Here is a 71,652-nt window from a genome sequence, read left to right on the forward strand (position 1 = left end):
TAAGAAGTCATTTGTAAATGTTTATAAATTATTTTTAGGGATTTTTTGTTAACTGAATGATAAGTGTTTATGAAGTGATTTATAAAGGTTTATAAATTGATTTATAATGGCTGATAAGCTGATTTTTCTAAAATCGCCCAAAAAGACTATGAACACAAATAGGTTTTGCAAAACATATACTTTTGTATCATCCAATGTGAGAAAATTATGTAAAAGTCTCAATGCATGTTCATAATCTATTACAAGAAACAAAATGTAGTAAAAAAAAGTAGTATTGGTTACTTAACTGCATTACAACAGGTCATTTCTCTAACTAGTCAATAATTTTATGTTCAAATAAGTGTTTTATAAATTATTATAAATTCGTTAGCTTAAGAAATTTATTATGTCGTGTTCTGCAGTCAAAGCAACAAATTTTGCACAACCATGAAGTTACCGGCGAGGTATCGTGATACTTTAACAGAGCCATCAGACAAGCCAAAACTGATCATCCAATGTTCAAAGCTGGATTATGTTGAAAATGTTGCTTGCATTTTAGGAATGAAGAATTTGGTGAAATAGAGAATTCTCACTTTGGAAGTGTAGTAAAACTGGCTAGAAAGAATAACATTCAATTTATAAACCATTTATAATTGTTTATAAAACCGTTATGAAAGTATATAATCAATTTATAAGGGGTATTATAAGACGTATATAGGTTTAAAATCAATTAAAAGAGTCTATAACCATTTAGAAAAGTTAGTAAAACAATTTATAATGGTTTGTATAATAATTTATTAGGGTATGTAAATAATTTATAACGATTTATAAAAAAACAAATTTATAAGGTTTAACGTTTATAAGGGTACATAAACAAGTATTAGGAGATATATACAATTTTTTAGTATCAGAGATGTCTGAAGAAGATAAGAGAGAAGATGGTGTTAAGAAGCCAACTCTGAAACTTTTATAAAGCTTTGTAAATCTGTAATTCTTTAATCTCAAAACAACGTTCTTGTTCACAGTCCCTCTTGCTTCTTCAAACAGCTCACATCCTTGTCAATCTTCAACATCTGAACACAAACCAATCACATATTATTCCTATGCATAAGCACTCACTTCCAAAACACGATTCACTGTAATTTAACTCAGAAAAATTGCATTTCAAAGTTCAATCATGTCAATTAGATTTGAAGCTTTACATTGATTCAATCGAACTAATTTACTCAATTGAACTTGTGATTCAAATCCAGTGACTCAAACTATCTCGGAGTTCGTCGGTCGTGATGACTGGAGCTTGCCGGTGTTCACCAGAGCATCGTTGGCCGTGTCGGATTTGGTCTGAGCAATTGAATATGGTCACCGGAGCGTCGTTGGTTTCGTCAGATTCGATCACCAAAGTGTTGTTGATTTAATCAAATTTGGTCCACAAATCTCTTCACTGGATCTCTTCGTTCATCACCGAAGCTTTTCATTCTTCGTCGGAGCTTTTCATCCTTCTCTAGATCTTCTCGGTGTCTGTGATTGGTTTCATGCCGAAGAGCAATTACGCGTTCATGTGAGTTTGTGTGAAAGATCGTATTGTCACATTCGTCGGAGAACTAGGCAGTTGTCAAATCCGCCGGAGAACTCGTTAGCACCGTCAAATCACACCGGAGTTGATATCGTTCATGTATAGATGGAATGATCGATTTCAAATTGGGGGAGAAAGGAAGTAGCATAGGTATAATTATTCAAGGATATAATAGTATTTTGCCTATTAAAATTTTGGTGGTATAGTTGGTTAATGTATAATTGAAAAGTGGTATCATGAAAGTGGTATTTTTGGCAATTTCTCAAATTTAATGACCAAATAATTAATTTAGTGGATAAATAACTAAAAATCTATATAGAGATATAAATTATGTATAATTTTATATACATGTATATACATGTATATTCTAAAAAATGAGTATTTGTGATTTGTTCCTTATTTGGCGGATATTAAATTTTAATATTTGCTCCGATTAGTAAAGTTACGGATTTTTTGGATTAAATCGGAATGAATAACATATCGAATCAAATTTTATGGATATTTTGCCACCCCTAATTGTTTCTAGTGGTGTAATATTGTATCAAAAATCTAATAATCTCTTAGCCATACTGTCTTTATCAGTGTATAACTGACTTAATTGCATCGATTTTGAGATGTTTTTTCTATACTTGTACAAACAAATAAAATAAATAACTATAATATATAATCTATAAAATATTAATATAGTATGTATATCATGAAAAATATATCTAGTGTCAAATGATTCTTGTTATCCATGCATGTTTTTACATTTATAATGAAGTCCACCAAAAGGATCGAATAGATAATTGTTTAAAACAATCTCAATTAAAAAGGAAAAGAAAAAGAAAAATGAGAGGAAAAAATAATGTGAAAATTGTGCAGCACTATAAATACATGTTGTGGTCTTCAGCAATGTTGTTCACTATATCTCAGCAAACTCTCTCTCTCAATATCTTCAATTTTGTAATAAAAGAAAATAAAGAGAGAAAAATGATGGTTGTTTTAGTAAAGTATGTCCTCGTGATAGTGATGACCTTGATATTAAGAGTCCTATACGACTCCATTTGGTGTTACTACCTCACACCAAGACGCATTAAGAAGTTAATGGAACGTCAAGGCATCACCGGCCCAAAACCACGCCTCCTTACCGGAAACATCATCGACATCTCCAAAATGGTTTCTTACTCTGTCTCCGATCATTGCTCCTCCATCCACCACAACATTGTTCCTCGCCTTCTCCCTCACTACGTCGCTTGGTCCAAACAATATGGTACGTACCGGTCCAAGGTTTCTGACCATCATGTGTATGACTAAATTTTTATTTACATATGTTTTTGTTATTATAAATTTAAATTCAATTAGTTTTTCTTGAATATTGGCGTCAAGAAAAATAAAGCCTTAAATTATAGTTTCATTTGCCAATATATGCTCCAGAATGGACATGGTATAATGCATTTTTCATGCGGAACAAAGTCCGATATGAAATTTAGAAAGTAAAGAATGTTTTATTTATAACTGTGGATATCCGGAAAAAAATTTAGACCCCAAAACTAATTCCAGGAGACTTTATATCCGGTACACTTATTCCATCGTTAAGGACGCGGCTAGGTGTTGAAGTAAAGAATGTTTTACGAAAATCTTTACAAAAATCGATAAGGGATTAGTAAACCTATGCATAAATACACTTTTATAATTTGAAGGGTGAATATTTCAGCTGTGCACACAACTTCTGATTGGGAGACATACATTTAGGCCATGTCATTATAAATTGACAAAAATTCTCTTTTGCAGGGAATAGATTTATAGTATGGAACGGGACGGAGCCGAGGCTGTGCTTGACCGAGACTGAGATGATTAGGGAACTGCTGACGAAGCACAATCCCGTCACAGGAAAATCGTGGCTCCAGCAGCAAGGGACTAAAGGGTTTATCGGACGTGGTCTTCTCATGGCCAATGGCGAGGCTTGGCACCACCAGCGACATTTGGCAGCTCCTGCGTTTACACGTGATAGGCTCAAAGGATACGCGAAGCATATGGTGGAATGCACGAGGATTGTGGCCGAGAATCTAAGGAAGGAAGTTAAGGAAAAAGGAGGAGATGATAAAGAGGTGGAGATTGGAGAGGAGATGCGGCGGCTCACGGCGGATATAATATCGAGGACAGAGTTTGGAAGCAGTTATGAAAAAGGAAAGGAACTTTTCAGTCTACTCACTGCCCTTCAGCGACTCTGCGCTCAGGCCACTCGCCACCTCTGTTTTCCCGGTGGCCGGTGAGTTCTTCCCCATCTTTTTTTTTTTCCTCGGTCTTAGGCTATGACTAATAGAATTCACATTAAATAACCATGCGATTTAGCAAAACTTTACTAAGAACACATTTATGCTGAATTATAATTTGTATTCTCTCTGTTTCAAATAATCTATGTTTTCGAACATATACATACATTTTTTACATTTTTAATATATTTTATTAGGTAATAATGATAAATTGCAAATTTATAAAAAAGTTATTTAATGAATTTTGATTGACTAAAATTGAAAACAGTTAATCACAATTTTTTTTTTTACAAATTAATATTTAAAAATGTGTGTGAAAATTTTAAAATATAAATTATTTTGAAATACTCCTTCATTTCGGTTTAAATATGGTTTCACACATAAAATTATACTAAAGTTTACTAATAGAATGATTCTGTCTTTTATTAATACTTTAAGATAGATTTAAAATAAATAAAGCTTTTTATAAATTTTTGCATTAAACATATAAAAGGTTATTTTTGCCGATATAAAATACACGGGTTTTTTCTGAAAAGGTTATACAGTTTTTTTTTAATAATTTAATCAGTCTATAGTGTTGATAAAATTGATGAGACTTTAATCAAGCAATATCAACATTACTAAATAATTAAAATACAGTTTAAAAGAACATTATTAAATTAAAAGTAAAAAAACACACTTTACACGACTATAATAGCATTATGTTCTTACATTGTGCCAAAAAAAAGTTCTTCTGAATTCACATGCGCCAAAACAAAATCGTTGCATGCAACTATTGACCTTTATCGTAAAAAAGAAGCGTTGACTCAACGTGGAATTAACATCTGTGTATAGGTTTCTACCAAGCAAATACAATCGAGAGATAAAGAGTTTGAAAACGGACGTAGAACGTCTTTTGATGGAGATTATAGAGAGCCGGAAAGACAACGTAGAGATCGGTCGGAGCAGCTCTTACGGGGACGACCTCTTAGGGCTTCTCCTGAACCAGATGGATCGCAACAAAAACAACCTTAATGTTCAAATAATAATGGATGAGTGCAAAACTTTCTTCTTCACTGGTCATGAGACAACCTCTCTTCTTCTCACGTGGACCCTCATGCTCCTTGCTCATAATCCCTCGTGGCAGGACAAAGTACGCCTTGAGGTCCGACAAGTTTGTGGCCAAGAAGGTATCCCTTCCGTTGAGCAACTCTCAAGTCTTACCTCGGTTAGTTATTCTTACTCACACTGCTACATTTGTCTTTTTCTTTTCATTTACAATGGGACAATGGTTTCTATCGCCATGAAAATCACATGGAGTTTACAAATTAACAAGATCACAACGATTTATAAGTTCTTTTCTTTATGAAAAAGATATATTTAAAATATATAATTGAAGGAGACAGTTCATTTGTGTTTCACGTTTTCCATTCAGAATTCCCAAAGAGTAATTTACAAAAATAAAACATTGGATACTAAAATATGTAAAAGCAATGCTATAACACGTAATTAACTTCAAGTCAAAAAGAAAAAATAATCGTTTTGAACAATTAAACATATATGTTAAACTGTTAATGTCTTATGCGTTATGCATCAGAATACACATGTCGACTGAGTTTTGACTTCGGGCGAGATTGGGATATATAATCACAATCATTTCTTTTATTTTCTTAAAATGTCTTGGTGTAATGCCAGTTTTTATGGGTGGGGGTGGGGGACTACCTTCTTTCAACACACTACAGGCAATGCCACTAAGTCGTAGTGCTTCTTCCGTAACTAAATCTCAATTAGTACATATCTGGTCAACTTTAATATGATATATATAGTTATAGATCTACCCACTAATTTGTATTAATGTATTTCCCGTAAATTATTATATAGTGTTTCTGCCAACTAAATAAAAAAAATGTAAAGATGGTTAATTGTTTGATTAGATATAGTTCAGAGTCCGATCGATAACGCATGTCATGCATGACAAAACAAGTTTTAGATCGATTAATATAATATTTTTTTTTTGAGAAAATATAATATTTACATAGTAAGTATGAATCTTTTTAAGTTGGATGACAAAAAAAAAATCTTTAGCATTGGTGCAACATCAGATTAGATAGAGACTCATGAAGTTGGTTTTCCACCCTTAAAATCAAACTAAGGTATATTTGAGTGATGGATAAATATAATATGCCACTTGTTTTAAAAGATTTGCACTACAACATGCGTTGCATAAAATATTGCAAAAAATATCATGAACTAATGATTTGACAGCTTGAAAGAAAGACAAATCTTAAAACTAAAGATCTTTGAGAAAGAGTCATATGGCACTTCACAAGTTTGCTAGATATGATTCTTAATAAGATTAGGTAATATAATATTCAACTAACATCTTTCTTTTAAAACTTTTTTGAACAGTTAAACAAAGTGATAAACGAGTCACTAAGACTTTACCCTCCTGCCACTCTTCTACCAAGAATGGCATTTGAAGACATAAAACTCGGCGACCTAATCATCCCTAAAGGTTTATCTATTTGGATCCCTGTCCTGGCGATTCATCATAGTAAGGAATTATGGGGTGAAGATGCGACTGAATTCAACCCTGAACGCTTTAGTACTAGAAATTTCGCGTCAAGTCGTCATTTCATGCCTTTTGCAGCAGGTCCTAGGAACTGCATTGGACAAAATTTTGCAATGATGGAGGCAAAGATAATATTAGCAATGCTTGTTTCCAAATTCAGTTTCACAATATCGGAGAATTATAGACATGCTCCTATAGTTGTGCTTACTATAAAACCTAAGTATGGAGTTCAACTAATTTTGAAGCCACTGGATTCGTAAACGGGAGACCTATCTTATGGAGCTTCTTGAGAGACCACTGAATTTTGAGTAACATGAGAGAGTTGTAATTGAACGATTTTGAAATGAGTATAAATGAAGAGTTGTTGGTTCAGTTTAAGGTTTATAAGTTGCAAGATTGTTCAGGAGACACATCATCAAAACTTTTTTTTTCCTAGTAATCGAGGTAGATACAGGACCTGAAAAACGGAATTAATATATCTCCGATCTATACTATTAAAAGGGAAGCATTATTAAAAAATCTACTTATACAAAGTTGTTGCACCTGTTCATTACCTATTTATTATTTTTGGTCATACCCTTATTTTTCTCTAACTATACAATATTTTTAATGAAAACATTTATTACTTCTTATTGTTTAGAAAACTGAATATGAAACCACATATATAAATATAAAAATAGACTCTGAATTCGGTAATGGGTCTTTTTAATTATTTTATCATATAAATATTTTTATCAACTAAAAAACTCGCATTTTTAAGTGCGAATCAAAATCTGTATTTTTTTAAAACTAGGTTTTGTTGTCTGGAGAGAATTCTAGTAGCATTAAGTGCGTTTTTTTCTGGAGGTAAAAAGATAATCGGATAAAAATGTAGCAAAAAAGGAAAAAAAAGATTATCTCTTTCTTATTAGAAGAGAAGCAGTTTTAAAAAATAACCTTGCTTTGGTAATTTAATTACATTTCTGTCATTTTAATGATGTATCGTTTTCTCATGTATTTTCAGCCTATAATTAAAATTACCCTTTGTATACTAGATTAACTACAACTAATGGCATTAGTACGAGCCGGTTCTCCGAGGATCCCCTCCGTCTGACCGGGTCTGATCTATGTGGGTAAATGTATAACCTCTATTTCTTGCCTCCTTAGCTAAAGCGTCTGCACGTCCATTCCGATCCCGTGGAATATGAGAAACTCTCACATCCTCAAAACCCTCCTGGAGACTCCGAAACAAGTCGGTCTCTCTCACAAAAGCCGGCTAATCCTCCGGATTTGTGACCATATCTACTAGGTCCGTACAATCTGTCTCAAACCTCATCGTGGTTATCCTCATGTGCCTAATACATGAAGCTGCCCATAGTAGACCTTCCATCTCAGCATGCAAAGCTGAGAGGGTCCTACTACATGCTCGCAATCCAAAGAATTCAGAGCCCATGTGATCCTTAAAACTCCACCCTAAGCCACTGACGCTGCCATTAGCGATCCATGAAGCATCGATTTGGCATGTCGAGATTCGGGGTGTCCAAGGGGGCGCTGTTTCCATCTCCATAGTGAGGGAGTCATCGAATTCCTCCTCTACTTCCTCCTTTTGTTAGCCTTCCTCCAACACTCAGCCTCCAGTGAGGCGTGTTGAAGAGTATCCATCGGGGATACGACTTTCCCATTAAAGAGCTTGTCGTTCCTCGCCTTCCAAATGTACCAACAGATCCATGGGAAGGTATCGAATTGTGGACTCATGGGAACCACTTCTTTTCTCCTCCAAAACAGAAAGTTCATGTTTTGGTAGATAGATGTACTCGGGAAGTAACCCGGAAGGGATGGATAGTCCGATAAAGCCCAAACCTGAAGGGCCGGAGGGCATTCAAAAAGAAGATGATTAATCGACTCCACTGGGGCAGCACATCTAGGACAACTCCTATTGGTACCCAGGTGTCTATAAGTAAGTCTCTCCGCCGTTGCCATGCAACCCGAGATAGCCTGCCATAGAAAATGCTTCATTTTGGTCGGAGCCTTAATCTTCCATGCCTGTCGTTGTAGGCATGTGAAGCTCGGTTCCTCAACTCATGTATGTGTGAGACTCCGTTTGGTCGATCGTAGTAGATCATAACTGATTTTGACTGAATATACTCCTGATTTTGTGTGGTTCCAAACATATCCATCCGGAGCCAAGGACCTAGAAGGTTTGAGCCCAAGTATCAAGGGGATATCATCTGGATGAAAGAAATCTCGTAAAAGTTGTATATCCCACTCCTTGGTATCATCCTTAATAAAAGACTGAACAAGAAGTTGGAGAAGCCGGTAAACAATATGGTCGGCTGGTCGAGGTGGTCGTGCCAATGAATCTGGAATCCAATGCTCAGTCCAAACTCTCGTCTCTCTACCTGAGCCAATAGTTTTCCGTAGGCCCGAGAGAAGTAGCGGTCTAACTGCCATGATACTACGCCACCCATAAGATGGTGAGTATATTTTCCGGTCTTTTAAGGGGGAGGTATTGTTATAATACCTTCACTACAAGAAAACACGCCGATATCGAGGGGCTTTTTCCTCGGTATTTCGTCGGAATAAGCGTATTCCGACGAAATACCGAGGAAAATGTCCCTCGAAAAAAACTCGTCGAAATTTCATTTTCCGTCGAAATTTCCTCGAAATTTTGTGACGGAATTTCGAGGAAACATAATTCCGAGGAAATTTAGAGGACTGTCCTTCGTCGAAGAGGTCCTCGGAATATATTGAGGAACAATTCCCTCGGTATATACCGAGGATTATACCGAGGGAGAAGACCTACGAAAATTTTCGAGGAACCTGTCTCTCGGAAAATTTCGACGAACGGTGTTCCTCGAAAATTTTCGAGGAAAGCCATTCGTCGAAATTTTCCGAGGGACAGGTTCCTCGAAAATTTTCGAGGAACCCTCCCTCGGAATATACCGAGGAACACTTCCCTCGGTATATACCGAGGACATCTGTTCCTCGGAATATTCCGAAAATTAAATTTTTTTAAAAAAATATTTTTTTAAAAAATAATATTTTTAAAATTTAAATTCGTAAATATAAAATTAAAATTTAAATTAAAAACATATTATTTAAAATTCAAAGTCATACAAACGAAAAGAAAACATTTAGAGTTTTTGAAATAAATTAAACTACGGGGTTTGGAAGTCCGGGTCTGGCATGTTCGGGAAGTCGACGTTGGCGTTCGGGTTCATGCTCCTCATCATCGCCATCATTTGCTCGTTCAGCTTCCTCTGTGCCTCCCAGCCCGCCTCTTGACTCGCCACCATGGACTCCAGCGCAGATATGCGAGCATCCTTGTCCCTCATCTGGCTCAGAAGGACTTCTTGATCAACATAGGACGGTGGTGGTGCAGAAGCAGACGGAACCGAGGGAGACCGACGAGCCAAACCGAACAAACGGCCCTTCTTCTTTGGAACCGACTGAAAAAGAAAGTGTAAATTTAAATAATATAAAAATTTAAATAATATAAAAATGGATTGAACTTTAAAAAATGAACTTACCGCTTCAACGATTTGGTTGATCCGAACCCGAGGCAAGCCGGTCGATCCCGTCGAATCGTCATCCTCGGTTTGAAGCTGAGACACTTCCTGTTCCATCTGACTGTCGATGAGGGTGACCACATCCCTCACAACACCATCATCAATCTCGCCGGTCTTCTTGTTGGTATACGCCGTCTTTATTAGGCGGAGATGATCAACCGGCTCCCCCTCATTTTCTTGCGCCTTGAAAAAAACATAAATTAAACAAACATTAGTAATTAAAAGAAATGCACAAAAAAATATTAGAATCTTAAATAATATAATAAAAACCGACAAGCTTACCAAGCGATCTCCCAGACTGGCTAAAGACTGAGCACCCAAGTTATGGACGTACATGCCCTTTCCCTTACGGTCGCTCTTGCGGTTGGTGGAGTTGGTGGAAGAAGTTGCTCTGACTTCGTTCTTACTCCAATGCTCACTCAACTCCCGCCAGACCGTCGGGTCCATCCCCTTTGGAACCTTTAAAAAAAAATTGTTAAATAAATAAAAAAATATTTTAAAAAATAAAAAAATTGTATCATAAATAAAAACGAACCTTGTTTATTTCCCACTTCTTCTTCCACGAGTGCATCTGCTTCCCATAGTTGTCCATAACTTTATGGACGAAGTGGTAATAGATAAACAACGTATCATCGGCATTCCAGTTGAATTGTTGCTGAAAATAAAACACAATTAGTAGAAAATTAATATTAAAGATGAAAAAAATAAGTAAAAAATAAGTAAAAAATAGAAAACTTACCGCAAACTGTTGAAACCACATATGCTGCTTCTCGAGAGGGAAGTCGGTGAAAGTCGGATGTCCATTGTCGAGAGACGAGTACATCATACTGTTGATCCATCCGCTGATCCCGTTCCCGGATCGGTCAAACCTAATAAAAAGAATTAATTATTTTAGAATTAAATATTTTAAATAAATCAAATTTTAATGAAAAAAAAATAGGTTTAATTACCATGTCTGACCCTGTCCACGTGGATACTGAGTGAGATATGGAAGATGGTCACGACCCGGCTGTCGAACAAACTCCGCAACTCTCAGAAGTGCCGGATGAGCAGGAGCATGAGCAGGAGCAGGAGTGGGTGCCACACCGGGAGCGGGAGGAGAATGAGAGGGAAATGGAGAAGGAGATGTCTGGTAGGAACTGTACGGCGATGCGGAACCCGAAATGGAGCCGCTCCCCGAACCACCTCGACCACGACGCTGTCGAGAGTGGGTATGTTCCTCTTGAGACCTTTATATAAATAAATTTTATTTAATATATACAATTATTTATTTAATTTGTTAATATATTAAAATTGTTTAATAATTACAAAAAATAGTTTTGATATATTAAAAATAGATTTAATATATAAAAATAGTTTTAAATATTAAAAATAGTTTAATAATTACAAAAAATAGTTTTAATATATTAAAAATAGTTTTAATATATTAAAAATAGTTTAATAAATAAAAAAATAGTTTTAAATATAAAAATAGTTTTAATATATAAAAATAGTTTTAAAAATCAAAAAAACGTTTTAAAAATCAAAAAAACGTTTTAAAAATCAAAATAACGTTTTAAAAATCAAAAAAACGTTTTAAAAATTCAAAAAATAGTTTTAAAATCAAAAAAAACGTTTTAAAAAATCAAAAAAACGTTTTAAAAAATCAAAAACACAAAATAAATCAAAAAAAAAATATACCAACAATCCAAACAACAATCCAAACATGCAAATCCTAAATATTCCATTCAATCCTAGAATTTTCTATCTAACAACCTAAATTTCGAGATCTATAAAGAGAGGAAGAGAAGAGATATGAACTTACATGGGAAGAGAGGAGAGGAAGAGAGGAGAGGAAGGAGGCCGAGAGGAAGAGAGGAGAGGAGAGGAGAGGAGATCCGTCGAGGAAGAGAGAAGAGAGGAGAGGAGAAGGAGAGGAGCCGCGAGGAAGACAGAGGAGAGGAGAAGGAGGCGGTGAGGAAGAGAGGAAAATCGAGAAGGAGAGAAATGGGGAAGAAAAGAATGAAAACCTAATTTATGAGGGGTCCGACGGACAGGGTCCGTCGAAATTTCCTCGATATTTTTTAAGGGGGTCGTCGAAATTTCCTCGAAATTCTCTTGTTCGCGGCTAGGGTTTCCTGGTTAATGAAAAACAGTCCGAGGAAAACATTCCTCGAAATTTCCTCACAATATTGTGAGGAAATTTCGAGGAAATAGGGTTTGGGGTTTTGAAAACATCGATTTTTTTCCCTATGTCATTTCTTATACAAATGTAATTCATAATAATGAGGTTTCTTTGTATAGATGATCATAAATAATGAAATAACACAATTACAAAAATTATTGTAAGTATTTCCTTTAACGTTTATTAAAACGTATAAGTGTTTATCTTATGTTGTGTGGTTTTCGTCTCAATCCGCAAAACATTGTTTTCGGGTTGAAACCCTAAAGTTGGACTTTATAATCTGGCTAAGACACTTAATGAAGGTTATATACGTGTTATTCAATCCGCAAAACGTTGTTTTCGGTTTAAAACCCCCTGTTCCTCGAAATTCCGTCGAAATATTGTGAGGGAATTTCGAGGAACTACCAAAAATTGGCTAGGTCCTCGAAATTCCCTCGAAATATTTCGACGGTATTTCGAGGAAAGCCAAAAAATTTGTATTCCATCGAAATTTCCTCGAAATATTTCGAGGGTATTTCGACGAAAAAAGGTGTTTTAAATCAAACCCCTAAAATTATCTTGGTCGTCGAAATTTCCTCGGAATATTTCGAGGAAATTTCGAGGATCTAGGTAATTTTTATCAAACCCCTAAACCGTTAAGGGTAATTCCGAGGAAATTTCGAGGAAACCCTAGCTTCCCTCGAAATTTCCTCGAAATTAGTAAAAAAAAAAAAAAAAAAAACTACTCTGATTCCGACTCATCATCAGCAGATGAATCTGAATCTGGATCTTGGTGAAACTCTCCAATAACTGGTTCATCCTGTGCGTGAACGACGGCTTCCTCTGTGAAGTCGGTGAAATCTACTACAAGGCCAACTCCTGCTACATCTTCTGCTGCACTTAAGTTACTGGATGTGATTGGTTGTAGTGGGTCTTCCAGCTCAGAACTCCCCTGAACTCGGCCTCTCGGGTTGAGTCTGGTAACAGTAACCCATGGATCATCTCTGTTTCTTATCCGGGGGTACTTGATATAACAAACCTGTAACATTTTAAAATTTTTTAGTACAAGTTTAAATTATTACACATGATGACCAATAACTTACCTGATCGGCCTGAGAAGCAAGAATGAAAGGATCATAATATTGCAGCTTTCGTCTCGAATTAACTGATGTAACACCAAATGCATCTGTTCTCACACCTCGATCTGGAGTGATGTCGTGCCAATCACAATAGAAAACAGTACAGCGCAATCCAAGCAGGCCTAAATACTTGATTTCCAAAATCTCATGTATGTGTCCGTAGTATACATCATCTCCCGATGCAGAACAAACGCCAGCATCATAGGTCGTACGCGAACGTTTCGTCTTTTCAGTTGTGAATGCATATCCTCGAGTACAAAATCTCGGATATGACTTCACAACATAGTTTGGTCCAACCACCATCTCGCGTATCCAATCGTCAAATGTTTCACCTCTGGCCAAACCAGCAGACACCTATTAATAGCACATATATATGAGTATAAATATGTGATAAATATTTTTTTAATTTCTATAAATATGTGATAAATGATTTTTTAATTTGTTTAAGGCACTCACATAAGTAAACATCCATCCAGCAAATTCTCTTTGCTTCATTTCTTCTAGTTCTGCCTCTGTAGCGTATCTATATTCGAACCGCTTTTCTGCCATGAAAATCCTGTGAAGACAAAAAATGTAAATAATTAAGATATAAATGTTAATTTGTTAAAATAAAATTTTGTAAGATAATAAACTTACCTCTCATATTGAAGAACATCTTCGCAGTTGGTGAGCAAATATGTTTGCAAATGACTGCGCTCCTGCTCAGTAAGTCGACGGTCCTTTGATTTTCCGCTAAGTCGTCCAACATCTGTGAAAATGTCAGGAACCGTAACATGGTATGTTGCCCGTTCGCCTCTATCATCGTGCCGTGCAGGTCTTCTGTTTTTGGTCTGAACTTCTGCTGGAAAGTAGTACTCAGCAAAGTTTGAAATTTCTTCATTGATCATCTGTGCGACTATAGAACCTTCCACCCTACTTAGATTTTTCACCATCTTCTTCAAATGGAACATATACCGCTCATACAGATACATCCATCTATACTGCACAGGACCACCAAGTTCCAATTCTCTTGCCAGGTGAATAACAAGATGCTCCATAACATCAAAAAATGAGGGAGGAAATATCTTCTCAAGGTTGCACTGAATCATGGCTATGTTAGTCTTCAGATTTTCAATACCTTCAAGAGTCACTGATCTGGCGCATAAATCGCGGAAGAAAGCACTTATCCCTGCTATTGCTTCATGAACATTTCGTGGTAATAGTTCCTTGAAAGCAAACGGAAGTAAGCGCTGCATCAACACATGACAATCGTGACTTTTTAAACCAATAAACTTTCCTTCCTTTCTGTCGATACAGTTACGCAAATTAGATGCATAACCGTCTGGAAACTCCACATCGTTTGAAATCCAATCGAAGAACGCATTTTTTCCCTCTGCATCAAGTCGGTATATGGGAAAAGGAGCCCTACCATTCCCATCAACATGAAGTTCTGAACGATCACATATATCAACTAAATCCAGTCTTGACTTCAAATTATCCTTTGTTTTACCTTGAACGTTAAGGATCGTGTTCATGAGGTTGTCAAAAAAGTTCTTCTCAATGTGCATGACATCTAAATTATGCCTTAGCAAATGATCCTCCCAGTATGGCAGATCCCAGAATATACTTTTTTTGTGCCAGTTATGTAGGTTTCCAACAGCATCTACCGGAAAACGCGCATGTCCACCGACGTCTGGCGTCCTTTCTGCACCAAAATCTCTTAGTTGTGTCTTCAAACCTTTCCCACTAATTTCTGCAGGTGGACTGTCAAACACCCTCTTGTTCTTCGTAAACAAATTCCTACTCCTACGATAAGGATGATCAGGTGGTAGGAATCTCCTGTGACAGTCAAACCAACACGTTTTCCTTCCGTGTTTTAGTTGGAAAGCATCAGTATTATCTTGACAATATGGACATGATAGCCTTCCATGCGTTGTCCATCCAGATAACATACCATATGCTGGAAAATCACTTATTGTCCACATTAGTACTGCCCGCATTTGAAAGTTTTCTTTACACGAAATATCGTATGTTTCAGCACCTTGAGCCCATAGTTGTTGCAACTCATATATTAGTGGCTGAAGAAACACATCAAGTGATCTCTTAGGATGCTCTGGTCCGGGAACGAGAATGGAGAGAAACAAAAACTCTCGTCGCAAGCACAAGTTTGGGGGTAAGTTGTATGGTGTAACAATGACTGGCCATAGAGAATATTGTCTTCCACTCTTCCCATACGGGCTGAAACCATCAGTACATAATCCAAGGTAGACATTTCTTCTCTCATACGCAAAGTCGGGATACTTTGATTGGAAATGTTTCCACGCTTTTGCATCTGAGGGATGTCTAATCTCACCATCTGTTGAGTGCTCCGCATGCCATCTCATTCGTTGCGCTGTGCGTTCTGAAAGATACAACCTCTGCAACCTTTCCGTCAAAGGCAAATACCACATCCTTTTATATGGCACTGGAACTCTTCCACTCGTATCTTTATAACGAGGCTTCCCACAAAATTTGCATGTAGTCCGCTGATCATCCGCCCTCCAATAAATCATGCAGTTATCGCTGCATACATCTATTACCTGATAAGATAAACCAACCCCAGCTACGAGTTTTTGAACCTCGTAGTATGAACCTGGAGCTACATTATCCTCAGGTAGAATACCTTTAACAAAATTAGCTATCGCATCCACACAGTCTTCAGCCAAGTTATAATCTGTTTTAATGCCCATCAGTCTCATAGCAGATGATAAAGCTGAATGCCCATCTCTGCAACCTTCGTACAATGGTTGCTTTCCAGCATCCAACATTTCATAAAATCTCCTAGCTTCTGCATTGGGTAAATCTTCCCCTCTAAAATGATCATTTATCATCTGCTCAGTACCTACACCATAATCTACATCCGCCCTAATTGGTTCTTCTAATCTAACCGCCGGCTGAGGTTCACTAGTACTACCAAGTTCATAATCAGTTTCCCCATGATGATACCAAATTTTGTAACTTCGTGTAAACCCACTCAATAATAGATGAGTCCAAACATCCCACTCTTTAATAACTTTTCTATTTTTACAATTAGAGCAAGGACATCTTAACTTACATGTTTCTGCTTCCGGTTGTTGGCGAGCTACCCTCATGAACTCGATTATACCTTGATTGTATTCTTCCGTAAGCAATCTCGTGTCCGGATCCAAATGAGGACGATCCATCCAAGAACGAAAATAATTTGAAGAAGACATGTTTTTTTGGAATCAAATTCGTGAGACTAGGAGAGAAGAAGAAAAGAAATGGAGTGAATGAAGAGGAAGAGGGGTGGCTGTATTTATAGATGAAATTGTCCCGGCATACTGAGGAAATTTCGAGGAAATTTCGAGGGAAACAGCCATCTCCTCGAAATTTCCTCGAAATAGTTTAAATCCCCAACGGCTCTCCCAACGGCTCTCTAACGGCTACAAGATGTCGTCGAAATATTAGAAATATCCGTCGATTGTTTCCGACGACCCTGGTTTCCTCGGTATTCCCTCGAAAAATACCGAGGAAGTTGGTCTTCCTCGAAATTTCCTCAAAAAATAGTGAGGAAATTTCGAGGAAACCCCATTTCTTGGTTTCCTCGGTATTTCCTCGATATTTTGTCAGAAATTTTCGAGGAACTCATTTTCCCTCGGTATTTCCCTCAGAATCTGCGTGTTTTCTTGTAGTGCTTCCTTTTAAGACACGCGCTAATAAAAAATCCGGGTAATGAATTAATCTCCATAATTGTTTTGCAAGAAGCGCTATGTTGAAGTCATGGAGATCTCGAAAACCTAGTTTGGTAAGAAGCGCTAACGTACATAAGTTTGGTAACGGCGACGTTTTCAACACTCACGCCAATAATGATTATTACACTATAAAACCTCAAGCTCAATTTAAAACAACAAGCAACCACAACCTCAAACAAAAACAGAGTTTTATAAATCTCAAAAGAATTCAAATTAGTATATTGGATATCGTAACTTCTCCTATTTTGCTACATCCCTTTTCTACACAACCTCAAGCAAAAATAGAGTTTAGAAATTTCAAAAGAACTCAAAGTAATACATGTCCGGCTAACACTTTATTGGTCTCATATACTTATTTTTTTATTGTTATACTTACTAAATGAATTGAGAGCAAATTTTATATTGTAACCCACGTTTCATTGATAAATAAACCTTATATATAACTACTTTTTCATTAGTTTGCTCATTTACATGGAACGAGAAATTGTTCATTGTTTATGATTGGTAAAGGTGACCACCTATTGAAATAGTGTATTTTCAGTTTTGATATAAATGCTTTGAGTTATGTATGTATTCCCAATAAAATATGTTCCCAAAAATGTAAATTCCGTGTTTTGCACTCAATGTGAATCTCATAACATGTCTATCCCCTTTTTATTAATCAAAAAGCATTTTTAAAAAGTAATCTTAAAATTGTAAGTTATTTACATGAGTGGCATGCTGATGTGGCGGTACCATATTCACTCTCAACCCATATATAGAATCATCCTTAATTCACTAGAAAAATTACAAAGAAATACCATTGTGGTTCCACATTAATAATCATGTTATACATCATACACACATACACAACACCGAAATATCTTTCTAAAATTAAACATTCGGATGTAGTTGCCATATATAGATCCACAATAGTTATTGTCGTACTCGCACATTAAATGATTCCGAATATTTAAGTGTAATCATATTTTTCTCCCCAATCTTGATTGTCATGTTATTATATATATATATATATATGCTATGTAGTGAACGTATATTTGGAGAGATCAGTTTATGGGAAATGCGAACAATTATTATGCTATTGCTTGATTGCACGAATGCAATATTTTCTTCAGATTTTAAGCTTACCACCTCAATTTTCTTATTAATTATATATTATAATTCCTATTTATTTAAGGTTTCTTACGACTACTATTTAAACAAACTTCACCGCCAATCACTTTTCATATATCTCCTGTATATTAATTAAAAAACATTTAAAAAATTGTAACCTTAAAATTGTATTAATTAAAAAAGAGTGTTGTTTAAATGTCACTTAATTAGAATGTAAATTTGGTTTATGTGGCACCAAACAAAATCAATTAAGAAATTAGTAAGTCTAAAACCCTAAAATTTTATAATTATAAAAAATAATTCAGGTCGCTCAAATGTTCTTTTTAATTTCAATTGAGTCGAAGGAGGATCAATTGTAAATTTCCGGGGATATTATCGTTAGAAGACCGAAAAATCCTAAAATTTGAACCAAAATTTTTGTGATACACAATTTTAGAATGAAACTCTTTTGGTAAGTTTAAAATATTTTTAAATACCAGGCTGTTTAAATAAAATAAGAAACTTTTCCACCAAGTTAATGCTTCCACCGAATTTTAAAACTTGGTACAAAATATTGAAGAAATTCTATATGGTAAATTTAATTTAAGATAATAATATACTTTATCACCAATTCTATAATTTCGAACATTGAAAACAACTTGCCAAATATGTTTGTGGTAGTTATTAAAAAATTAAAATAAATATTAGTTCATTATATCACACTAAAATACGGTTGTCAGATAATTAATGCTAATTATTTTAATTTTTCAAACAATCTGAAAACCTACATATGACTACTATATATATATACGATTGAGTTTTCGCTTAGAAATACCATCAAATTTTTCACAACTCTTAATTTATGATATAGGTGTATCAATGATATCACATTTTAATTGTTTGATTTGGGCTTCTATACTTTTTCTATGTATATCAAATATTTATAATTAATTAATTATTCTATTTTGAGAAAAATAAATATCAATATACTCTCTCTGCTTTTAAAAGATAGATTTTTTAGTGTTTTCACACATATTAAGAAAACACATTAATCACTATAATAAATTTATTGTTTTCTGAAGTTTTCAATTTTCAACAACTTTTGTCCAATACTAATCTAATAAAACCAATTAATTTTCTTAAAGTTTGCAATTTTTTTATAGAAAACATAAACAACCATCTTTTAAAACAATTTTTTTTCAGAACAACCATCTTTTAGAAATGGATGGAGTATATTTTAACCACAGGAACACATATATTCAGAAATCATCAATTTTAAAATATAAAAACATAAAATTTTAATAAATATTTCACCATGCGCAAGGCGCAGGTCTTATCCTAATATATCTTATTAAAATAGAAACATTCTGTTGGACCTAACATTTATTTTATAAGTTTTAAATTAAATACACTTTATACTTTATAGTTAAACCTACATTAAATCACCAATGTTCCTTTTTTATACTACTATTCATGTTCCAAACAATATACTTATTTCTTTATACTACTATCAATGTTTCCAAACAATATATTTTTTATACTACTATCAATGTTCCAAACAATACAATAATTAATCTTAGTTATTTTATATATATCATTTTCTCTTTAAAATTTGTAGAAACGTTATAATTTCATAAATTGCAAATAATGAACTTTAAAATTTGGATTATAAGATTACAAATTATGAAACTACTACAATTTAAATCCAATTAGATTACATATCGGTCATCCATCAATTCAATCGGTTAGTCTCGGGTTTTAGTGATTTTTTTAATATGTATATTTTAAAAGCCTAAATTGAATTGTCAGATCTCCAGATTAACCGGTATAATCATAATCGGGTTGAATTTAAAAACACTGATTTAAATGCAAAAATATTTTAAATACACACTCTTTAAAAATTACCAAAATATTTGTTAAATTATTAATGAAATTTTTCATCGTAAAATATTCCGCGCTTCCAAAGCGCGGATCAAAATCTAGTAATAATTAATATGCAATCCTTGTTATGCAATGCAAAATCTTGCTAAGGTAATACGGCATTCATTCCGGTATATATAAATGTACTAATATATATATTTTCATCATCTTATATATAAGTTTCCAAAAATATACAGGAATAGTCAATCACACAATCCTTACAAAGCAATGCAAAGATCTGCCTAAATAAATATAGTTTAAGCTTTTTTATGAAACGAATAAATTAAAAAACTGACATTAGATAAACTGAATCAAACTAAAGTGGATATAATTTTAATATGGTATTTAATTTTTATAAACTAAAAAAATACTGAAATAAAACTGCACTGATATATATTACACATAAAACAAACAGAGAGCGAGAGAAAAAAAAGCGTCGTCGTCGTTCTTCTATCTTCTCCGGCCGCGGCCTCGCGCCGTTGGTTACGGGAGAAGGTAGATTCCTTTTAGTACTTGTTTCAGTCTTCTTTCTTAGGCTAGATGAGTTTAGATCTGGGCAAAAGCTTCAGTTTTTCGGACTGAAGCGGAGAGATTCGAATCCGGACTCCACATACTCGATTTTGTTAGATCTATGGGTTTTGGTGGTTAGTTTATGGTTAGCGGCTGTAGTGAGCTTTACCTTGTCTACTATTGCAGGTTTGGTCTTGTTGTGGTGTGGAGACGCATAAATGGTGCGTGGTGAACCCTCATAGAGTCCGATGGCGAGTCTTAGTTGGATCTAGAGGGAGTCTTTTGATCAGAGATGCGTAGAAGGCGCATGGTGAAACTTTCAGAGTTCAATGGCCAGTTTTTAGTTGGAACTGGAAGAATAAATGGAGATGAAACGCTTTTAAGGTGTGTGGTGAGCAGAAGTGAGAAGAAGTGAGAAGAGAAGGCTTCAGTGAAGCAGAAGAGAGAAGAAAGTGAAGTCTACAGCAACGGTTGTCCTAAAGCTAACGAGCTGGTGTCGATTCTTCAGGACTGGGTTTCAATCTCATTTACTGTAGTTAGGAACTTTGCTTATGTTAGTTTTGGCTCTGGGGTTGATTATATTACAACCGCCAGGTTGTGTATCATGTCTTAGGTTCTACTTCTTTTGTTTGGAGTTGTAAACTCCATTGCCATGGGTATGTAATATTGTGTTCCTCAGTTCCTCTTAAATTAAATCATCAGATGACAAAAAAAAAACTAAACTGATATTCGGATTAGACCACCTACTTTGATTATATAAATTTTAATTTTGTCTCACCCCATGCAAAGCGTGGGTCTCAACCTAGTTATTGTAGTAAAATACAAGATATTTTTATTGGTCATCAATTTTCCTTTTTCAAAACTTAAAATAGTAAAATACAATATATTGGCTCCAAAAATGTTTTTGTATTATATATTTGGGTAATATTGTAGTAAGTAGTAACAGAAATTACTCGGATATATGACGGTCGTTCTTTTTTTTTTTGGGAAAATTGTTTTTATATGCCAAAATAATGATAACTATGTCCTATTAGGTTAATCTCATATACATCATGTCTTATTAGATTAATTTTTTTTTCAAAATACCAATACTATCCTTAATTTCAATTAAAAAATTATTAAATATTTAAATATAATTTTAACTAAAGTAATCAAAAAATATTAAAAATCCCCAAAACAATTTTATATTTTTTTTAATAAAAAATCCCAAAAACGATTTTTTAAAAATTTAAAAATTGATTTATAAATCAGGATTTTCTATTTAAAAAAATAAAAATCGATTTTGTATTTAAAAAATAGAAAATCTTAATTTATAAAGTCAATTTTTAGACTAAAAAAATAAAAATCGTTTTCTGGGATTTAAGAAAAATAGAAAATAGTGGTGTATAAAATCAATTTAAAAACGATTTGCTTTTTTAAAAAAAAATATTAAAAATCCCAAAAAACGAATTTTTTTAATTTAAAATTGGTTTTCTAAAATCATGATTTCTATTAAAAGGATTTTTCTATTTTAAACTGTTTATATTTAAAAAAAATCAGTTTAATTAATAAATATAAGAAAACTAAATATTTTCAAATATTATCTTCCTATATTTTGGGGATTATCCTTATCCATAGAATATTTACTATACTATATGTAGAATACAATAAACAAGTTTGAAATTGATTTCTACTAGTTTTAGACTTATAGCAATGAGTAGATTCTGATTTCTACAGATTTTAGATTTATAGTAATGTGTAGATTTTGATTTCTACATATTTTAGAACTATTGGTTAAGCACGGAATGTGTTTTCCAAATATTTTTAGATTACTATTATTTACGTAGAACACGTATTCTAAACATAGTAGATTCAATTAAAAAAATATATTATGTTTTCTACTATATAGAATGTCCATTCTATTTTTTTAGAACAAAATATGAAATTATGATTTAAACATTTTTAGAAGTGAAGAAATATATCAATAAATTGATATAGGTATTTCATTAGTATTTACTATTTTGATTTTTTTTTGTTTGTAAAACTATTTATTTAATTTACTTTAGAAAATATTAAAAGGTATTAGAGAAAAAAATGGTACAAAAAAAATTAAACTAACAAGACATAGTTGTTAACTTTTTGGCATAAATAAAAAGCAATTTTCTCTTTTTTATTTTATTTTGAAGAAGGTCGTTCTTCTTCTCTACCGAATCTCCATGACCCCGAATGATTCTCTTTCTTTATTTCTTCAATTATCTCTTCTAATATGTGGAAGTCCCCTTGGTCTAGTGGTTTAACTAAGGGTTCAATTGGTTCTACACCCGGAGGTTTGGGGTTCAAACTCCAAAAAATACCAAATTATCCAGATTATGGAGGAACAGGTTACAGGAGATCTTCAGCTTGATGCATGGCGTACCATCGAACATGAATCTCATAGGACGGTTCAGAGTGGTGCAGTCAGACGTGTATTCTCACAGGGTGATAGAATTGTCGGCTGTAAAATCGTCTTTGTAATATTCTCATCATTATAATAGCATAATTAATCGATAATAATCGATTCAGACGTTCAAAAAAAATATGTCGATTCCGAATATATTTCCACTTATTTTACAGTAAATATAGTAAAATAAAGGGAAATTTGGGAAAAGAGAACTAAATAACTATGATTTTGTCCCCTTAGAATGATTTTACTAATCCTTGTCCCCTTAGAACAAAACTTTAAAAAAACCCAATTTAGTCCTTGGATTGTTAATTAGTAATTAATTTTTTTTTAAATAGCGTTAAATAAGTATAGTTATAAAGTCGATATTTCTAAATAGTAAAGTGGAACAGTAAATAAAGGTTAAAAATAAAATAAAAACAAAATCGTCTCCCACACTTCTCCTACAGTGCTCGAGAAAAGCGATTGTCCTGCCCACCATAATCCATAATCTCCGGAGCGTCTTCGTTCGCCGACGAACTTTAAACCGGCGTGACATCTTTCCTTCCTCCTTCCTTCTTCCTCCTTCTTCCGTGATATTTTTCTGTTTCTCCTCCTTGTTTTGTCTGAGGTTGTGTTGTCGTTAAACTTCAAGTGACCTTGTTTTCTCCGGCAGCGTAAATCTGAGTTGGCACGAGGTGGACGAAGCTTCCATCACCAATTAAGAACAAGAGGATCTTTGAGACTGAAACTGTTATTCTGTAAGAAATGAAGGACTTTGCTTCTTTCTCTAGCGAAAATGGCGTTCAGATTGCAAATTCTCCATCCTCCAGCGCCGGCAAAACACCTCAAAACCTTGTTTTCTCCGATTGCGTAAATAGGTGGTGGCATAATGCGGTCGAAGCTCTCGTCTCTGATTAAGAACACGTAGGTGTTCGATTTTGTCTTTGTGTTAGATCTTGTTCATCAACTGTTAGCTAAAGGCAAAAGCTTTTAATCTTATAAAGCTCAATTCTTCCTCAATTACCTGATTTGAGTGCTTGATTGATGTGTTAGGGTTCAAGACAGAAGAGAAGAGTTAAAAGGAGAAGATGTTGTACATCATAGGTTTAGGTTTATGAGACGAACAAGACCAAACCCGGAGAGGACTCGAGGCCGTCCAGAAATCTCAGAAAATAAACATGGAAGCTTACATTTCTCCTTTGTCCTTTGCTCTCTCTTCTGATGGTCTTTCTAATCTCGTAAAGTCTTTGAAGTCCTTTGTAGCTCACTAGATTCACATTTAAAGTTTGTGCCTTTTTTTTCTCGGACAGAAAAAGTTTTATGGGAAACCAATCACACTTCCTGATGGAGAGATGGTGGACGAAAAAGCAGGGAGTACGATGGAAGAATTCATTGATAATGATACTGCTTTTCTCTTTGATGGTGATCCCTTTAGGTAATGTTGGTTAGATAATCTAATTAGGTAATTAGGTAATCTAATTAGACAGTGCTGTTTTGTTAGTTAGATACTGTCTGGTTTTTTTTGTATATGTGTGTTTTTTGTTTGTTGCAGAGCTACAACGCATAGCGATCTTGTTGTTAGAGCTAAGAAACTAGGTGTAAATGTAGAGGTGGTTTAGTTTCAAAAAAAAAAAATGTAGAGGTGGTGCACAGCGCATCTGTGATGAACGCTGTTGGGATCTATGGTCTGCAGCTTTACCATTTACGGTTTTGATCCCCTTCTTTACCGAGACTTGGAGACCAGATAGCTTTTACGAGAAAACTAAGAAGAACTGTGCTCTTGGACTGCATTATATTATGAAGCTTTTAGGAGAAGATTCATTTACTGTATTATAGATCTTTGTTTCAGTAAGAATTTCAGTTTTGGATTTTATTTGTGTATCTTCTGTGAGCAGATCAAAGGAAAATGTAACATTTAAAGTGAAGTAATTTTGGATGATCCATCATTCAATGCATAACTACTCTTCTATTATGAATCTTCTATGTCTTTGATATGCTTTATACTTGTTTATATTTGTGTATGACTAATATGCGCTTGTTATTAATGAAATTTTCACAAGTGAAAGAGATTCTCGTTAAGCTTATGTATACTTGGAAGATTGCAGCAAACTTGTTTGTTAACCTTAGTTAACATTGGTAACGTCTACGAGCTGGTCACGCATATATTGATGTGGTTTGACGTGATATGAAAATACAAAAAAAAATGTTGTTTAGTAGACTCGAACTCAGGACATGGACATTAAAACTACCCTCTCTTCCCACTAGACCATGAAACTATTGTTATTTTCTACAAATTGTTTCTAATATATCAAGGAACGATGAACTGAAATTTAGGGAACACATTTTGAAAAAGGAAATAAAAAAGATTTAAGATTTAGGGAATATTTTGTGACATTTATTTCCTAGATTTTCGGATTTTGTTACAAATCCGGTAGAACGTACTTACTACAACCGGTAGAATATGGATGACATGGTAGAAAGAGAATACAGAGAAGGTAGACAAACGAGAGATAGGAAGAAAGTATATTCTTCAGAAGAAGACATAAGAACATTTATTAGGGCTTACTATCTACGAGTTTCGCAGAAAGTAGTACAGTATAACCTCTTTAAATTAATAATCGATAGATTAATATCTCTATAAATTAATATAATTTCATAGTCCCAAATTGAGTTTTTCGTTCAATTAGTACCTCGATAAACTAATAATCTCTATAAATTAATAAAAAAATATAGTTTTGGTGTAGTCCCAACATTATTAATTTATAGAGGTTTCACTGTATATAATGTAGATTATGTATTCTACTTTTGTAGACTTAAATGTTTTTGGTGTAGTTAGCAGTCTACTATGTGTAGATCGTTTTGGCTGGAGTATAATGCATATTCTAAGACGCCGTAGATGGTAGATCTGATATAATAACAACTTTAGCCTATTTTTCAAATTGTTATTCCAAATATTTTTTTACAAAACTAATATTTTTCATATATGCACATAATTGAGTACTTCATCTTTCATATTTTTAATAATTATTTTGTATTGTAAATTAATTTATATGAATTTTTAAACTTTTAAAGAGTAGTGAAAGTCTAAAAGTGAAAAAAAATTGAAATCATTCTAAGGGGACAAAGTCATAGTTATTTAGTTCTCTTTTCCCAAATTTCCCTAAAATAAATAGTATTAGTTACGAAAGAATTGCGGAAATATGGAAACGGTAGATCCTACGTTGGCATGATATAAAGCTCAGACCAGACGTCGAACCGGATATACTTGTGGATCATGTGTTCAACCAAGGTAACTGAGCCTTTTTCAAAAAAAAAAACAAGCCTTACTGGTAAACCAAGTTTTTATTTTCGTAATTAATATTTTTGAATGAATATACAATTAATTCAACTCAAATATTTTTTCTATAATGATAAATATAACTTTGTGTGGCTGCTATTTGAAAACATTATCGAAAATACTAAAAAAAACTTACGGCTAAGCAAACCAATTTTCATTCCATATTTGTAGGTAATAGACCTCATTATCTTTGAACAAAAAAAAATACCTCATTGTCCGAATCAAAGAGATTTAGATTTGTTTGTCTATTTACTGATTAAGGCTAGAAGAAGGAACATGAAGTTCATCATGTATTTTCCCGAACCAAACAAGCTACGGATTTGGGCAAGGTTTCAAGCAACAAATATGCTACGGATTTGAACGTTCTATATATACCATGAGCACTACAGATATATTGTCGGTGAAAAGTATTCAAGTTCTTCGTATTGGGTCAACCCACACGATCCAAACCTGATCCGAATAACACACTTATGATCCGACATTCGATCATGGGAGATGTATAATCGTGACATAAGACCATTTCCTCTTCAGGGGATCTAATTTTTCTTACTCTTGCTCCTATTATTTATTTAACTCTTAGCCATTTCTAAAAAATCTATTTACTTCCAAAACTCTAACCTGTTTTCAACTATTTTTTAGTCATTTCTCACTTAAAATTTTACATTTTCCTTGTTTTCACTTTAAAAATTACCTTACAAGTTGTTCCTTCGTACCGTGGAGCCTTGTACTAGTTTTTTTTTTTTAATAAAGGGCCTTGTACTAGTTATCCTTGTGTTTTATGATTTATGTTATCCGATAACGTTTTATGGTTGTATTATTTTGATCTTTATTGATTTGAATACTAGAGTGGCATCAAAAACATTATTCCATCGTATTTTCCGAGCTTCGGCGTATCTATCCATTTTATGTTGGAGACTTGCTTCCAAAATAGAAAGAACGTATTCATCTATACCTTATTGTAAACTATTTTTCATTTCCAAAATTTTAGCCATAAATTGCCATTTTATTTGAAATCTAGTAATAGCAACTGCTTAAAAATTGCCATTCAACTAAGTATATGTATTATCTTGTTGTTTATCAAGTCAGTTCAGATAAGTATTGTCTTTGTGCAAGGTCACATTATGATCTCTGGCATGAGCCAAAAACATGCATAGTTGGTATTCCTCTCGTTTATTGGACTTTATAGGGAAAAAGTGAATATTGACTATAATACTATGGAAACTCATAATTATATAGTAAAACGGGTTCAATCTAGATAAGCTTTTAAATAATAAAGAAACGAGTTGATATCTTTTAGTTTTTGTTTTATAGGTCAGCGCGATTATAATGATTAACAGTTTGATTTTTGGATCTTATCTTGTATTATTTTAAGTGACTGATCGATAAAGCATCCTTGTTTCACAGCGGAGAAACATGCCAACTTGTACGATATATATTGGTCAACCAATTTGCAAGTCTATATAAGTCCATTACTCATTTATTGATTTTCTTGTTGATTCTTTATATTCTAATTTAAAAATGATTCGTTTATATTACTTAAAACAAACAAATTTAGGATGAATAATTTGAATATCACAAAATGAAGTTATTGAAGAGTAACATAAAACGTATTATAAGAAAACAAGCATTTGATCAAAAAAAGAAAAGAAAACAAGCAATTAACGAAAAAAATATGAACTAAACACTACACTGCCATACCTTATCAACACTACAAAATACAACTCTATTTACAATATACCGTTTTACAAGTGCTGCAATTTGTAAGCACTGCACCCAATCTTCATTTCCTTTTAAGAATCAATGTCAACTGGTTTCTTTTTTGAGAAAATGAGTTAAACCCGGGTCAATGATGACACAACTCTAACCTCCGGGTGGAGGTACAGTCCACGGATAGACCTTCTTGTGGGTATTCAAATGAGTCGAAAGTAATAACTCATATCCGCGTGGCCGGTGGGGTTTGAACCCGAGTTCTCCTTATTGAGTTTTTTAAATCTCTAAAACGCTACTAGGCCACTACCACTGGTTATCATTGTCAACTTATCATTGTCAACTGTTAAATGACTAAAATATAACTTTTGCAATTGTGTAGATGGGTTAACTTTTTTGGCGTCTGCGTATGATACATCCTTTCAATAATGATTAGATGCAAAAAAGCCTTCTACTATAAATATAACTTTACTGTTTTAAGTGGGTATTATTTTGGATGCGTGTAAATGATTTTTATAAACATAAGTACATATATTTAGTGAAAGTCTCAGCTTATATTTTTATCATCTTGTACAACATTAAAAGTATTTGAAGAAAAAAAATATATTTAATCTCACATCAGAGATTGAAAGGAATAGTAATAAAATAACATCAGATATTTTTTTGATCAAATATAATATCAGATATTAAGAGTAACTAATATCCATTAACCAAAAGCATCCTGTAGAACAATATTTGACTACAACGCATACAAAATGTTTAAATGCAAAATAGTGTTTTAATGCAACTCTAAAATGAAACAATTATAGTTCTATGAAATATCACAATTCACGTGTTCGTCTGAAGATAAACAACAGTAACAAAGTTTTCAAATATGAAAAATATATACCTTGTCTTGTTCTTAATTTTGCTTGTTCATGTTAATCAGCAAAACGAAAACTTAGTAAAGAGCTGATTTGAATTAGCTCTGGAGTTTTGTTCTAGTTTTGTTTCACAAATGAAAAGGTACAACAGGTTATTTGTGTTTCCAAAATGTAGTTTGTATGGAATCACATTTTCATGACGCTTAAACAATAACACTTTGGTGAAACTGCAACCTATGTATTAAGAAAAATGTTTTAATAAATATGTTTGCGATTTACATGTTGACATAGTCACATAAAGAAGTAGGATTTTACCATAAAGTGAAATTGTTGACAAAAATGGTATTTTTTTTGTTCCCACGGGAACGACGAATGAATATAATAGAACTCAAGTCCTCTAGAGTTTGGGCCATGTTTTTGTTGAACAAAAATTTGGACCAAATTGACTAAAAACATCATCCTCTTCTCTAACAAATCCATACTTCACGGGCCCATACCCACTATTAGCGTGAAAAGCGGGTTAGACGTACAGTGAAACCTCTATAAATTAATAATATTGGAACTACATCAAAACTATATTTTTTTATTAATTTATAGAGATTATTAATTTATCGAGATATTAATTGAACTTAAAACTCAATTTGGAACTATGAAATTATATTAATTTATAGAGATATTAATCTATCGATTATTAATTTAAAGAGGTTATACTGTATTTCTAATGCGTTACTCCATTTTTTATTTCAAAATGGATTTATTTTTTTGCTCAAATGAATTATTCTACTTTCTACTTCAAAATATAATAGTATAATATATTATGTTTTATATTTATTTTAAAATTATTAATATCACCTTTCATTTATACTATTTGTAAAACAGTTTATTTTTAGTTTGTAACATTTATAGTAAATATAATATTAACCACAATTAAATTTTTATCATATAAATAAAATTACTCGACAAATTTTTTCAGAAAATTTGATTTTTTATTATATAAATAATTTTTTATGTTTATATTATAGATATTGTTTTGCATAAAATAATTTATTAGATGTCTATTTATATAACCAAGAAATATTAACATAAAATTTTATAATATCTAGTAAAATAATATTAATATACTTATTTATAATAATATTTTATTAAAAACAAAAATATTTAAATGTTACCATTTTATAAATAAAAAATTTCAACTCGATTTTGAAGTAACTAATTAGTTTACTCCATTTTAAAATGGGTTTACAGTAGGATTGAAGATGATTCTACTGTAAAAAAGAGTTTGTAATAAGTATCAGAGTGAAATTGATGATTCTCTTAGATGTTATACCGTAATATGATATATCATTTTTATTTTATGTGGACGTTTAGCCGAATTAGTATTCAATAAGTCAAAGTATTGTTATTATATATATATTATTAATTTTATTGTTTATATTATATTTTATGTATATATAACACTATTGTTACCAGATTAATTTTTTACAAAATCATTTCAAATTTATAAATTTATCATATTTATATATTTAAACATATTTCAGTTTTTATAATTTTAAAACTATTTATATATGTTAAAATATACTCTTAAACATTCAAATTATATTTTAAATATAATTATGTTCGTTTTCTTAAATTTATGTGTATATTGATTTTATATTTTTATATTTTATGAAAACTATATATCCGGTCCTATTTATGAGTCCGCTTAAGCAGAAGAAATTCATCTCCCACGTATATCTAACGTATTAGTGAGTACAGTATAACATATCCATCGAGATCAAGATTTTAAAAGTACCATTATCAATGAATTCTCACCATTATTATTTCACGAATCTCAACACAAAATAAAATAAATAAGTATCTCAAATGTTTAGATATCCCATCAAAAATATCCCAAATGAGATATTTTAGAACACTATTGACGGAGTATCTAAACAGATACGGTGCCGAGAACCCATTGATAATGGTGCTCTAAGACACATACAAATGTGCTTTTTGATTCACATACAAATGTGCTTTTCAGCCTTTAGGAAGCCTCTTCTAATGATCAAATGGATTTTTCTGAAGACATAAAGTTTGTTAAAAGTTAAGATCTCTTTATCATACACACTTGTGAAGAACACCGAACATGCAAACAGTAAACAAAGAAAACTTCAAAACCCATAAAAGGAGAGATTCGTTAATCTCTATTTGCACAGCTAAAACTCAACACACAACCAAAAAAAAAACTTCCTAAAGACGAGCAAAAAAGACCATTTCATTTCACTCGCTGCACACGAGTCCAAGCTCAATCTTACACGTATCCTCATCATCATCGCACGTGCCAGACTTCTCCAACTTACGTTTCTTAATCGGCACAACCACGTGACTCCCACGTGCACCAGACGGCTCCAACCCCAAAGTCAGCTCAAGCCCGATCCAACTCGGTTCCTCCGTCGTCGTCTCGTCCGAAGAAACCATGCTCCCTTCATCCTTCACCACCGCAGACTCATGACTCAGTGACGACTCGTGACTAAGCGACGACCTCATCACTTTTCCCCCTTCTTTGCATGCACCACCACGGCTCGACCTACACCGGCTCTTCTCGTCTCTAGACACGTGTCTTATGTCAAAGAGTTTGTTGTTATTGAAAGGAGGAGCTTGACCAGTAACCGCCGCGTCGCATGCGATTGGAGTGACCGGAGAGCCTCTCATCACCGCCTCCACGGCTGCTTGACAAAGATGCCAGTTTCCGGACCATAATAAGCCGACGGATCCGTAAATCGGATTCACAATCCTCCCGCATGCTTCGTACAACAACGATCTAAATATCGCTGCAATAAAAAAAAACCCAAAATGATCACTTATTAGCACATTCAAGTGAAAAAAAAAAAACATAGCTTCAGAATTTTTTTTCACGCAAATAATTTGAATTTTTTTAAGATTTAATATACATAAATATTTGTGTTTCGAAAAAAATATAAACTAATCTTTTAATATTAAAATTCATAATAAATTATCTATATCTCTCTGAAATTCCAGGATCGGCCATGTTTATTAGATACGTATGATAGAGAGAAAACTGAATAGAGTTGAGATCTTTCAAATGATTCATTTACAGATGCATGCAGAAAAGAGAACAAGCCCACTAGTGTTGCAAAAGCATGGGATGATCTATTATCAGGTGCATGATAGAGTAAAACAGAGTCAAATTGACTCACCAGGACGGAGGTGGTCGGGACCGGTGCTGAGGAGGTTCATTAAGCCGGCACGGCCGTAGAATTTTGCGAGGAAGACGGTGGCGTTGGCTTGAGATTCGGCGGATTTGATCCATTGGAGACACGGTCTTATGCTACAGTTTTCACTGCAGCCTTTTCGAAGAACTCGACATCCGTTACAGCTCATACGCATTTTCTTAAAGGAAGATGGGGAGGAGAGAAATTTTTTGTTTTGGGGGTGAGACGAAAGTACAGTACGGTCCTGATCTTCGACGAAAGGAAAGGTATTAATAGAGAAATGAAGCAGCTAGGTTTGGTCGGAGAGATCATTAAACAAAGGACGGACATTATTTATTGTTGTATTTTTTTTTCAATTTTTGACGTGTAGTGTAGGTGAATTTCGGAAGCGACAAAAAATATACTTTATATAAATTCTGTAATTGGCTTTGATATAATATAATATAATATTAGTTAGGTTAATGACAATTTGTTAATTAAAAACATAGCAGTAAAAATTGGATATAAATTTGTAATAGTACATATCGTATTGACTATGTATATATGATTTTGATTGATATATAATTAATAACAATCAACACGATGTAGATTTTGAAAAAAAAACAGGTTGTAGACTGAAGAATCGTAAGATAATTGAACTGAAATCACATAGAAGCTAGCTAGAATACTTATACAACACAAATCAAAGTTCGTTAAAATTGTATATCAACACTAAAAAAACTATGTTTAAATCATAGAGAAGGCGTTCGAAGCAACTTTCTTCAGTATTTTGTTAACATGAAGATAATCAAAAAAAAAAAAATTTCATCGTTTTTATTGCTACTATAGAATGCATATATCCTTCTTTTTTTTTAAATATCCTTGTCGCCGACTCTCATGCTCTGAGCGTGATTTTGCATCGGCTAAAAGCCAGTAAAAACGTTTTTAAAATTTTCTTACATTTGACCGCAGTTTCATGATCGGTCGTATTAAATAATGGAACTACCAAAATAATTGGAGAAGGTGAATTTCAAAAGAAGATTACTACAACGAGACAAGAAGAGGGTAAAAATGGAAACACAAGAGGTGAAGTTCGAGCTTCAAAGCCGCATGCAAGCGAAAAAGTGCGGTCACGTGGCGGAGGCATTGTGGTAACAGAGTATGGTCGTATTGCCGCGTTCCCTGAGCGAGATACATTATGTAGCTCCATCTTCATTTCTGATAGTTAACATGAATACCCAAATTACTTTAATTTATTTGAATGGAATCATTTTTGATACGTTCATTTGTACCCTTAACTAATAATGTCACCCTTAACTAATAATGTTAACGTATGTTCATTAGATTGGTAATTTTATCTGTTCTATTAATATACCAACGTGATCTATTGATATATATTTGATCCAACTATTTTAATACAATTATTAAAAAAAATTACTAATCATTTAAGAAAACTATTATACAAATAAAATACAAATATAACTAAAAATATAAATATAAAAAATAAATTTCTAAAAAATGTTTTAAAATATATCCACTCTTTAAAAGCGGATCAGAATCTAGTTTACATTAAAACAACCGGCATTGATCGGCAATATCTTACCTAATCTCTAGTTACTTTAAAATATTTTTAAATTACAACTAGATCACTGTCGCGCGGATTCTATTTTGAACTGATTAAACAAATTTTATAATTTTATTTGTATAATATTTATTTTATATGTTTTAATTAACATTATTTTTTGTATAATTCATTTTGCTAATAATTTGGTTCATATTATAATCAATTTAAAGCTTGGGAATATATTTGAACCAAATTTAATTTATGAAATCAAAATGTTTTAATATTTTTATTTTAGTGTATTTGAATACTTATATATATATATAATTATATTATTTTGTATTTATAAAATATGAAAATGTAAAAGATATTATATTTTTTATTTCAAATATTTTAGTTATGAATTTTCATAAAATATCTGTAATTTATTTATTAATTATAGAACATTTGATAAAAATTAATTATAAAATATATTTGATATAACTTATTGAATTTTATTTATATTAAATATTTAATTGAATATCAAAGTTTATATAAATTTAATTGGAATGTAATTTTTATATATGAAAATATAAATAAAATAATCCATTAATCTAATTGATTTGATATTGACTGAAATTATTTTGTAGTATTAATCCTACTAGAATAAGTTATGATTATTTTAATTTTTTCAGAAATTATTTGAATTTTTAGTCAATAATTTGGTTTATCAAATAATTTGAATAAAAGAAATTTGATTTAAAAGTTATTAAAATGAGATCTATTGTTCTATTTTTTTTTTGATACACGATTAATTATTGTGTTGTATGGAAACATCCATAATTACTTAATAATATAGGAGTGTATTTAGTTTAAAATCTTACAAAAAATTTTGAGTCCAAAGGAATGTTTCTGTTTTAGCGAGTGAGATTACTTAATATTATTTATTTCATTCTTTATTTTTATAGCTTTATTAATCAAAATATTTTATATTTGAACAAAAAGGATACTTTAAAAAGTAATATTGCAATCTGGCTACAATAATATGCAATATATGTTACAAAAAAAGTCTAAAGACATCTTTTTAACATTGCTATATATTTTCTTTTGAATACTAACATATTTGAGTTACAGAGAAAAAGATTAACATATATATTAAACGGAGATTAACGTATATTTTGGTATATTTTTTGTTTTTGCTAAAACTCTTTTAAAAAAAGATGCAACACGAAGATTTTCTAGAAGTTCACCAATCCTAGTACTATTCTCGCATAAGCATGTTTAACTACGGAGTTCTAATAGAATCCGGTGCATTAGTGATGGTATGATCGTACCCCTATATTTTGGAGATCAATATTTTGGTATATTGATCTATGTATTTGTTGCTTCTCATTTGCTATACGTACGTAGAATCATAGTTCTTTCCTTTTTATCATTGTTAGAACGTATATTCATATTTTTTTTGGTAAATAGGTAAAAAAATTGTCCCTTTGAGAACATCTGATAAAATTGGCATATGATATATAATATCGTCTCTGCGAAAGAATGATACTCACAAGTCAAGTAATAGTCGAAATTTTTATCTAACGAAACATACTGTTTAAGAGTGTTATGCCTGCAATGTTGCAGCCAACGACAGTCTATAATTATAATGCATAATAAATACTCATAATGTTCTATCAATTTACATAAGAAACTCTCCCATAGTCATATTGTTTTATTAGTTGCATTGCATCATTGACTCATTGTATGTTTAGATAAAGTTTTTTTCTAAGTCAAAAAGAGTTTTGAACTATGAGAAGTATATAAATTGTGAAAAACGGACATATATAACGACTATAACAAATTTTCGACAGGCTAATTATACATAAGGTCTCTTCAATAATGCCTTTAAACCACACGTCTGTGGTCGGATGGTCAAGACGTTCTGTGGGTCTCCAAAGGACCCGAATTCAAATCCGCACACACTAGATTTCCACAATGTGTGGCCGCCGAGGCTTTTACATTCTCTCTGCGGAGAATGGTTTACCATTTGTTTTCTTTCAATAATGCCTTTAGTTATCCATACGGGATGGCCGAGTGGTATAGTAAGCTCAAAAATGTGCTAAACACCCTAGATTTTAAAATTACCTTTTTAATTTATCCGTACGCGTAGTCATACAATATAAATATTTAACTTACATGTAGAACAATTGGACTTATCTGTCGCGGATTAAAATTTTGAAATTCATTGTTATTGATTCACTGATATTAACAATCTTGATAATATTCTTTGTTATTGGTTTAAGAATTTTAATTATTAATTTTGTGTAGAGTTTATGAATTTTAACACTCTTAAAGGAAATAAATTATTTTTTTTTTCTTATTTTCTTACTTTTTATAACCAACTATTTTCATAATTTTAACCAATATCATTTTAGTAAACATAATTATCATTTTTGAAATTTACAATTTACTTGTAAATAATTTATTAAAAATGTAAAAGAGATATCTTTTAGAAATAATTTTTGTTTCTATATTGTGGATCTTTTGGAAACAAAGAGAGCACTTGTTTACGTTTTAGGCATCTCCAAAAAGATTACGTTTTGAAGTTTGCAAAACTCATATTTAAAATTTAAAAGTGTTGTACTATAAAATCAAAACTTCAAATCTAATTTTAAAATTATTTATAATTTATATTAACAATCCTTATATTTTTGTCATATTTGATTTAAATCTATAAAATTTTATAAATAACTAGTACATATAAAAATAATTACAACAATATTAATAAATAAAATTTTAAACTAATACATGAAATTTTACATAAAAATACATATTAAATTACAAGTAAAATATTATTTTTTCCACAAAACTATTTCTCTAATACTCGCATATATGATCAACTAATGCATTTGATAAATTTATTTTGTGATGTTTTTGTTGTTTAAATTTAGTTTTAAATTATTCTTAATTTATTTTTAAAGTTTTTATTATTTTATATGTAAAAATTAAATTTATAAAACAACTTTGAAATATTTATGAGATATAATTTCCGGATTAAAATGATAAATAACAAAATATTTAATAATCATAAATGTAATTTGTAATCGTAAAGACTAAAAATGTAAATAAGATTAATGAAACTTCAAAGTTGAAGTTTTGAGTGTTAGACATTTTATATTAGAAGTTTCACTATTTAAAACTTCAAATTTGAAGTTGGAAAGTTTTTTATTCTCCAATTTTCTTTTTTAAATTTGAAGTTTTGAATAGTGAAACTTCAAATATAGAGTGTCACTATTCAAAACTTCAAATTTAATAATTTTATTTACATTTTAAAACTTAATATTACACATTATATTTATGATTATTAAATATTTTGTTATTTATCTTGTTTTTTTTTGAAAAATAACAAAACTTCAATATTTTTTATTGAAGAATAAAAAGCTTCATGTTTAAAATTATAAAATATCAGATGCTCTTAGTTATACAGTTGAGCACAGCTACAAAATTTCCCGGTTTTCTGGAGAAGGGAAAAGTAAATGTGATGATGAAGGTTTGTTTGTTCTCTATGGCCGTCATAGATGGTTTTACTTTTACACTTCCGAATTCCGATCTTTCTTGGCTCATCTTTCAGCCTCTTGTTTCTGATTTTTCGGTAAACGTGGTTTAGGTGTTTCCCTTTCACTCTCAGATTTTTCTTTTTGAATATTTGGGAGATACCTGAAATAATCTAATCCAACTATGAACTATTTAAGGTTGGGTCGACGATGTTGATGGTTTTCCCTCTACCACCCGCAAACGCAGTTTTTGCGGTTGGTAGCGGTTGACAGCGTTTCAAAACAATCATACAAACCGCTACAAATCGCTTCAAACCGCTCCGAATCTCTTAAAATCAAAAGCTGGTTCCAGCTAGCATTTGCGGTTGCGGGCGGTTGCGGTTGGATAAAAAAATATTAAACTTTTTTTCTAAATATTTTAAACTTAAAATTTTAAAATTTAAAATATTATAAATAAAAATATATACACATTTTATATATTAATTTAAATTCACAAACAATATAGTATTTTTTTTATAAAAACTTTAAAGTAGCTATTCATCATAATTTTTAAAAGTTAATATACATACATATATAAAGATATACACATATATAAAAAAGAAACAAAATATTTTTTAAAAGTTTTAATATAAATCTTCATAAAATATATTAAAACTATAACTTTCAACTACTTAAAAAATAAACTTAATATTATTATTAATCATATTATATTAACAGTTATTATATTTTATCACAATAGTATGTTTTTTATATTTTATAATATTATAATATATTTATATTGATAATTTATTATTAAACCGCTGTAATGTCTCATAATCAACCAGTCACAAACATCCTGCAAACGCAACAATTTTTAAACGTTACGCCATTCATACAAAACGCCATGTAACACTTGAAACCGCAACCACCCACACCCGCAAACTCCCGCATCCACAACCGCAACCGCTGCGTTTGAACCAGTCAGGCCCTAAATCGTACTTAACGTTGGCGTTAACCCTTCATTGGACGTCGTTCACATGATTGACGAGTACTATATTAAATAACTGATTAACTTTTTTTTTTATAAATTAAAAATTGTTGTTTTGAGATAAAAAAACTAATTAAATTTTTGATAAATCGTGTGACAAAAATATAATGTAAGTGACACCGTTTAGGCTTTGGATTTACTATCCAGGATTCAGATTCGATCCAAAGTCTGTTCCGAAAATAAGAAATCTGGAATGTCCGAATCCGGATAGTTAAATCTCGAATTCATCAAAATCTAATCCAAATATCTTAATTTTTAAGTTCAGATATTTGGATCCTCCTCCAAATTTTTAAAATGTATTAAATTTTAATTTTATTAATAATAATAATATTTGATATATTAATATTTATACATAAAATTAATTTTATAATATTATATTTTAATATTTTAATATTATATACATTTATATATTTATAAATTTTGTATAAATATTTAATTTATGAATTATTTTTAGAATTGTACTATTTTAAAAATATTTTTATTTTTTAATTATTTTTATGAATTCGAATCCGGATTCGGATACCCGCAGATAATACGATATATAGACAGACATCCGAAATTTAGATATTTATAAATCAAAAACTCAGATCTGGATACTAAATTTATAGATCCGACAAATCCGGATCCGAATCATAATATTCTAAATTTCTCGGATATTCGAATTCGTCCCATCTCTAATACCGTCATCTTCATCAACGTCTCTAAGAAAACCTAAAAAATCAGAATAAATATATAAAAAAAAGTCAATGAATATTCTTTTTTGATAATATTTTCACGTACATGTTTTCTAAAAAGTTAAAATAGCAGAACTTTACGATGAAAACTTAATCAAGTTTATATCTGAGATCATATAAACATTGTTTTAAAATAGCAAAACAATTGACTTAAGAATTCGTCAATATTCATACGATTTTTTAAATTAAATGAAAATCTCAAAACAATAAGAAATGCACATCAAAATAAATTACTATCTCAAATATTGTTTGTAAATAAATAGAAAAATAATCTTTTTATTTGTTAGAAGAATACTAGTTGGTAATATTTATATGTTACATATGTGTTATGTAAAATATTATCATATAATATCTGTATAATTTTGGAAATTAATCTTTATAGAAATTTTAGATAATCATTTTTGTAACTCAAACCAGAAAGCTAATGTAAAGATTTTTTGGTTATAAAATAAAAAATGAATTTCGTATGATATCGAATAATGATTATATAAATATAAATAATACCATATTAATAATATAGTAGCGTTTCACAATAATTAAAACATCTTTATCTAAAATAACAGTTTTTAAAAATTAAAATAGTACTAAATAATTAATAACAAAAGACAGAAAAAAGGCGAACTCATTTTTGTTTGAAAAATAAAATTTGTAAAAGTTAAATAGAAAAAATCCTATATATCAGTTATATAATGATTTAAAAAGACCTTTTATATGGAATAAAAATTTATATTTAAAAGCGTACAGTTTTCATATAGCGGTTCATAGCATCAGGTTGCGGGTTAATATGGTTAAAAATCAACCAAGTTATCTTGGTCTAATGGAAAAGGGACTCCGGCTGGAGTTTCCGTCCTGGGTTCGATTCCACTTGGCCACTAGGGCTAGCGTTAAATCGCAGGAATACGTGGGTTGCCGTCGGCCTCAGGGGATTAGTCTTGAGCCTAAAAAATCTTTGGATCACCCCCTAGTTAATAAAAAAAAAAAGGTTAAAAATCAGTCCAACCGGACGAGTGGAGTCGGGCATAAAAACGTCGCTGATAACTTGATAAGTTCTGGGGTTAATGTTTAAAACCAGTGAGTTTAAAACGTATTTCTGTTTGCAGTTCTTTTTTTTTTGTTATCTACTGTTTGCAGTTCTATATATTCAAAAGTTAACTATTTGGAATGTGTCGTTATGCTTTAAGGGCATACCTACTGAAGTTGAAAACTGAATAAAATTAACAGTTAGCCATTTTAGGCTCTTTCGCATGGTTGACACGATTATCACTCCTATATTGCTTAATATATTAAATAATGAATATAAATGCGAAGCAATATATAATATCTAGTGATGATTAATTAAGACTCATCCCAAAGCCCTTTGGAAAGAAAAAAATAAAGACTCATCCAAGTTGATAAAAGACTCGTCCAAGAGGAAAATGATAGTATACTCCTTTTTTGAACTGACTTTCATGAATTAGTAGTATACTTTATAATATGAAAAACATTTGATGCATGATATATATCTAAAGTCGTACTTGGCAGATTTATGGTCGTCTTAAATCATTCAGAGCTACTGTATAAACCTTACAATAAATTTTAATTCAAAATGACTAAATGTTGTAAGATTAACAAGATCCTGATGAATTAGTAGTATACTTTATAATATGAAAAACATTTGATGCATGATATATATCTAAAGTCGTACTTGGCAGATTTATGGTCGTCTTAAATCATTCAGAGCTACTGTATAAACCTTACAATAAATTTTAATTCAAAATGACTAAATGTTGTAAGCTTAACAAGATCCTGATTCCTATATATGTTGAAATTAAAGAGAAAATGATATATGTACGGTTCGGTACACTATTTACATGCTCTTTTTTTTTCCATCTATTGATATTAATATAAAAGGCTAAAAAAGCCCAACAAAACATACAAAAAGCCCGAACATGGACAACATATACACACCATTAAAGACCCATACAATGGCCGAAGCATCCGAACCCAACAATGGCCCAAAACGAACAAACGTTTCGGTTGAAAACGCGTCACGCCAAACCGCGTACAAAGACACGCGTCAAACACTGACTTCACCCCGGGACACGTGTGTAAACCTCACAAACGAGGCGTACAGTTACACTATTTACATGCTAAAACAGACCGTATGGATAACCTTAATCGATAAACCAAATTATCATGTTGCTATGAAAGTGTGATTTACAGACGGTAGAGATGCATTATGCATAGGTAATAAGTTGAAAAACAGATGCATACAAAATCTGAACATACGAATTTTTTTGTCGTGGTATGCTTAACTTTTTTTTTTTTTTTTTTTTGTCATCAACAACACAGACTCATATAGACTCTGCACACCAAACTGGTAGCTCCGCATCCATGTGAACGACGAAAGACGATTGTTGTCTGGCACTGCGTGCTAAACGATCCGCCCTTGTATTCTCCGTTCGTGGTACATGAATAAGCTGTGAACTTTGGAAGCTACTTTGTAGACTCTTAATATCCTCCAGATAACTTGCAAACGCTGGCCACTCTTCTGGTTCCGAAACAAAATAATCATACTACACTATTAAATATATATGGAGCATGGAGGTGTATCTGGTACAGAATCCAACGTTAACTCTTAACTTTTGTGTATCAATTTCTTTCTCCCGAACTCCATCAAAACTGAAGCTAGAAAAATTCAAATATAGATTAAAAACAATCGAGCTAAAAGCCAAGCCATGAATGTCTAGCTAAAATAAAAAGGCAGTGAACTCTTGTTGATAATACATTGAACTGAAATAAGAACGACAAATGGAGGAGAGATTTTCTATAAAAAAGACATATGGAGGAGAGATAGGTGAAGTGCCATGCAAAAATGTCCAAAAGAATATTACACTGGAAAAGTAAATAAATAAATAAACGAAAGAGCCAAAAAGACTTAATGTAAAAGTAGGGTTGGGCATCCATATGATCGCGCGTGTGTAATTCGTCATGGTTTGATTATGAAATGCGGACAACACCACTTCTATATTTTTTTCTAGTACTAATAAAAAAACCACTTCCATGATATTAGGAGAAAAATAATACGGAGTAATAAAAATCAACAATAAGGTATTCAAAGTTTCACATGTGTTGGCCTAGTGATAAAGGAACTCCGGCTGGAGTGCCCGTCCTGGGTTCGATCCGCGTTGGCCACGAGAGTTTTCACATGGGCTCCTCTCGCCTTCCAGACCACTTCGCGTAACTAGGGACCCTTAAGTGGAGGCTTAAAAATCCTGTAATGGCATGGACTTAGGCCCGGTGGGCTAGTCGATCACGCTTAGTGGTCGGATACTGGATTATCAAAAAAAAAAAAGTTTCAAACCCAGAGGCTAGCGGTTTTCCACCGTTCTCGGGACCGTGGGCTAACCAATTAATAGACTTTTCTCTTTCGTTTTTATAAGACAAAAATCATGACAACTTTGATCAATTGTTTGTATTTTCAGAAAAACTCGAATTTTTTTTTTTTTAACTCTAAGAAGTAACTTTAAACTCGTAAACTAGATTTTACTCCGTACTTTTAAAACGCATGAATTTTTATCATGTTAAATTTCAATTTGAAAGATATATAAAACTTGTGAATATAAGAATATAGATTTTCAAATAATTAGTACCTAATCACTTGTATATCTGTAATTGGTTAAAAATATTTTGTAGTTTAGTATTAATAGATTTGTCATTGTTTCAAACTATATTACCTTTATGGTTTATGTTTCGAGACCAATGACACATGCAACATTCAGTGTGTTTGACAAATAAATTATATATCCATTACCTACTAATGAACTTTGGAACACGAGTATATCAGAATGTGTTATGTACTGGTCGTATATTTAATCATTTGCTAAGCTCAATCTATTACCAACCGTGATTTTATTGATTTTAGACACGGTCTAAATATAAACATGTGAAGTTTGTTTATTTAAACATAGGGGAACAACCGTGATTTTATTGATTTTAGACACGGTCTAAATATAAAAATGTGAAGTTTGTTTTTTTTGTCATAGGGGAACAATATATTAAGTTCCAAAATAATACTATGTGTTCGTGTATTGATCTAATTGTTTTTTTTAACGGCAAACGGCTATTGATCTGAAAGTTTAGATATCATCGATTAGTAACTTATAAATGAGATGAATGATTATGTGGCAAAATATTTAATCAACAGGGCCAGACTTTTTAGGGGAGATATTATTGTTGGTTTTATTTTCAATAACATCTTACAAAATCTTATGCATAAATATAGCAGTGACATGACAATATAATTATATTTAAATATTAATGGCAGAATCCTATGAAGGATTTTGCTTGAATATTATAGATATAAAGTTTTATCTACTCTAAAATCATTTTCAAAAATTTATGCAATAAATCCCTAAATTTTATATTTGAGATTTTACTGTACAAAATATATATTAGAGATTTAATATTTTTGTTCTTTATAATTTTAAATAGTTTTGTTTATCATTTTAGTCCACACAATTTTATATATGTGTATATACGTTCTTAATAAATTTCATTTTACATATAAATTTTGGATAAATATATAAATTTTAAATAAAAACAAAGAAAAATATTTTGATAATATTAAAAAATTATTATACACGACACTATTACATCAAATAAATTAATACAAAATACAAAAAAATTAAGAATGCATAAAATAAAATTACATAAATAAAAAAATATTATAATTATGCTAATAAAAACTGATCGGAACCTCTATATCACCAAAAAATTATCTACAAAAAGTTGGTGCATTTTTGGAGGCTGTTGTTGTTCTTAAGTTTTTTTCTTTATGATTTCTTATACAAGTTGAATGACAGTAAACGAAAAATACTTGGTTTCAATAATTTTTATCTCGTAATATACAAAAAAGTTGTCCATTTATCACTTTAAAATGCACTAATTATATATATATGAAAATAATAATAATAATGAACAATTATGTATATGTAGATAAAATATTTCGTTTGTAATCTTTTATTTAAATGTAATTTATTTAAAATTTAATAGTTATTAATAAATACTATTATTGTATTTTTTAGTCATTTTTTGTCAAAGGTATGTTTTTAGTTGTTATAAAAGTTTTATGTTTTTGTTTGCTTTTTGTTTAAAGTTATGATTACAATGTAAAATTCTATAGCTTATAAAGTTATTTTAAATTTCCTATTGGAAAAGAACACTCCAAACCTCAAGAATAAAGTTCAACAAAGTTAAAATAGAAATATTCCTCTTGGAAATGCTCTAAATTAAAGTTTACAACTGTTATTACTGCGACTAATTGATATAGTATATCGATTTTTTATTTTTTTATAACCGCATAAAGAAATAAGACTTACTTAAACAATCTATCTTATTAAAGTAGAAGTACCTTTTTAGTTTTGTTTGGCAATATGAATTGTAGAGTTAAAAAAATTAAAATTGTTGTTTGGAAACAAAGATAATATCTATCTTTGAGTTGGTCTTATGTTTTTTAAATTGTTACTATAGAATTGGATCACATTATTTAATGTGCTATTATGATCCATTTTGATAACTAAATTATTTATTGGATCATTGTAATTATTGGTTGTTTATTATAATTATTAATATTTATTGTTTTTATATAATACAAAGGTAAAAATATATTTCTCTCAAACAAGATTTGTTATTCATTAATACGATATACATGTCATTAATAATTTAAAAATTATATGGTTACAATATCAAATAAACAATGCAAAAAGTATATATACTAACATTAGTATTTTTCCTATTATAAGTACATTAAATACAATAACAATCATGTGATAGCAAAGAACATAGACCATACTTTATAAAATCCAATAATTTCCAATTTGGTATAAGTTGATAATATTTTTACAAGTTAAAGTAAACACCCGTCCAGTCGGAAATTTGGGCCTGACCATATCATATATTTTTAAACAAAATTTAAGATAATAAAAAGAAGGAAATCTATAAAGCATAAAGTATTATTATTTGTTCCCCCTTAAGAAATGCGTCGAACCAACCAAAAAATAAAATGAGTAGCACAACCTTCACACATTTCACTCATAGATAAAGATAAGATTCATATAATTATCTTCCACGTGGAATTATTTTAGTGGTTCAAACTGATAAAAAATATCACCACATTTCCTTAGAATTTGTGGTTGTTACCATGCAATTAAACTTCCTATATATCCACTCGCAAAATCATGCGGTCTAAATCCTATTATACTATAATCTCATGGGTTTTCAACCCTCTTATCACTCCACGGCTTGTTTCCACCGTTGATACCATTATATATAGACGACCAAAGTACAATACCCAAACCTAACTCACATAGTAAAGAAAAAAAAGAAAAAGGAGATATGGCTTCTTCTATGCTCTCTTCCGCTACAATGGTCTCTTCTCTGGCTCACGCCACAGTGGTCGCACCATTCATAGGACTTAAGTCCTCTGCTTCTTTCCCATTGACATGTAAGGCCAACAACGACATTACTTCCATCACAAGCAACGGCGGAAGAGTTAACTGCATGAAGTTCATACATATTTCTTATACCAATATAAGTTGATGGTTTTTAAGTCTGAATTATTCAAAACTAATATTGCATTTGTTAATTGGTAAAAAAAAAAGGTTTGGCCTCCTGTTGGCAAGAAGAAGTTTGAGACTCTCTCTTACCTTCCTGACTTTACCGATGTTGAAATAGCTAAGGAAGTTGACTACCTTATCCGCAACAAATGGATTCCATGTATTGAATTCGAGTTGGAGGTAAAAAATTGAAAATCTGTTTATATATATATATCTGGAATAAGTATATCTTGTAAATAATACTATGTTATAGATAATCTCCATTTGAAACTTGTAACCATCTCAAATTATTCTCAGATATCCTACGCAGATTTTTTTTTTTTGTAGAAAATGAAATAAAGGAGTCTCTATTTATGGTTTGTATAATTTGTTATGTAGCACGGTTTTGTGTACCGTGAGCACGGAAATATCCCTGGATACTATGATGGGCGATACTGGACAATGTGGAAGCTTCCATTGTTTGGATGCACTGACTCATCTCAAGTGTTAAAGGAAGTGCAAGAGTGCAAGAAAGGGTACCCCAACGCCTTCATTAGGATCATCGGATTCGATAACAACCGTCAAGTTCAGTGTGTCAGTTTCATCGCCTACAAGCCACTAAGCGTCTCCGATGCTTAATGTCACACTTTTGAATCTTTGTGTAAACAACAAAACTTTATCCTTCTACACCTTTGATTCTATCATCTGTTTTCTATATAATCTTATCTTTTGTTTTAATTTCGGACTTAGCGTTTGTGTTCAGGTTTGCAAGACATTTTCTATCGGGTCCTCAAATGTCTGATGAATAAATATGATTTTTCTATAAATCATTGATTTTGAATTTGCATATAAGAAAAACAAATGATAATTACTCAAACATGAAATTTACAAAGTCAAAGTATATTTTATCTTTTAATTTTCATCATTAAAGTTAGATACCAAAGTGATTTTACTGAAATTAAGTAATTATAAAATTAGGTTCACGTTAAAGTTTTTTGTGTAAAAACATTTTCTAAAACAATATCTTGAAGTAAAAGATGGACCCACTGAAAATCTATGATGGAAACATGAGTGGACATGAATTCTTTAAGATACACATTTCTTATTCTGGCATTCATCTTTAAATATTTTCCAACCAAATGACGTATGAACATATTCACATAATCATGTTGTTGGAACTATGTCGAGTAAATTTGTAATTTTATGTCATTTTCTAGTTTTGAATATATAATATGTGTAGAAAATTAAGTTTATTACTATTTAAATATTTTTTAAGTAAATATCTTATAAACATAATGTGTTATGAAAAATATTTTTAGAAAGTAAATGATTTATTTTTACCATAATAAATTAACATTTTATTTTCAAAATAATTTTAGTCGTAGTTGAATAGATAAGTACTTTTTCATGTGTTTTCTTATGTTAGTTAGACATGGTGGAGAATTGACCAAACAAAATCAAATTGAGATAGATCGAAAAAGCCAATTAACCAACATAATTTATCAAAAAAATAGTCCACCAAATCTAACTTCTTACTTTAGTTTTTCCACAAACAAAGAGTTTGCATGTATAACACTTTTAGACTATCTCTAATGGCCCTCATTTTGAGTAAAAACATCAAAAATGATGGAACATTCTCTAAGGTGTATCATTTTAAAAGAAAAAAATGAAAATATGAATAATATCAACCAAAGAGAATGTTACACTTCATCCACATATCGGCTTCTACTCGATATGCATTCTCTATGGGGGCTAGCCTCAGACGGTTCATTTTGAAGTGAAGCAAGTGATTGATTGAGTTCTTCTTCTTCTAAAGTTGGTTAATTTTTACCGCCTCCTCGGCGTCTCTAGTAGCCAATGCTAGTTGTTGCTTAATCGTCTCAACCTCCTTAAGAGATATATCTCTTTCTCTAATTTCTCTACCAGTGACACTCTCCAAAGAATTAAACTTATCTCCCAGCCTCCAGCTCTCTCTCGGTAGCGTAGGTGTGCTCCATTGCTTTTCGCAAGGCTGAATCCTTCCCTGCTGAATCTGATTCATACTCCATCACCATGTAATTGGTGTGAGCTGCATACTGCCAACTAAATATTAAGGTAGGAAAGTTCAGCAAATTTTTTGACGACATGAACAGAAGATGCCAAGACTAGGGAGTGCTTACCCCGAAACCGGTAGGAGACTCATCCAAATATGCTTCAGGGTTCACTATATCAGACACAGCCAGCATATCTCTCATGTTAATTTGACATGCCGAAATAGCTCCACACATTCCTCTCTGTTGTTCACAAATGGAAGATTAATGGAGTAGGAATATGAAATGGTATGAAGAGGTAAGGGAGATGCAAGAGGATCAGATGAGGGCACTCTAGGAAGAATGAATGATGGCACTGTGGGAGGAATAGATGAGGGCATTGCAGGAAGAACATACTAAGGCACTGTAAGAGGAATGGATGAAGGCGCTGCAAGAGGAATGAACATCTCAGCATTAAAGCCTTGTGGTAGGCACCTCGGTGTTCCCGAGAATTCTCGGTCGATTCAAGTAGGATTTTCCAGTTCCAAAGGTAGAACGACGTCTTTGGCCACCTGTCCAGTAACATCTTGTTCCCTCTCTATGGGAGCTATCTGGGCTGAAGATGTGTGATTCGTTTCCATATTTCTTTTGAAGCCTCTTGAGTTCTCTTTATTCTTCTGAATTAGTGGCAGATCTTCGGAAAAGAGAACCTCATCAACGGCATCCTTTTCAGCCTGCTCTTGGTCCATGTTACAATAATCGCAAATGGAGTTTTGGTACTCTCATCACAAACCTCGGCAATAGCCTTCTTGGCGATAGTTTGAGGATCATCTGGGACCATTACTACTGTTACCTTAGTTGATCTCATTCCCCTTGTGTTTTTGGTGTTTTCAATCAAGCACAAGATCTGGGACGACCATAGCCTATCATGAATAAAATGGAGGGGTCAGTAAGTAGCAAGCAGCCAAACCGTGATTAAAAGAAAAGAACCAGACTTCGACGTATGCGGAAGAAACTCTCTTTAATCACCAGTCTGTTGATATTCTTCCAAGACACGAGACTACATCTTTCTATCTCACCACGTTGTCCAAAAAATATTCGGGATATGCTTTGTCCTCAGGGTGAAAAACTAAAAAAAAGAGAAATGAGAATTCAAGTCAAAACAATGAGAGAAATTGACATTACTATGGAAAATTGGATTCTTACTAGGGATTGGGTTCTATAGCACCCTGAGATTCGTCGGCGGTTCTTCAAAAGCCGCCCAATTTGTTTTGACATAGAAATAGAACCGCTGCCAGTCATGAGTCTTTCTTTACTGGATGATCAGTGATAACATTCACCTTAGGTTTCATCTTTAAACTGACATACCCGGTCTTCAACATTTGTTGGTGAAAAGCAAATCAAAGACAAGGAGAGCGCATATTCTTCACTACAGAAAACCGGATTGAAGAAAAGATAGAGAGAAAAAACTTGAAGAAAGAGAATATCACTAAGTTTCCGAAGAAAGAAAAATGAGGCAGAAGAAAAGGTTCTTTAATATTTATAATGAATGACATTTCAAACGAGGAAACACCATCATTAGATTCCCGTGATTTGTTCGCCACTGGAAATGGTTTTCATATTTATTCATAACCATGAGAATGATTATTGAAAACCGGAGAAACACCGAGGCCAACTCCTTGCTTCCACATGCATCCTCCAAGTTGCTTATTCTTAGAACCTATTATAATAACTTCATTGAGAACTAATGAAACTTATTGTTAGAGATGGATTGCATTCCTCAATATGCCCAAGTAAATCTCAGTCTATTGTCTCAAAGTCAGTTAAGGTTATATGCCCACTTAAGGGTATAAAGAGAAGACATGTTGAAGATATAAGGAGACGAGCTGAATTTAGGAAGGGGATTCACAATCGCTTAGGAGACACGTCACAAAAGTTAAGATTTGTTTATTCTTGTTCTTACCGAGTTATCCTAATTTACATCGCAAACTACTCAATTCTCTTTATATTCATGTCGTGATCATCAATAAACATATTTCAAACAAACCCACCTCGAATTTGTATATTGCAATGAATTGAGATTAAACAATCTTCTGTTTTCAATTTGGATTAATATCTAGTGAGTGATTGTATAACTTTTTAATTCATTTGTGTTTAGTGGTTGTGACATATACATATCTTATTTCATCTGTATGTTTAGAAGTTTACTATCAATATATTTTATGGAAAAAGGAAAAAGAAAAAAAAATAATCTACACTTTCACTAAAATCTTTTTATTTCTTGATTTACATCAATATATTCTGTTTTCTTTATATAAAACATAAATGTATAGATATATTTATTATTTTTTCTTTCTTTTTCTTTTCTTTTTCTTTTCTTTTTCTAACTTTTCATTTTTCTTTTCTCTCATAATTACATGTTATTTCTACTAATATTACACTTAACATTTTACCAATCAGACCCAATGAGAATTAACCACATGTCTATGTATCTTTGTTTCTTAGAAATATTAAATTTATCTTTTAGGGAAGATTTTCTCCCTTAAATAACTCTATTTAGTTGACCAAAAAGAGACTTAAATCCTTTAATGCAATTCTCCAAGTCATAAGAAAATAATAATATAACTAAAAGTATAACCAAAGTAATGGTGGAAACACCAACTTTGGGATTGATTGGTTGGTGTTGTAGCTTTAATTTTTATGCTTTAATTTTTATGCTTTAGAAAATAGGCTGTGAATTTTATTGCTTTGGCTTTAATTGTTTTGCTGTAGATTTATTTTCAAAACACTAAATAAAAGCTGTAGAAAAATTGATTTAGAAAGCTAACATATTTTATTTTCTAATTTTTTGGCTGTAGCTTTAATTTTTAGATCTAAAACTTGATTGCTCTAGAAAAATGGTATAGAAAGAAAAAGTGGCTGTCCAAAACACCTACAGCACTTACCAATCACCTCCTTTGTATCTTGTCTACCTACATTCATCCTGATTTTGAGTAAGCCATTCCTTTTTAATATCCTTGATTATTATGATCTACTCACCATAAATCGGAACTCCGACTTTTGCTTGAGTAATTTTGTTTGTAGAATTTGCAAACCTTAATTGTGGCTGAAACCATTAGTAAACCACAGATCACCTGATGTTACAAGAGTTTAAATTCTTTTGTAATTAGTTTATGATGATTTAGTGGTTGGATGATTCATCATGGAATTAAGATACTAGAATTTGATATTTTTTTCATCGCAATATTTAATAATGGTTGGTCAAGATGAATGTTTGAAATGACAGAAAGATATCCCATATTCTGTAAACTAAAGGCTTTGATTGGTATATTTGCGGAATGGCGGAATGGTGCGTGAAACGCGATTCCGAAAATATTTTACCAATCAACAAAATATTGTGGAATGAAAAAAACGCAAAAACGCAGATTTGCATTTTTGCATTTTTGCTGACAAAATATAAAGAAAACGTTTATTAAGTGGAAAAGTGAATTTTAGAAGATTATAGTGGAAATTTTATAAATCAACAGTTTCATATTATTAAATTATATGTTAATACTATCTTAAAGTTTAAAATACATAACAATAATTTTTTTAAATGACAAATAGTTATATTGTAAATAAAGTAATATTATAATTTGTATATTATTAAATGTCAATCTATTATTAAAATATATTTAAAAATAAGCTAGATATTTATAAGGGGAACTCAAATATTTTTAATAAATTTTAATTATTCACATTTTTAATATGTAGTTTAATTATTGATATTTATATTTATTATAAAAAATTGAATACCATATAAAATAGTTTGATCACTTAACGCTTTTCACCATTCCGCAAATTTTAAATTTTCAGCAGCTTAATTAAAATTTTCTGCAATTTTAATTTTTTTTTTTTGCGATTTCGCGATTAAGCAATGGTTACTACTTACCAATCTGAACCTAGGAGAATTAGTTTAAATAAGGGAAATTAAATTCAATATCTAAAAAGTATAATTCACTAAATAACCAAAACCCCCATCCTTTCTCATACTTTCTCTTCCTATCTCTCTTTATTTTTCACTCTCAAAATCTATTTTTTTTTTTTGTTATTTGGCAAATAAACCTTTCAAATAAGGGGATTGACATCTCCTGTAACTAAAAAGAAGAAGAAAAAATGGTTATCAAGAGGAAAATATAGAAAATCAAAGTAAATTACGGAAACTAAAAGTATAACTTTTTCTGTTGGAGTGAGTGGATGAGCCACAGAAGTGACGAGTATAATTGTACACACTGAGAAAAGAAGAAAGAGTGACGTAAAGGCTTTCTTCTTCTCCCCCACTTCCTTCCCCTTTTTTTAGTCAGGAAGACTCTTTTAAGATTTGTTTTATTTAACATAAAGAAATGCATTTGAGTTCGGTGTAGAAGCTAAATGAAGAGCCAATTTCCCTCAAAGAGTTCGTAAAGTTTGAATCGGAGATGGCTTTTTCTCAGCCTCTGTCTTCTTCGTCTCTCACGGTATTTCGCTTTTAATTAAAAAAAAAAATTATTCTCCAGTATATGTACATCAGTAACTAATGTATGCTTATGTACAGTTGTTTGGATTAGATTCTGTGTCGAGCTTACTTACTAGTTAGTACTCACATAGTTCAGATTCCTTATCCTTAAGAGTCAAAGTTCACTTTCCGTGTCTCTGTCTGAAAATTCCAGATTCTGTGACTTCATGTCGTTATCAAGTTTTTTTGTTTGACTTTTTTAATCAGATTAGATTCTTTTTTTTTTTGGTGGTACAGATGATGAATCGGAGCATTGTAGCTAATAGCTCGGTGACAGCAAGTCTCTCTCTCAACAAGTCTAGAGTGTGCGTTGATTCTTTAAAGATTCAATTCCAGAATCGCTGGAGCTTCATCGGAGGATCACGACTCGCTTTTCTCCCTAGTGTTTCGACGAATTCATCCTCCTTTGTTCACAAGAAACCCTCCTGCGTACGAGCTTCATGTAATGCCTCTTCTTAACTGACAACATTTGAACAAGATTTGAACTTTGTCGAGATTTCATATAATATGTTGTTGATGTTCAGGGTTAGCTACTTCTCAGATCGCAAGCAGTGTATTTGCTGTCGGAACAACCACGGTTCTTCCTTTTTACACTCTGATGGTTGTAGCTCCTAAAGCTGAAATTGTGAGTCCTTTACAACTTCTTGTACAGAACTATGAGAGGTTCATCTGAAATTGAATATTATATGTGTCTCTCTTTTGTGCAGACCAAGAAGTGTATGGAGAGTAGCATACCGTATGTCGTCTTAGGCCTATTATACGCGTATTTGTTATACCTTTCTTGGACACCTGATACGCTCAAATACATGTTTTCCAGTAAATACTTGTTGCCAGAGGTTTGTTTTCAATACAAACTCTATAACAATGTTTTTCTATAGTAGCTACTAAATGTTTTCTTCTCTCTTTTTTTTGGTCATTTGCAGTTGTCCGGAATAGCGAAAATGTTCTCAAGTGAAATGACTCTTGCTTCTGCTTGGATCCATCTTCTTGTTATCGATCTTTTTGCTGCTAGGTATGTTGCAATTTTCAGGTTACTTTTGGTTTTAATCAAAAGTTGCACATGTTTCTTATAACAGATGTTTTGTTTGTTTCTTCTATGAAGACAAGTTTTTAACGATGGCTTGGAGAATAAGATCGAGACTAGGCACTCGGTTTCACTTTGCCTTCTCTTCTGTCCGGTTGGAATCGTTTCTCATGTGGTTACCAAAGCTTTAACCAACAGTTCTACATCCAATACCAATAACCAGTGCAAGTAAACTGATCATCTTGGTTGGTCTCTCACCATTGTCTTTCTTAACTGCTTATAAATGTTTTTGGTTTGAGATAGTTCATTTTGCTTTAGCTTCGGTTAAGTCAGCAGAACGAGTTTGTTGTGGATTTAGTTATTGAAAAAACCAAATAAGACCAAACAACTTGAGACAGTGTTTCTTTTACTATTTGGTAGACATAATTTTGGATTCCCTGATCAGTCACAGAGATTCCCCGTGATCTCTAGCTATTTTAGAGAGTATCCAACTCCTGGAAACTCAAAAAACACACGGTCACCTAATTTAGAATACTCTCTAACAACATTTGCCTGCGATCTCTAGCTATTTATACTATAGCCATTATAAAGAACTATGTTTTAAATTGTACTAGCTTTGCTGAGATCTAAGAGGTCATGGATTCAATTTTCGTTGGAAAGTTTACTTTGTTAAAGAGGATTAATTTAAAATAATTTGGGTCTCTCCTTAGAGGATGTAGTCCTCGGGCCAAAACCTGTCGGCATTATGAAAAAGTTAGAACATAAAAGATTAGAAGTTCGCTGAAAAAAAGAAAGATTAGAAGTTCACTTTTTCTTATTGAAACAACAATGCTCAAAATATTGCTGTTGAGAGTTCTTGAAGTGCATACTGATCTGCAATACAACGAATGAAATTCATCTAGATTACTCAGTGGTGCTAATAATATCAATCGATTTGCACCTCCTAAGTGTTGTTATTTCTACCAATTGGTCTCACTGGTCCACAGGAAAGACACAATTAATATCATAAAACGTGACTTCTTACCATCTTGTGCGCATCAACATGTAATATGTGTACCATAAAGTTTTAGATAGAGACATTTTGAAAGATGTGGAGAAGAATAGACATTGAGAGACATGGTGTATTAACATAGGTCAACGAACAACATTATACTTCAAACAATAAGCACACAACTCAGTTGTACTGATTATGAAAGAGACAAAATTTAAGTTACTCAAGCTACTCCCTCAAGTGAATTCAACTCCTGGAAACTCAGAGACACACGGTCTCCTAATTTAGAACTCTCTAACAACATTTTCCTATGATCTCGAGCTATTTATACTATAGCCATTATAAAAAAGCATATAACCAACCATAAAGAGAATATATCCAACTACTCTATTCTTCCTGTCCATGTTATTCAGTCAACCGTTCAGTCGTCCATCTCATCTCATTTGTTCGTACGTGTATATACTCCATCAAGCCAAAGCCGCGTCAGTCTCTCGAACTTCAACTCTACTGCTATTAGTTATGCCTTATCATCAAAAAATCAAGGTGCACTTTTAGTGTTCATATATCAATAAGAACATCGCATATTAAGAAATAAGTGGGATCTTGAAATAATTTAGGAGGAACTGAAAATGTTTAATTCAATGGGGATCCATAAAAAAGAATTAGTTTAGTTCAATATTGGTCGAATGTGATATCAATTAGATTCATTAAAGACAAAAAATGTAAATATCACTTTTTAACTTCAAATTGTTTTTTTGGTCTAACTTCAAATTGTTGTTGGGTTTCTTTCTTTCAACTACGATGAGTTTAGGAACCATTCAAATACGTAGTTCACTAGTGAAATGCTTTACCAACCAAGCACATTATCATAATTGTTTTAGCTTCTCACGTTAATTATGTGTTACTGGTTCATTTTTCTGTTCACGTTGAATCCGCTGTCCTTCTTCTCCATATCGTGCCCTTGGTGTGTGATAAAAATATTATCATAACAGAGACGTTTAGGTTGCTTCACACCTCTTACTTCAACTATACATTTATTATTCTTGTCTTATCAATACCCCAGCCTAATTGAGACATAATTAAGAAAACCCAGTCAAATAATTGTAGACAATATGCTTAATGTTTGTAAAACTCTCATAGGATCTTCCAAATTCATAATATCAGTATAGATAGTCTTAGTAACCCCACACTTCGGTCCACACATTTACTTTTCACCTGCATCAAAAGCATACGCATGAGCATAAAAACACTTAGTGATGAAAACGGTTAAAACCGCCCACATATAACCCATAATAACACGTATGAATTTACATCCAAAAAAAAAAAAAGAATTTACATCCTATCAACCTTTTTTGTTCAACTAGTTGCTTTCATTAATCATTAAACACTTACATAGCAAATAACCGCGCTTTCTGTAGACAAATGTAAATATTAACAACACCAATAGAAAGATAAAGCCATAAAGGATATACACAAACTCAACGGATTTTGGTAATATAGACATGCCTAAAAAGCTAAGCATTACACTGGTACAGAAGAAAAAGCTCAGTTTAATATTTTTAAACTACTTTTTTTTAATGAGCCAACTTATCATGTTGCTTTGACTAAACGTCCATTACCTCGAACTTCATCAAAATAAACCTCGCTGCATCTCCCGGTACCAAACAAACCTTCACACAAGAATGCAAGACAGCTAGAAGAAAGAACATCTTCTCCAACGCTGTATACTAGCAATCTATCATTCCATTTTTATTCTTATACTTAACCATTCTTCTACATAGGTAGCCATCTTCTTTTGCTTAGCAACTCCTATACATTTCTGTTTATTTAATCATTTCTACTTATTTCGACCTGAAGGTCATTTACGGTCTGAAGCCGATTCTAGGCCCAAAGCCGCTCGACCCATCGGTCTTTCACACAACCTAAAGCCACACGAATCTGAAGGTCCCTCATATGGCCCGAAGTGACATGACCCAAAGCTCCCTCGCAGCTGAAACCAACATACGGTTTAAAGACAAAAAAATTATCATAATCTATTCTATTAAAATGAAGTAGAAAAAACAATACTTACCTATTGTCAACTGATTTATTACATCTTCTTCATTCTCTTTTTAACTAATTTTAATTACTTCATTTATTGTCTTTTTCAAATAATTCGACATCATTTATCACAGAAGTACAAAACAAAACTTACAGTTTTATTACATTTTCCTTTTTCACTTTTCCTAGCTACTTCATCAATTATATTTATTATAATAATTTGATATTATTTATTTTACGTGTTAACCATAATAATTTCATAGGTTTAAATAAAAGTGTTTCATTAGTGACAAGAAATCAAAATGGTTAACAAATAATTCTATAGTTGTTTACAAAATCAGTTAGACATGGACTTCAAAGTACCCATTCAAGTACATATCGAGTTTTTGGATTTTAAAATCAAACTCCATTCAGATAATATAAATTTCCTGACAGGATTTAAGTGGGATTCATCCGGTCCCGGTAAGTTCGTAGGAACCTAAAATATCCAAATAATCTATATGTTTAAAAATATCATCAAACAGTTTATAAAATAAAAATAAAAATTCGTACGGATGCACATATCAAACTCTAGTATTCTTACAATCTAAAGTCAAAATGTAGTTTCCATATTTAAGCTCCTTTCTTATTCTCATACTTTCTGTAATTAGTCTCGTTCTTAATTTGATTCCTTAACAATTTCCATTTAACATACCAGTTCCTTTCTAGATTCAATTCTACATTTGCACATAAACATTCCGATCTAAAATATTCCAGTATCACACACAATCTAACATGTTACATACTTACATCCTAAACGCGAAAATGTTCTACTAAAAACAAAAAATCACTTTTCTTAAAACGCAATAGTCATTCACATTCTTTGAAATATCATGATCAAACTTGATTAAAACCTATGTAACTAAGTTGTCACAAATCACATCATCACCTCTATTTATCCTAAAGGATTGAAGACTCTGAATTTAGCAGTGTTTTCCAGCAAAGGTTTTCGGAAATAGTAGGAGGAGATCGACATTCTAGTTTAACATGATCCAAAAAAAAAATCAACGGCCGATGTTGATTCCAGATTGAAACGCACTTCCAGTAATTTCCTATTGTTTGTCACCTATGTGATAGATGACGTTATAGGATAGGAATTTGAGTGATACTCCCCACATTTTAAGCTATAATGGTATTTTGTTGAGTGATATGTCACCACATCCATGACCCACTTTTAAATCATCAAAATACAATCATTAAACACCAGAGCTCCATCGCATATCACATCATTTCTTCAGAAGAAAAAAATGAACTAAAATTTATTTTTTTCAGTTATCTATCTAGTGGTGTCACCCATTAAACCTCACATTTGTGACTAGGTCTGGGCATTCGGATCCAGGTCGGGTTTTTCAGATTTCGGATATTTCAGAACTACAAAAAATGGTATCGATCGGATGATTTAAAATTCCGGTTCGGATACGGTTCGCTACCTGTTGGATCCGGTTCGAATTCGATTACATCCGAAGTAACCGTAGAAAACTTGACTCTTATTCGGGTTTAGCTGTATTTATCCGAACAGATCCAAAATGAGTGCTTTTTACCCGATTTATCCGAATAAGCAAATCAATTATAAGAGAGTAAGATCTATAAATACTATAACTCTTAAACTAAATAAATGTAGACTTGAGCTAACTCATAAAAAATAAAAACAGTCTTGAACAAACTAAAACCTACCTATTTTAAATGAGTTGATGAACTAAGAATCGGGTATTTTCGGATAGTTGATCGGATCTCTGGTAATACCCAATCCTACCCAGTACCCAAAACATAAATGAACACATATCCAATCGGGTATTTCACTATATCCAGATCCGACCCGAAACCTGATTTTTCGGATCGATACCGGTTCGGATCTTCAGATCCTGAAAATATGCCCAGGCTTATTTGTGACAAACATGTTAATATCACCATGAAGTTTTATTTTCACTGAATTAAGGATCTTCCTATAAGTGAATATTGATTCACTCAGACTTATTCATTACATATTTCTATAAAAATGGCTAGTAGTTCATCTTCGACTCCTACATTCACGTCTTGAACTAAATGATACAAATTGTCTGCTATTCGGAACAATGTAAAGTTGAATAAGCAGAGAATATTGAAATAAAGAAATACAATTTATAATGAAAGTAACATGAAATCTTCTAAATTTTTAAATCAATATTTTTAGTAAATTAACTTTCACATAAGTTATTCTGATGATTTTTTTTAGATTATCATGTTAGACATCATAATCTATTCACATTATTAAAGGCCTAATCTAAGTTTAAATTTGGTCTTGTCGTATCATTTTAAACTAAATTTAATATAATAAAAAGGGGAACATATATAAAGTCTTAAGTAGTATTATTTGTTTCTTCTCAAAGGACAGATCAAACCCACCAAAAAAATAAAATAAGTAGCACCACCATCACACATTTCATTTTTAGATAAAGATAAGGTTCACAGAATTATCTTCCACGTGGCATTATTTTAGTGGTTAAAACCGATAGGGGTATCACCACATTTTCTTAACATTTGTAACAGTTACAATGCAATTAAACCACATCCATATCCACTCAAAATTTCAATGGTCCAAATTATATTCTACTCTTATCTCTTGGATTCTCAACTCTCTGATCATTTCACAGCTTTTTCACTGTTGATACCATTATATATAGACTACCTAAGCACTATACTTAAACCTAACTCATACAGTAAAAAAAAAGTAGAAGGTGATATGGCTTCCTCTATGCTCTCTTCCGCTACAATTGTCTCTTCTCCGGCTCAGGCCACAATGGTAGCACCATTCACCGGACTTAAGTCCTTTGCTTCTTTCCCAATGATCCGCAAGGGCAACACCGACATTACTTCCATCACAAGCAACGGAGGAAGAGTCAACTGCATGCAGGTCATACATATTTCATATACCAAAAATAAATTGATGGTTTTTAATTCCGAATTTTACAAAACTAATATTGTTTTGATGATTGGTAAGGAACAGGTGTGGCCTCCTATTGGTAAAAAGAAGTTTGAAACTCTCTCTTACCTTCCTGACCTTACCGATGTTAAACTGGCTAAGGAAGTTGACTATATTATCCGCAATAAGTGGACTCCATGTGTTGAATTCGAGGTTGAGGTAAAAAAACTTGAAAAATGAACATTTACAAATATTTATAATAAACGGATCTTGTAAATAATACTAAGTTGTAGATATGTAACTTCACAAACTATAAACTATGCATATTTTCGTTGTAGTAAATGAAAATAAGGAATCTCGATTTATAGTTTGTATAATTTTTTTTCGTAGCACGGTTTTGTATACCGTGAGCATGGAAACATCCCCGGATACTATGATGGACGATACTGGACAATGTGGAAGCTTCCTTTGTTCGGATGCACTGACGCAGATCAAGTGTTGAAGGAAGTGGAGGAATGTAAAAAGGAGTACCCCAACGCCTTCATTAGGATCATCGGATTTGACAACAAACGTCAAGCCCAGTGCATCAGCTTCATCGCGTACAAGCCACCAAGCTTCACTGGTGCTTAGTTACACAGCTTCATTGCTTTGTGTAAACAACAAAACTTAATCCTCCTCCACCTTTGATTTATCATCTTTTTATATTTTTATCTTTTGTTTTAATTTCCGGATTTAATATTTGTTTTCCGGATTGAAAGAAATTTTCAATTAGGCCATCAAATGTCCGATGAAATAAATATGTAATGTTATATGAACATTTCATTTTGAATTTTGCATTTTACATTTAAAAAGTCACATGATTATGGCTCAGAACATGAATTTTACAAAGTTGAAGAATAGTAAAACTAAGTGAATTCAGTCTTTGAATTGTCTTTACTTAATTTGGACAAAAAAATAAAAGAAGTGATGTTATTAAAATGAAGTAATTATTATAAAAGATAGTTTTACATTAACACGTTTATCGCATGATTGAGATGTATAATTATTCTCAAATGACATCTTAAAGTAAAAGATGACCCACTGAAAATCTTTGATAGAAGCATATAAGTGGATGTGCAGTCTTTAGGATGAGATTTTCAGATAAGATTCTTGGATATTTAATGATTTTGTGTAATGTGGATCATATACATATTTTAGTTATTCATCTTTATAACTTTTCAATTAAATAAATTCTGAAAAATCTTATCTTGGAACTATGTCAAGTGAATTTGATAACTTTTATGTTGTTTTCTAGTTTTGAATATATTTTAAATGCAGTAAAAAATCATGTTCTTTTATTTAATTAAAATTATTTTAGGTAAAATATCTTATAAAATAATAAATTTCAAAAATCTCCAAAGGAGAAATATATTATTTTTACCATCTAATCAAAATAAATTTGTATATTATTTTCATTAAAAAATCGCAATAGAATACATAGAATGTATTTTGTTTTTATGTGTTTCTTTTTGTTGATTAGACAAGGTGAAATTGGGCAATAGAATGTATGAGGTATCTATGACAGTTTAATATGACTTTTGCAACGGATTTTTCTCAGTTGGTGAAGATGATTTGGGCACCAGAAGAATGGCCAGTTAACTGAAAGACATAAAGATCTTGAAAAATAATTTCAACAGCTCAGAGCTCATTAATATACCACAGACGCAAAACACAAGGACATGCACACAGTGCAAGGAAGAAATCGTCTTATGTTGTTCATAGGATACGAAACTATTAGTTTGGTTTGCAGAATCTATATGAGTCTATTTATGTTACTGACAAAAAGAAAAAAAAAGAAAAAAGAAAGACTAGGTGAAATTGACCAAACATTTTTTGGGTCAAAAAAATACAAATGCTATCATGAAAAATAGTCTACCCAAGATATCTTCTTATTCTATTACTTTCTCAAATAATAGGGGTATAACTGTCAGTTTCATCTTGGAGTCAAATTGAAACTGCAGATCACTTAGCTAGAACCGCTTGATCTTTTTATAAGACACTTTTTTGTCAGTTGTTATATTCGGATCTGCTTATCAAAACTACCTCAAACTTGATTAATAGAATGATATTCTTTAATAAAAAAAATTTTCATGTTTGGCTCTGACCTAAAGCATAGCAAGCAGCTTCTTTAAGCGCCAGATTTAGCTAAATAATTAGGGATGCCAAACTAATAAACATTACACGTGGTACATGGTTCTATTGAGTTTTATTGACTATCAAATGAGGAGTTCGATTCTATATATTGATTTATGCTGAGTGCTTTTTTATTTTATTTTAGACGTGCAATCATTAAGGATTGCCAGGTGACACTAAATTAATAAGGGAAATTTGCCAATAGAGAAAAAAAAAACAAGGGTGTTGTCCCTTTGGTATAAATTTTTTTTTGTCCAATTTTTCTCTTTTTTATCCTTTGTATTTCTGAAAACTAATGAAATAAATACTTTTGTGAATCAAAAAAATATTAAAAATATAAACAATTAATAAAACACCTATATACACAAGCTGGTATTTTTTCTTTTTTCAAAAAGTTGATAAATAAAAATTTGAAAATATGTTCTACTAAAGGTAGAATGTGCCTTCTACGGAAAATAGTATAGTAGAAAGCGATTTCTAAAATAAATACGTTCATCTACTATTTTTAGAACGTACATTCTCCTATTTACTAATTTTCTAAAAAAGTGGAATGCGCATTTTACTAATCCTAAAGCTATCTACTTTTCGTCCGGAAGCATCTTCTACTTTTATTAAATATTCTAAATTTCGCAGAATGTGTTTTCTAAAATGTACTCTTCCGGCTACTAAAAGTAGAAAGCGTGTTCTAGATTTTTGTCAATCTTCTAAACTTTTAGAAGGCGCCTTCTACGGATAAGATTACCTGATTTTTGCGAAAATTAATGAAAGTTTCAGTTAAGGAAATATTCTAAAAATCTCCTAAAAATATTCTAACTTCCTAAAACGTATTATTTTCGATTTTACTTGACAAAAGTTTTTAAAAATGATTCTCTCTTGTCTTCTTCATTAATCTATGGTTTTTCCTAGGCCAGGGCAAATAATCCATACCCGATAACCCGTACCGAACCCGCACCGATAAAACCGGGTCGGATCGGGTTTGGATCTTGTCTAAAAACCGATTGGGGCTGATTATTTGGTATAATGGGGTATGGACCGGTTCGGGTTAAATACCAGGATCCATTCGGGTTTTCAGTATATCCGATGTAATAACCCTAAGACTAACTTTACCATTTTCCCTCTTTCGATTCACGATTAGATTTATAGAATATCCAGAAAATCTCAACTTTCTCTCTAGATAGATCTAAATCTCCCTAAATCTCAACATCCAGAATCATTTCCTATAGAGATAAGGATTAGCTTAGAGATAACTATAAACTCTAATGTTGTATTTATCTATTCGTACATATCTCTAAGTGTATTAGGAGATATCTTGATGTATATATATGTGGCCATAGGCATCAATAAACGACAACACTTTCACATTATTTTATGGTATCAGAGCAATAACGTTCCTGACCTAATTTTTTTTTTCGCTTCCGCCTTCTATCTTCTATCTTGTTACGTGTTTGTTAAGAAACAATCATGGCCACTACTTCTTCTACTGATTCTGCTACATCTCCTTCTACGCTGTCTACTCCTACCGATTCTACTACTACTGCTACTACATCTCCTTACTCACTACACCCCTCTGACAATCCAGGCGCTTTGATTACGCCAGTGATTCTTAAGGGCGACAACTACTCCGAGTGGGCCACCGAGTTCTGGAACTCCCTTCAAGCCAAGCAAAAGATTGGTTTTCTCGATGGTACCATAGTAAAACCCACTACAAACCCTGATCTAGCTCGATGGGCTTCTACCAACTCCATGATCGTTGGATGGATGCGCACGTCAATTGATCCTGCCGTCCGATCCACAGTCAGTCATGTTCCAGATGCGTTTCTCCTATGGGAATCCCTCAAGCGACGGTTCTCTGTGAAGAACAGCGTACGCAAGCACCTCCTTGAGAATGAGATCTCCAACTGCAAACAGAACGGTGAAACCGTTCTTCTTTACTTTGGTCGCCTATCTAAGTTATGGGAAGAGCTACAGAATTTCAAATCCCTCTACACTTGTACCTGTGAAGCATCATCACACATTGACAAAGAACGTGAAGATGCTAAAGTCCATAAGTTTCTTTTTGGTCTCGATGACTCCAGGTTTGGCTCCATCCGATCCCAGATCATCGACGAAGACCCACTACCTGATCTCAACCTTGCCTATTCACGTGTAGTCCGGGCTGAGCAGCACCTACTTACTATGCGTACAAATGAAACCAAGCAAGATGTTCTTGGTTTTTCTGTCAAGACGGAGTCTGCTTCTCCTTCTCCTACTCCTACTTCATCCACTGCGGTCGTCCCGATCAACAGAAGCCGTGATCCCAACTGTTTCTGTACCCATTGCAATCGCAAAGGACATGAGGCCTCCGAGTGTTTCTTATTACATGGGTATCCTGAGTGGTTCAACGAACAACAACGGAACTCTGGACAGTATCAACGAGGTCATGGGGGTCGTGGTAACAGCTCTCGTGGTCGTGGTCGAGCCAATGCTTCTCGATCGGCACCATCATCGTCCTCTGAGAACCCTCTGGCTTCTTCTGATCACAGCCCTAATCAACCTCCTAAAGAACCAACAGTCTCAACTATCCACTGATCGTATGTCTGGTAAACCCTCACTATCTGACGTTATTATTGACACAGGGGCATCTCATCATATGACCGGAGATATATCATTACTACATGATGTTCGAGACACCATCTCATCGACAGTGACATTTCCAGATGGTCGCAGTTCTCGGGCAACTAAATCGGGGACTCTGTTTCTCAATTCATCATGTTTTTTGCAAGATGTTTTATATGTCCCTGATTTTAACTGCACTCTTATATCAGTTTCTAAACTCCTAAAGCAAACTGGTTGCATTGCGATATTCACTGATACACTATGTGTTTTACAGGACCGTTTTACGAGGACCCTGATTGGAGCCGGTGAAGAGAGAGAGGGTGTGTATTATTTCACGGGAGTCACAGTCGCACGGTCTAATAGAGCTGGAAAAGGAAAGTCTTCTGCTTCAGAACTTTGGCACCGACGACTAGGACATCCGGCTCATAGTGTTTTATCTACTTTACCTGCTATTGATAATGTTGCTTTGGATTTTGATCACACCGAGTCGTGTGATGTGTGTTTTCTTTCTAAACAGACACGTGAAGTTTTTCACGACAGTTCTAATAAAACTACAAAACCTTTTGAGTTAGTTCATTGTGATGTTTGGGGTCCCTACCGCACTCCATTTTCTTGTGGAGCAGTCTACTTTCTCACTATTGTTGATGATTACTCTAGAGCAGTATGGATTCACCTAATGCTTGAGAAATCTGAGGTTCCTATGCTATTGCAAAACTTTTGTGCTATGGCAATCCGACAGTTTGGCAATGCTGTCAAAACTTTCCGCACAGACAACGGTACAGAGTTTCTAAAACTCAAACCGTTTATGCGCAAGGAAGGTATCCTGCATCAAACCTCTTCCGTGGACACACCACAACAAAATGCTCGTGTAGAGCGCAAGCACCGCCATATCCTCAACGTCGCTCGTGCTTGCTTATTTCAAGCTAATCTCTCTGTTAAATTTTGGGGACAGAGTATACTTACAGCAGCTCACCTAATAAACCGAACTCCTTCTCGTCTCCTCAATGGAAAATCCCCATATGAGTTGTTACATGGATCTCCTCCTAACTATGCTTCTATCCGAGTCTTTGGTTGCCTTTGCTTTGCACAAAAACGTCCAAAAGACTCTGACAAGTTCTCTGCTAGAAGTCGTCGTTGCTTGTTTATGGGATACCCTCATGGAAAGAAAGCTTGGAATGTATATGACATTGCAAATGATGAATTCTTCACCAGTCGCGATGTTGTGTTCTTTGAAGATCAGTTTCCTGGAATCGACAAACCCACACTCATCTTACCTTCATCCTCAGTACCAGCCGATGTCATCACTGATGATGTAACACCAGCACCCATCACCTCTGTTCCAACATCGCCTACTACCCTAACACCTCCTAATCTTTCCTCTACCCACATAACCCCTGCAGTTGCACAACCTGCAACTATCCTCACTACAGATTCACCTACTCCTCTAGCCCCAATAACCACACCTATCACTACAACTACACCTACCACTATAACCACGCCTACTACTACAACCACTATAACCACGCCTACTACTACAACCACAACCACGCCTACTACTACAACCAATATCACTCCAACCTCAACTACAGATACTACTAATACCCCGTCATCCCCTACTATCTCATCAGACCAAAATGTGAGCAATACCGATCCTCCATCACCTGGTCTCCCTGAACTATTAGGACGCGGTCATCGTACACGCCAGCCGTCCATTCTTCTGAAGAACTATGTCACCAATACAGTCCAGCATAATATACACACTCCTCTCGCTCCACCCGACTCTTCTCTTGGCTCTCCTACTATGGTCTCAGGTAATAACACTTTGTATCCCATCTCGAGTTATATCTCTGACGCTGCATACTCTCCTGTCCACAAAGCCTTTCTTGCAGCTATTACTTCCAATACAGATCCAAAGAACTACGCTGAGGCAGTCCAAGATAAAGAATGGTGTGATTCTATGGTTCTTGAACATGACGCTCACATCGAGAACGGCACTTGGGATGTCACTACACTTCCTCCTGGCAAGAAACTTATTGGAAGTGCATGGCTCTACAAGACCAAATATCTCTCAAATGGTAAAATCCTGTGTCGTAAGTCTCGCCTAGTGGCACTGGGCAATCGTCAAAGGCATGGTATCGATTACACCGACACGTTTGCTCCAGTCGCTAAACCTTCCACCATACGCATTCTTCTCGAAGTATCTGCTGCAAAACAATGGGAGATTCACCAAATGGATGTCTCTAATGCTTTTCTCCATGGAGAATTGAAAAAAGAAGTCTACATGAAGCTACCACAGGGATTTCAAGGTTCTGATCCTACTAAAGTTGCTCGCCTACGGAAATCTATTTATGGGCTTAAACAATCTCCCCGTTGCTGGTTCTCCAAACTAAGTGATGCTTTGATCAAATATGGCTTCGTTCAGAGTAAACCAGATTACTCACACTTTGCGTACATTCGTGGCAAAATCAGCCTTCACATCCTAGTCTATGTCGACGACTTCATCATAGCCTGCAACGACATTTCTACACTACAGAAGTTCAAGAACTACCTCTGTACATGTTTCAAGATGAAAGATCTTGGAAAACTCAAGTATTTCCTAGGCATTGAGGTGGCACGAAACAAAGATGGTATCTTCATATCTCAGCGCAAATATGCTCTAGACATCATTGCCGAGTCCGGTCTCCTCGGATGCAAGCCATCTTCTGTCCCTATTGAGCTTAACCACAAGTTAGCTCTGTCTAAAAGTCCGATACTCCAAGATCCTGCTCCTTATCGGCGCCTTGTGGAAAGATTAATATATCTCACGTTTACTCGTCCAGAACTTTGTTATGCAGTACACATACTCTCACAGTTCATGAAAGAACCTCGGAAGGATCATTGGGATGCTGCACAACGGGTAGTACGTTATCTTAAAGGCTCTCCTTCTCAAGGCGTTCTTCTTCGTTCCGACTCTTCTTTGCGGGTCACTGCGTTCTGTGACGCAGACTGGAGTTCCTGTCCGATCACTCGCCGGTCATTGAGTTCGTACATTGTCTTACTAGGGTCTTCTCCAGTTTCTTGGAAGACAAAGAAACAAAACACTGTTTCGGCTTCATCCGCAGAGTCTGAGTATAGAGCAATGGCTTATACTTTGCGTGAGTTGAAATGGGTAAAGAGAATTCTCACTTCATTTGGAGTACTTCATAACGATCCTATGAAGCTATTTTGTGATAGCAAATCTGCCATCTACATTGCTAAGAATCCTGTCTTCCATGAACGAACAAAGCATATTGAAAATGATTGCCATCAGGTTCGAGATGCAGTTCAAAGCAAACTTATTACAATGGAGCACATCTCAACTAAGGAGCAACCTGCTGATCTACTTACAAAGTCTCTTCCTTCCACTACGTTCTCCTATCTACTGTCCAAGTTGGGCATTCAAGATGTGTCATTGCCCACTTGAGGGGGGTATAGAGATAAGGATTAGCTTAGAGATAACTATAAACTCTAATGTTGTATTTATCTATTCGTACATATCTCTAAGTGTATTAGGAGATATCTTGATGTATATATATGTGGCCATAGTCATCAATAAACGACAACACTTTCACATTATTTTATTTCCTAACTCTTATCCTCTCCGAATCTACTCTTTTGCAAGTTCTAAACCCTAGAATATCTTCTCTTATATAAGCGTTTGAGATGGAGAGAGTAACCCATCAAAAAGTCTTAATTTCCTTCCTCAAAGACGTCAATAGCACATTCAGAGGTAGTCTTCTTCTTCTTTGTACTTGATTAGTTAGTATTAAGTTGTGTTTTTTCGGGTTCATTTAGCGACCAAAAAAAAAAGTTTCTTTGCATTTCAAGCTTGAGAAAGGTATGTTTTCTATTTATCTTAGTTGTTTTGACATTTGGTTCGTTTGTTTATGCACTTATGTATTGTATTTTGTGTCTTCTCAGAGTTTGAGAGCGTAAGAATTGAAGAATGAAGACTGCTGCTGAAGTTTGAAGTCTTTTATTTTTATTTTGGTTTTGGTTCGTATTTTTATTTTGGTTTTGGTTCGTATTTTTATTTTGGTTTTGGTGTTCTCTTTGAGCTTTAGTTCGTTTTCAGTTGAAGTGTGTTCTGCTTGGTTTGTTATGAACAAGTTCATTTTATTTTGAAGTTTAATAAAGGCTCTCACGTTTGGAGTATTTGCTTTTCATTATTGCAGAATATTTTTATACTTGTTATTTCTTTGTTCACGTTTTGTATGACATAACCATAGAGTTAGTTTTCTCTGTGTACTTTTGTTTTTCATTTGAAACGTTCCTTCGTCTAACACGAAGTCACAAAACAGTTTGTTCGGGTAAAATAAAGGAATATGGATAACCGATATCCGGTTTAGATCCGAACCCGAAAATTAAATGGGTTCAACCGGGTTTAGGATTTGTTACTAAATCCGAACCGAACCCGAGAGGATCCGAACCGAGACCGGTCCGAACTTTTATAATATCCGATTGGGGCTGATTTTTAAGAATCCGAAAATCCGAAACCCGATTAGTATCTACTCAAACCCGAATGGTCACCCGGTTGCCCACACCTAGTTTTTCCATAGTTTTTTTTTTGATTTTTTTCACAAACTATTGTTCTCTATGATACATATCTATACAACATGTGCTGTTTTGAAATTAGGTACAATTTTTTGTTAAGTTTTATTTTTATTTTTATAAAGTTTACAAATTTTATTTTTATTAAAAGTTTTATTAAAAACATTTTTAAAAGTTTTATTTTTATTAAAAAGTTAGATAAAATTAAAAAGGTTACAAACGTTTTAAACTTTTTATAAAAATAAAACTTTGTAAAATGTTTTTTTATAAAGTTAGTTTAAAGTTTTTATGAAATTTTTTTGTAAAGTTTTATTTTTAATTTTATAAAGTTTATATTTTTTATTTAATTAAAGTTTTATTAAAAACGGTTAAAACTTTTTATAAAAATAAAAATTTGTAAAATGTTTTTTACTAAGTTTATTTAATATTTTTTATTAAAAAAATTTGTAAATTATTTTTATTTTTACAAAGTCTATTTTTATTAAATATATTAAACTTTTTATTTTGTTTTCCATTTTTAAAACGTTTTAAATTAAATTTTAAAAAATTCTTTTAGTTTAATGTGTTTAATAAAAACTTTATAAATCTGTAAACTTTATAAAAATAAAAATAAAACTTTACAAAAAGTTATTAATAAAAAGTTTAAACAAACTTTATAAAAATACATTTTAAATTTCCTTATTTTTATTAAAATGTTTGATAAAATTAAAAAGTTTACAAACATTTTAAACTTTTTACAAAAAATAAAACTTTATAAACTGTTTTTATTAGGTTGATTTAACGTTTTTGTTAAAAAATTGTAAATTATTTTTATTTTTATTAAGTTTTACAAAGTTTATTTTTATTAAAAAAAATAAATTTTTTTATTTTTATTTTCCTTTTTTAAATATTTTTAATTATTATTTGTTTTAAATTATATTAGCTTAATGTGTTTAATTAGATTAATCAAGGGTTAGTTTTGGGATTATGAAAGAAATTATACTAAAAAGACAACTAAATGATGGTTTTATACTATAGGGACAACCATGCTAAAATTTTGTTCCGTTTTGGCAATTTTCCCAATTAATATCATGCAAAGTATGCCTTGTTCATATCTTGTGTAAGCAAGAGAGAGTGTGGGGGGGGGGGGGGGGGAATCTTCCCGCGTATAGCAGTTAGTTATACACTGAAGAAACCATTTTTGAACTCAAACAAGCATATCAATAGTGCTTTAAAAAATTCTGCATCACTCATTTCATCTTGGCTTTGTTAAAGCTCATGGTGATCACATATATTTGTTTTGGCAAACAAATGATGATTTTGTGTATGTAGATGACATTATTATTGCTAATACAAGTGATGAAGCTGGAGCCATAATTGCATAAGATTTAAAATCATTCTTCAAACTTTGAGATCTTAACTCCGTAAAGTTATTCTTGGGATTAGAATCTCTAGATTCTCTGATGGAGCATCTATTTGCCAGAGGAAGAGTGCATTAGAGATATCTGATTCTTCAGTACATATGAATCCTAATTTGAAACTTTCAAAGGAAGATGGAGACTTGATTGAAGATCATGAGTTGTATAATCGGATTCTTGGTCATCTAATATAACTGACAATTTACAAGGTCATATATTACATTTAAACTCTATCAGTATTCATCAGCGCCATGTTATCTCATCTCACATCACTTTATACATCAAAGGTACAGTTTTGTTAGGGTTATTCTATTCTGCATCCTATGATCTTACACTCAAAGGTTTGCTGATGAGAATTGGGCTGCTTGTATTGATAGTATACTTTGTACTAGAGATGGCAATTCTTGGACTTGCCCGCGGGCCGGACCCGTTAAAATTTGCTGCGAGCGGGATTGGGCATGAACATCCAGGCCCATTTGTTTAGCGGGCCTCACGGGACAGGGACTATGCGGAATTTGGTCTCATGCGGGACTGGCTCAAATGAGCCTGCGGGATATTGGGCTAAATATCTTCTGTTTATCATCTACGCTGATATATTCTTCTTGTTTACTACAAACTTAAAGAAAATAACACCAATTTATTGTATTGTAGATTACTTCCCTCACCGAAGAGAACAATTAAGTCAATGAAATATTTCAAAGTACTAAGGTTGAGCTCCAATCTGTTATTGCAAAGCTTGAAGAACAAGTAACCTTAGAGAGGTCTAAACCTGATACTTTGGTGTTGGAGATTGAGAAGCTCAAGGTTGTGGCTGCTGAAAAGTATGTTTTGGAATCATATGGTGAAGAACTTGAAAAGACTTTAAAAATATTTGAAGCTCTGTTGAAAGAAGAGGTAATGCACTCATCTCAAAGTTTGTACTATAGGTTTCAGTATATTTGTTGGTGATTCTATAATTTACCTCTTGCTTCTTGTGAAATGATGTTGTTTTGTACTCTACTTAAGTCATTACGGGAATCTTCACCTCATGTTTTGCTTACTGAAAATATAGTTGCATTACGTTGCTACTAATCCTGCTTTCCACAAGCGAACTAAACATATAGAGCTACATTGTCATACTGTTCTAAAGAAGATTGATAATGGTTTACTCAAAACCCTACATATACTAACAATGGACCAAATGGCTTATAAATTACCAGGCCATAGGTTAAATCCAAGATGAGCATTCATAATACCTTCGGCACTTTTTGAGAGTGGCCACTAGAGTTGATTATCTATATATTAAAATTGACGTACTTTTAGAAATTGTTTGCAAACATAAGTATAAAACATGAATAGAATTGTGAAAGCCCCTTTGGTCCAGTGGTTTGACTAAGGGTTCATTAATGTTTTTATACCCAGAGGTCTAGGGTTCAAACCCCAGAAAATACCAAATTATGCATATTATGGAGAAATAGGTTACAAGAGATCTCCAGCTTGGTGCAGGGCGTACCATCGAACATGGATCTCATAGGACGACTCTGAGTGATGCAGTCAAGCGTGTATTCTTACAAGGTGGTATAATTGTCGGCTGTAAAATCGTCTATGTAATATTCTCATTGTTGTAATAGCATAATTAATCAGACGTTAAAAAAAACATGAATAGAATGTTGTTTGGAAACATGGATAGCAGTATGTTAAGAAAAAATATATAATGAATTTATGTTATTAAAAAAATTGAAAGTCAATTATATTATAAGAAACTATCTATATGGATCATCTTTAAAATATACGAAAATAGCTCAATCTAATTATCTAAACATCTTTGTCCAAAATAATTATAAAACAAAATTAAAAATTTATATACATATTTCAAATCAAAATAATAATTTACAATTGATTTATATCAAAATAGATTCAAAATATATACTTATATTCAAAAACTGATTTTACTAAAATATTTTTCAATGACCATTAGAAAAATGTTGTCAATGTATATAAGAAAAATACAATACAAAGCCCAATTTCTAACACAAACTTAAATTATGG

The 71,652-nt window shown here is 32.5% G+C and overlaps 7 protein-coding genes, 1 long non-coding RNA gene and 1 pseudogene across 8 annotated transcripts; 7 read left to right on the plus strand and 2 right to left on the minus strand.

The window, feature by feature from the left end:
- The first annotated feature begins 2,468 nt into the window (after nt 1-2,468).
- Nucleotides 2,469-6,730, plus strand: LOC108841866 (cytokinin hydroxylase). Its single transcript, XM_018614643.2, has 4 exons — nt 2,469-2,804; nt 3,326-3,803; nt 4,642-5,014; nt 6,196-6,730. The coding sequence occupies exons 1-4, from the start codon at nt 2,525-2,527 to the stop codon at nt 6,616-6,618; spliced, it is 1,554 nt and encodes a 517-aa protein (XP_018470145.2). The 5' UTR covers nt 2,469-2,524; the 3' UTR covers nt 6,619-6,730.
- Nucleotides 6,731-9,495: 2,765 nt separating this feature from the next.
- On the minus strand, nt 9,496-14,948 carry LOC130508499 (uncharacterized). Its single transcript, XM_057004040.1, has 10 exons — nt 13,825-14,948; nt 13,645-13,744; nt 13,153-13,542; nt 13,013-13,088; nt 10,857-11,127; nt 10,646-10,775; nt 10,442-10,561; nt 10,189-10,365; nt 9,868-10,089; nt 9,496-9,786 (listed from the first exon to the last, which is right to left on the minus strand). Exons 1-10 carry the CDS (start codon nt 14,733-14,735, stop codon nt 9,496-9,498), a joined length of 2,688 nt encoding a protein of 895 aa, XP_056860020.1. The 5' UTR covers nt 14,736-14,948.
- On the plus strand, nt 10,894-12,278 carry LOC130501871 (uncharacterized). Its single transcript, XM_056996694.1, has 2 exons — nt 10,894-11,117; nt 11,684-12,278. The coding sequence occupies exons 1-2, from the start codon at nt 10,894-10,896 to the stop codon at nt 12,015-12,017; spliced, it is 558 nt and encodes a 185-aa protein (XP_056852674.1). The 3' UTR covers nt 12,018-12,278.
- An 8,982-nt stretch (nt 14,949-23,930) lies between the features above and the next one.
- On the plus strand, nt 23,931-24,730 carry LOC108815566 (probable diphthine methyl ester synthase; annotated as a pseudogene).
- A 6,088-nt stretch (nt 24,731-30,818) lies between these two features.
- LOC108839031 (LOB domain-containing protein 40) lies at nt 30,819-32,270 on the minus strand. Its single transcript, XM_056993425.1, has 2 exons — nt 31,947-32,270; nt 30,819-31,559 (listed from the first exon to the last, which is right to left on the minus strand). The coding sequence occupies exons 1-2, from the start codon at nt 32,134-32,136 to the stop codon at nt 31,009-31,011; spliced, it is 741 nt and encodes a 246-aa protein (XP_056849405.1). The 5' UTR covers nt 32,137-32,270; the 3' UTR covers nt 30,819-31,008.
- A 12,803-nt stretch (nt 32,271-45,073) lies between these two features.
- Nucleotides 45,074-46,189, plus strand: LOC108840532 (ribulose bisphosphate carboxylase small subunit 1B, chloroplastic-like). The gene is made up of 3 exons (XM_056991736.1): nt 45,074-45,311; nt 45,422-45,556; nt 45,755-46,189. Exons 1-3 carry the CDS (start codon nt 45,156-45,158, stop codon nt 45,992-45,994), a joined length of 531 nt encoding a protein of 176 aa, XP_056847716.1. The 5' UTR covers nt 45,074-45,155; the 3' UTR covers nt 45,995-46,189.
- Nucleotides 46,190-51,623: 5,434 nt separating this feature from the next.
- LOC108839609 (protein ABA DEFICIENT 4, chloroplastic) lies at nt 51,624-53,358 on the plus strand. The gene is made up of 6 exons (XM_018612363.2): nt 51,624-51,860; nt 52,136-52,340; nt 52,423-52,523; nt 52,606-52,734; nt 52,822-52,910; nt 53,001-53,358. Exons 1-6 carry the CDS (start codon nt 51,822-51,824, stop codon nt 53,152-53,154), a joined length of 717 nt encoding a protein of 238 aa, XP_018467865.2. The 5' UTR covers nt 51,624-51,821; the 3' UTR covers nt 53,155-53,358.
- A 5,295-nt stretch (nt 53,359-58,653) lies between these two features.
- LOC108840710 (ribulose bisphosphate carboxylase small subunit 1A, chloroplastic) lies at nt 58,654-59,721 on the plus strand. The gene is made up of 3 exons (XM_018613537.2): nt 58,654-58,882; nt 58,976-59,110; nt 59,282-59,721. The coding sequence occupies exons 1-3, from the start codon at nt 58,712-58,714 to the stop codon at nt 59,519-59,521; spliced, it is 546 nt and encodes a 181-aa protein (XP_018469039.1). The 5' UTR covers nt 58,654-58,711; the 3' UTR covers nt 59,522-59,721.
- Nucleotides 59,722-67,260: 7,539 nt separating this feature from the next.
- On the plus strand, nt 67,261-67,831 carry LOC130502220 (uncharacterized). The gene is made up of 2 exons (XR_008940182.1): nt 67,261-67,406; nt 67,598-67,831. It is a non-coding gene; the product is annotated as an uncharacterized LOC130502220 (long non-coding RNA).
- Nucleotides 67,832-71,652: the final 3,821 nt, after the last annotated feature.

This window comes from Raphanus sativus, chromosome 2 (assembly GCF_000801105.2).
Source record: "Raphanus sativus cultivar WK10039 chromosome 2, ASM80110v3, whole genome shotgun sequence".
Classification (NCBI taxonomy): Eukaryota; Viridiplantae; Streptophyta; class Magnoliopsida; order Brassicales; family Brassicaceae; genus Raphanus; species Raphanus sativus.

What these genes read in the sequence shown, in the direction of transcription:
- LOC108841866 (XM_018614643.2), top strand. Translation starts at nt 2,525, where the DNA reads ATGATGGTTGTTTTAGTAAAGTATGTCCTCGTGATAGTGATGACCTTG. An exon ending in CTCTGTTTTCCCGGTGGCCG is followed by an intron (nt 3,804 to 4,641) that starts GTGAGTTCTTCC and finishes ATCTGTGTATAG; the next exon opens with GTTTCTACCAAGCAAATACA. An exon ending in AACTCTCAAGTCTTACCTCG is followed by an intron (nt 5,015 to 6,195) that starts GTTAGTTATTCT and finishes TTTTTTGAACAG; the next exon opens with TTAAACAAAGTGATAAACGA.
- LOC108840710 (XM_018613537.2), top strand. Translation starts at nt 58,712, where the DNA reads ATGGCTTCCTCTATGCTCTCTTCCGCTACAATTGTCTCTTCTCCGGCT. An exon ending in GAAGAGTCAACTGCATGCAG is followed by an intron (nt 58,883 to 58,975) that starts GTCATACATATT and finishes GGTAAGGAACAG; the next exon opens with GTGTGGCCTCCTATTGGTAA. An exon ending in GTGTTGAATTCGAGGTTGAG is followed by an intron (nt 59,111 to 59,281) that starts GTAAAAAAACTT and finishes TTTTTTTCGTAG; the next exon opens with CACGGTTTTGTATACCGTGA.
- LOC108840532 (XM_056991736.1), top strand. Translation starts at nt 45,156, where the DNA reads ATGGCTTCTTCTATGCTCTCTTCCGCTACAATGGTCTCTTCTCTGGCT. An exon ending in TCACAAGCAACGGCGGAAGA is followed by an intron (nt 45,312 to 45,421) that starts GTTAACTGCATG and finishes TAAAAAAAAAAG; the next exon opens with GTTTGGCCTCCTGTTGGCAA. An exon ending in GTATTGAATTCGAGTTGGAG is followed by an intron (nt 45,557 to 45,754) that starts GTAAAAAATTGA and finishes TTTGTTATGTAG; the next exon opens with CACGGTTTTGTGTACCGTGA.
- LOC130508499 (XM_057004040.1), bottom strand. Translation starts at nt 14,735, where the DNA reads ATGCACATTGAGAAGAACTTTTTTGACAACCTCATGAACACGATCCTT. An exon ending in GATGTTCTTCAATATGAGAG is followed by an intron (nt 13,745 to 13,824) that starts GTAAGTTTATTA and finishes TTGTCTTCACAG; the next exon opens with GATTTTCATGGCAGAAAAGC. An exon ending in CCAGTCTGGGAGATCGCTTG is followed by an intron (nt 10,090 to 10,188) that starts GTAAGCTTGTCG and finishes GTTTTTTTCAAG; the next exon opens with GCGCAAGAAAATGAGGGGGA.
- LOC108839609 (XM_018612363.2), top strand. Translation starts at nt 51,822, where the DNA reads ATGGCTTTTTCTCAGCCTCTGTCTTCTTCGTCTCTCACG. An exon ending in TGTCTTCTTCGTCTCTCACG is followed by an intron (nt 51,861 to 52,135) that starts GTATTTCGCTTT and finishes TTGGTGGTACAG; the next exon opens with ATGATGAATCGGAGCATTGT. An exon ending in TAGCTCCTAAAGCTGAAATT is followed by an intron (nt 52,524 to 52,605) that starts GTGAGTCCTTTA and finishes TCTTTTGTGCAG; the next exon opens with ACCAAGAAGTGTATGGAGAG.
- LOC130501871 (XM_056996694.1), top strand. Translation starts at nt 10,894, where the DNA reads ATGGAAGATGGTCACGACCCGGCTGTCGAACAAACTCCGCAACTCTCA. An exon ending in CACGACGCTGTCGAGAGTGG is followed by an intron (nt 11,118 to 11,683) that starts GTATGTTCCTCT and finishes AGATCTATAAAG; the next exon opens with AGAGGAAGAGAAGAGATATG.
- LOC108839031 (XM_056993425.1), bottom strand. Translation starts at nt 32,136, where the DNA reads ATGCGTATGAGCTGTAACGGATGTCGAGTTCTTCGAAAAGGCTGCAGT. An exon ending in TCCCGACCACCTCCGTCCTG is followed by an intron (nt 31,560 to 31,946) that starts GTGAGTCAATTT and finishes TTTTTATTGCAG; the next exon opens with CGATATTTAGATCGTTGTTG.